At 30.7% G+C, this 60948-nt stretch overlaps 4 protein-coding genes across 8 annotated transcripts in view; 1 reads left to right on the top strand and 3 right to left on the bottom strand.

Annotated features, from left to right (window-relative positions):
- Positions 1-371: 371 nt before the first annotated feature.
- Positions 372-9254, top strand: LOC130803221 (uncharacterized). 3 transcript variants are annotated; one of them, XM_057667389.1, is made up of 13 exons: positions 372-686; positions 792-956; positions 2216-2314; positions 2423-2554; positions 2656-2724; positions 2796-2892; positions 2977-3079; positions 4524-4728; positions 5698-5811; positions 7510-7641; positions 7752-7832; positions 8124-8240; positions 8970-9254. In XM_057667389.1, exons 1-13 carry the CDS (start codon positions 585-587, stop codon positions 9069-9071), a joined length of 1518 nt encoding a protein of 505 aa, XP_057523372.1. In that variant the 5' UTR covers positions 372-584; the 3' UTR covers positions 9072-9254. The 3 variants fall into 3 exon arrangements, with proteins under 3 accessions (XP_057523372.1, XP_057523373.1, XP_057523374.1); XM_057667390.1 differs by lacking the exon at positions 2423-2554 and having other exon boundaries at positions 8970-9227; XM_057667391.1 differs by lacking the exon at positions 372-686 and having other exon boundaries at positions 933-951; positions 8970-9224.
- A 244-nt stretch (positions 9255-9498) lies between these two features.
- Positions 9499-14585, bottom strand: LOC130803222 (phosphoglucan phosphatase LSF2, chloroplastic). Of its 3 annotated transcripts, none has more exons than XM_057667396.1 (5): positions 14142-14522; positions 11452-11657; positions 11113-11283; positions 10777-10992; positions 9499-9745 (listed from the first exon to the last, which is right to left on the bottom strand). In XM_057667396.1, exons 1-4 carry the CDS (start codon positions 14407-14409, stop codon positions 10789-10791), a joined length of 849 nt encoding a protein of 282 aa, XP_057523379.1. In that variant the 5' UTR covers positions 14410-14522; the 3' UTR covers positions 9499-9745; positions 10777-10788. The 3 variants fall into 3 exon arrangements, with proteins under 3 accessions (XP_057523379.1, XP_057523375.1, XP_057523378.1); XM_057667392.1 differs by having other exon boundaries at positions 9502-9871; positions 14142-14585; XM_057667395.1 differs by lacking the exon at positions 9499-9745 and having other exon boundaries at positions 10447-10992; positions 14142-14585.
- Positions 14586-25157: 10572 nt separating this feature from the next.
- On the bottom strand, positions 25158-27339 carry LOC130803220 (adenine/guanine permease AZG1). The gene has a single exon (XM_057667388.1). It carries the CDS (start codon positions 27242-27244, stop codon positions 25490-25492), a length of 1755 nt encoding a protein of 584 aa, XP_057523371.1. The 5' UTR covers positions 27245-27339; the 3' UTR covers positions 25158-25489.
- A 30970-nt stretch (positions 27340-58309) lies between these two features.
- LOC130803219 (CBL-interacting protein kinase 2-like) overlaps positions 58310-60948 on the bottom strand; it is a 3541-nt gene continuing 902 nt past the window's right edge. Inside the window, exon 2 of the mRNA XM_057667387.1 lies at positions 58310-60140. Coding sequence (XP_057523370.1) covers positions 58480-59796 — 1317 coding nt within the window. The 5' untranslated portion in view covers positions 59797-60140 and the 3' untranslated portion in view covers positions 58310-58479. The remainder of the gene's footprint in view (positions 60141-60948) is intronic.

Below are 60948 nucleotides of genomic sequence, written 5' to 3'. Positions count from 1 at the left end.
TCTTAAAGGAAAATCTGTCCAAAATAATTTCATATATTGTCCATCTGCTGTGAATAATCTCTACTATTGATTATTTTAAAATAATCTAACCTTTATATATTATTTGCCGACAACACCCCTTTTACATGTTAACCGGCTATTATAGGTACCTACTCTTCAAGAGGAGTAAAGTTAGAACAACGAAAAAGCATAAATGGGAAGAAGAAGAAGAAGTGAGTGTACTGCTAATAATTACTTAAAATAGCCGGTTAAAATGTAGAAAGAGGTGCTAAATAATCAATAGTAAAGATTTGTTCATAGTAATTAGGTAATATTTAAGATTATCCTACCCAATTTTTCCTTGTATTAAGTAGATTACATAGCAATCTAGTTGAATGTTATTTTGCTCAATGCAAATTTGTAAGAGACGTTCATAATCGGGATTAAGTTTGTCATTGGTTTGGTTGATACTCAATAGTCAACACAAAGTAGCTCTTGATCGTTTAATCGTTAAACAAACTGAATCCAAAATACTTCAATTCCAGATCAAAATTAGTCTCCTCTAAGGTAAAAATCTCCATTAATATAGGAATCGAGAGAAAAAAATGGTGAATCGACCACGATTGGATGCTATTTTGTCGTCAATGGTCAATGTTAAACCTCACGAAACCTCAGTTCTTCTTCATTCTTCTGCTTCATTCTTTTTTGTAAGCAATTTCTCTTATTTTAGACTAATTATGCATTCAATTTCTTCGCAATTGTATGATGATTAAATTGTACTTTGTTTCATTGTTGGAATTGTTGATGAACAGATTTTAAGCGCATATTTTGTGGTACTACCATTGCGAGATGAAGGAGCGATTTCATTAGGGTTATCAAACCTTCCTGAACTTTTTATTGGATCACTGATTCTTACATTGATTGCTGCTCCTCTTTCTACTTTGCTTTTTTCATTGCCTAATTTATCCAAAGGCAGGGTATTGATTTTCGTCTTCTTCTTTATTTTTATTATCATCTTAATTACTGCATCATTTGCAAGTTTGTAGTCGTAATTTACTTCTAGAGTTGTTTTTTAAAAATTAATTAGATGTTTTGCGTTTTTGTTTGAATGGACATTACATTGGGTAGTTGAAGTGTTACTTATAGCAAACTGAAAAAGTTTGTATAATTGGTGAAATATATCTTGGTTTGGTCCAGTTTAGACTAGCGGTTCATTTAATATGAAGAAAATCAAAGTTTTACTACTCACAAGTTACAACAACAATGTTCGAGCCTTGACTCCAAAAGATCGAAGTTAGCTACATGAATCTATATATCAGTTTCAATGGTCTTTCACATGGATTCTTCTTCTTCATTCATTTGTAGAAGGAACTTCTTCGCAATTTTAACAAAATAAATCCTTCCAACATAGGAAAGATGTGGAAGGAAAACACAACAATTACAGCGTAAAAACAAGGCTGCATCACATTGCATCAGCTGCTTTTTAAAGGTTTTCAAAATAATTGAAAACATATTTCCTGCGTTGTAACTTGTTAGGATGTAAAAAAACCGCGTTTTGGTCCATATCAAGGATATCTTATGGTTTAAACAGATATTTAAGCATTACACAACCACATCACATCAGCGTTCCATTACCGCAATCGCAACAGTTTCTGCATTTTTACACTACGACAACAATAGACCCTCCCTTCCCCTTCTCTTCCCTCCTCTCCCCTTCCTTTCCTTCCAAACATAATATAAGTGAAAATATAGGGGTGTTGGGGCGCAGGGTTCGAAAAATAAATGAAGATGGTAGATCGTCAGTTGGTACCTCTTGGACCTTAGATTTAATATTGTCAGTGTTCTTGTTATGTCGAAGTTCTAGCTATGTATGCTGTTACATTCAGGGATTGATGTCAGTTTTTTATGACGACTTATTTACTGCTTTCGTTTGAGAAGTGCTAAAACAAAAATTGAACACGTAAGAAATGATGTAAAAAAGTTATGCTGCAATATTAGCAGTAGTGTTCAATCTGCAAGCCTGATGACAGCTGTCATAAAACAAGCGTGGTTCTTTTGAGTCATTTGGTGATTGAAAAAATCAATGGTGGTTTTGGAACACTTTATAGACTGTTGATTTTTGATGGAAACATGTTGCTTGCTTTTAATTCATGCTATTCTCTCGTGAATATTAGTTTTAAGTTTGTTTTGTCGCTGCATATGAACCATTATTCATATGTTTGTTTTGTAATTTCAGGCTCTGGTGTTCATACATAGATTTTTTAGCTTGTCACTTGTTGTGTTTTTCTTTCTATGGTATACTTCGACAAATGGATCTACTGCCTCCAATGCGAAGGTGAGAATATTATCTTTTTCGATGAGAAAACGCACATGGATTGCAATTGGCATGATATTTGGGATTCTCACTTGATACGATTTTCATTGTCTCCCTTTGGGCATACAGGTTTCAAGTGCAAACTCTTTAGCCCTAGGACACGATCAAAATCTTGATGGTGATCATGCCAATGTCATGCAGTCGGGTTGGGATAACCACTCATGGTATTACATCTGCGTGAGAATGGGCTTGTACCTTTGGGTATGATAGTGGCTAAATTGTGCATTAGAATTCTGTTCTAGTTTCTCATGTTTTACGATTTTGATTTGATTTTTGGTGTCTATTTTTATGGAATGATGAAGATTGCTTTATTGAATTTGATTACCATCTCTTCCACATGGGCAAGAGTAATCGATGTTATGGATAGCGAGGTTAGTTGCTATCCTCTAGATATTAGCTGCCTTCAGGCTTCAGTGAGAATATGACACTGATGTATATTCAGTCAGGTTCAAGACTCTTTGGGTTTATTGGTGCCGGTGCTACACTTGGTCAGCTGTTTGGGTCATTGTTTGCAACAGGAATGGCTAGGCTGGGATCTTGTATGTATCAGTCTTATTATGTCTGCATTTATTGTGGTAGATTGTTCCTCTCTCTGTCTCACGGTTGATCTCTGTTGCTTTCAGTTTTACTTCTTATAGCAGCCTTTCTAATGGAATTAGCTGCACAGTCTTCTAAAGGAATCAGTCAAGACATACCCCATCTTTCCGAGGAAGGAATTCCTATGATGTAAGGAAAAAAATCTATTTTGTTCTACTTTATTGAGTCACTTGTATTACAGAATAACATTGTTGAATTTTAAGAAGGCAAACCTTTAGTTTGAGAATTTCTGTTTATAGAGCACTTCCCCTTTGAATAAACACAGGATATGAGATGTCTTGATTGCATAAGTTGGGGAAAGGGATACAACTTGTGTTAAATCTTTGATTTGCTATTTGATAGTGCTATCCATTTTGTCAGCTGCAGAGAAACTGTTGCTTGCCTAAACTAGATAATAGGAGTATGTATCTTAAACTTTAATGACTGGGAAATGGCAACCCTATTTGGGTAAAGTTTTGTTCAATTATCACATTCAAGTTGATTGCATATTGAGATGCATAAGTATTTGGGTGTTTGATGTTATGAGAAGATATGAAATGAGTAATAAGTTGATTTGAATATTGTGATCATTGAAGGAACAATGTGAGATGTGAAGTTTAATTGTTATGGTTGTCTAATATTTTGTAGTTTTGCTGACAGAAAAATGGTGGGAAGTTGGAAACTGGTGACCAAAATCTTCAAAATTATTTGTCTGTAGCAAATTGAGGATGCTGACTAGATTAGTTGTAATACGTGGTAAGGTCATGTGAAGATGGTACCCATGACCTAGGAGCAAAATTTATCTACATTTTTCCTTTTGGCCGTTGTGCAAAATATGTCTTCCATCACTATACCATGAGTCCACGACCATATTGTAAAGGTTTTTATTAGTTTACCACAACTGAAGCACAGGTGAGACAACCGCGTGAATGGTTTCACGACTGATACCGTGACTGTGACCACGTTTTGCATTATGCTTATGGTTCTTATTGAACTAAAATAAATAAGTAAATAAATAAAATAGGTAATTTTTAGCATCTTTTCAATGCATTATGTTCATTGCTCGTTACATATTTTGCAATGTTTTCTTTCTCTTCTCCAGAACTTCAGCTTCTTTGCTTCAAGCTTGACCGTATTGACTACCAATAGATCAGCAATAAATCAAAGGAGACCAGGGAAGAGGGATTATAAAATGGTTACAAAGTATGTGGATAACTTTGTTGAAAAGTAAACTCATTTACATCACTATAAATGGCTTCCACACTGAATATGCTTTATTTTTTAAGGTGTATTGAAGACATTTATGAATGATGTACAATGTACATAGATTTTCTAAAACATGTTACCGGGAGATTTTTGTAGGCAAAACTAGTTTAAAGGAACTTGCATTGAGATTTGTGAGTCCTATATATTTTCTCTGTTCTGTTGCCAGTGAATCTGTGTAGCTGTAAGCATGAACATATTTTTGCTGGATTGGGTTCTGGTTGTTGATGTATATGAATAAGACAGCAGCTAAGAATGTGTTTTTTCAATTGAACAATTAATTTTTGCCAAATTTTAACATCTTGACATTCTTCTTGTTTATACTTTATAGTAAACTGGATGATCAACAAAATGGAGGAGATATGAACATGAGATCAACTCCTGTTGAATCTTCTCCAAAGTTTACTTCTTCGACAAAACCTCAACTTTGGGTCATGTTTGATGGCCTTACCCTTATACTGTCCTCATCCTATCTGATCTATGTATCACTATTTCTGTGGCTCAGTGCTGTTGTCTCCTCATTTTTTTACTTTCAGGTAAATAGCTATATGTTTCATGGTAATTTGATAGTCTTATGCATTTCCATTTGATTTTTAGTTATTTGATATAAATTGTATGGAAGACATTATGGTCTCCAAACAAATCGGCGGGTTTAACAGTTGCCTTTTATCATTGTATTCAGACTCACCTTAGTAATGTCCTTGCTCTTATTTCTTTTTCCAATTTTAATGATAGAGCTGTGGTCATTGGTCAAGGATAAGGCGTTAGATGATTTGCAATTGTTTATTTCAACTATAACTTTTATCTAATTACATTCTGCATCATAGTAGTACAGCTCTTACTATCACTAGGGCATAAAGGAATATAACATGTCTCTTGGAAATTCCATCTTTTGGAACAAAATCATGTTTGAGATTGAGCCTTGATGATTGATTAACGTATTTGAGTGTCTCATCTTGATATACTACTTGCTTATACATTTGCACTCAACTCTACATAGCTTTAAAAAATGTTTGCTTATAGTTTCTTGTTGCATTTGGAAATGAAATGGATCTTTAAATGTGGTTTTTGTTCTGATCCTGATGTTCGTCATATGTTGATTCATATTTCTTATTGAGTGCCTCTTCTACTGTTTGTCTAGTGAAAGTAAGAGGGAAAATAACTTGAAATCTTTTATGCATCGTGTCGGAGTCTAAGATTCTCTGGAACTTAAGTAATGTAGCTTTGGAAGCAAAATAGAAGAAACTTTTTGATGCTTTTTAAAGCTTTTTCTGTTTTAGAAAATTTCCATTTCTATTGCATAAGACTTTAACTTAATACCTAGGAAGTAGGAACAAGTATTTTCCAATCTACTGTAGGGCAATGTGCAGCTTGACACTCCAGAAAACTTTAATTCATCTACTTATGACATGCTGATTGTCATGCTTTGTTTTTTTTCTTATCTAAAAAAATTCTCATTCGATTAGAAATTTATTATATTGTTTTTCTTATGATTGCAACGGCAGAAAGTTTCTGTTATTGCCATGACAACGTCAAGTGCTGCTGGTCGAAGAAAATTATTTGGAGAGATCAACAGTATAATTGCCCTATTTATATTTTCAGGACAAATCACCGTAACGGTATGTGAAGTTAATGCTTTAGCTGTTATTTTTTTATATGATATGCTTCATATTTTTTTTCATGAAAGATTATATGTTATCTAAAGCATTGTATTTTAAATTTAAATGTTATTCTGCTGAAGCTTTTTACATATAAATGATTATTTTCTACTTGTGGAGGTGTGTTTGCTTAGTCTTTGTATAGACTTTCACTCCAGCTTATGCCGGGGCTCTAATTTTCTCAACTACAGGAGTTTACATTCACATGACAAAAAAATTTGAAGTGTGCGAAACTGCATTTCAGGGATGCGTTTCTTATCCTACTGTCCCTGTGCCCTGAATATTTCATTTTATGTGCTCTGTTGAACTGGAATGGAATCATTCTCCTGCTTTCTCTAAGACAAAATGTAAAATGGAATGGACTCTATAATATTATCAAAATTTGCCTCTCCCTTTCTGCAAAAGGATATTTCACTTTTTAGTTTAGGATCTACTAAATTATGATTTTTTCTTATAAGTAGATGTCTTCACTATTGAATTTTTGGGGGCTCTAACATAATTTTCTTTTTCTTATCACGCGTAACAATTTCAAGGGTTTTTTTTTATCAACGTTAATTTATATTAACTTATTTGTAGGAGTCTTTACTAGAGGTGCTCAACAAGGCAGGACTCCTTTTAAATCCCGTGACCTGGCCCGTTTATAACGGGATCAACCCTTTTTAAATTGGGCTGGGTCTTAGAAGGTCGGTCTATTATTACAAAATAACGGGCCGGGAAAGGCTTTTAAAGAGCAGCCCAGAATTTGTTTAATTTTCACTTCCCTGTGCTGAAGATTTCGTTGTTGACACTTCAACTGTTTTCACTTCAGCCCAGAATATGAACTGGCCCAACCTGTTGTCAGTTTTGTTTGATCCGAATCGACCCGACCCATCAAGAAATTACCTCGACGTGGCCCATGACCACCTCTAGTCTTTAACCTATGCCTATGGAGAACTTGGTTCTATGGCTTTGATAAGTGAGATGCTTATTTCTAGATGCAGGATTTTACTCCCTCCGTTCCTTTAATTTTGCACCACTTTTCATTTTTATTTGTCCCACTGATTTTGCGTCATTTTCTTTTTTGACAATTGTGTCACACTCCTTTTTTAATATCATCCATAAACGTATACTCTTTCTTCATTTTAGTCTCTCATTTCTATCCTGCACTTGTTTTTGTCTCATTCTCTAACCCGATTTCTCTTTCTACTAAAGTATTGTAAAATGAGAGGGATAGCGGGAGTAATATTAAGGGGGTGTTTGGTACCTAGCTTTTACATTGGCTTTTTGGTTGGCTTTTGGTTTGTTGATTGGTCAAAGAGCCAAAAAAAGTGTTTGGTAAATGGCTTTTAAGCCAGTTGAAAAGCTGGCTTTTAAGACAAAATAAAAAAGCTACTCCAATTAGCTTTTTTTAATGGCTTTAGGCTTATTGGCCCACTTTCTCTCTAATAAACAGCCAATAATTAAATTTACCAAACATCTCCATGAACGGCTGGTTTTTTCAACTAGCTTAAAAGCCAACAAAAACAGCCAACATTTTCAACTAGTCAAACAAACCAATAAAAAAGCCAACAGCCAACAACCAATTGCCAAAACACCCCTAAATGTTATTGATAGATAGGAATCAGGATATAGTATTTTGAATTTGTTAATCATTGCGCTATTTTGTGTTGACTAAAACAGGGGCGCATACTTACTGTTGCTGGTGTGACTCTTGCTATATGCTGTGCTCCAGTAGTTGGTTTATTCAATTTGGTCGCTGTATCTGTTTGGCCAACTTGGGTTGTGATTGCTGTTTGTGAAACATTGAGGAAGGTTCGTTTTGTACATTTTTCTTTATTTTCAGCTGCATCTAGAAACCTGATTCAGAAATCAGAAGTGATACAAATGAAATAAGCCGTTGCTTCATATATTGCCTTCTGTAGGTAGTTATGTATGTTGTGACTAGGCCAGGAAGGGAACTACTTTTTACTGTTGTTTCGCTGGAGGAGAAATACAAAGCCAAGGTAAATAATAACTTTTACATATAGATTGTGAAAAAGTTTTGTACCCAACTTGATGCTGACTATAATGTTAGAATGTAACTTAATAGTATCTATCAAATTCTTCATCAAGCTTTCACAATTAGTATGGGTAACGTGATTTACATCCCTTGGGTTCTACTTTTAAATTCTGTTTCTTTTTTTTTTCTGTCATTTGGCCTTGTTCTACATTTTTACAACCTGGAACAAGATCTAGATTGGTGATGGATTATTGCTGTGTCTGTTGACTACCTTTTTGTTTTTGATGCTAATTAGGTGTGCATAGACGTAATTGTTCAAAGACTTGGAGATGCTACCGCTGCAGGGATGTTCAAGCTGCTTTTTGGAACATTGAAGGGAAGGACATCCGCCGTATCACTTTATGCTCTTCCTGTAAGTTTCAATTTTCTTGGTTAAGAGATTTACGACAAGAATACTTTTTAATTGATAATGTGCTATTATGACCTGAGCTGTGGAAATCACTTCTTGCTCTTAAGGAAAAATCTGTGAATCTTCCGGAGAAACACCTCTGTTCGTTTCCTTCTTTCACCCAGCGTCAATAACTCCCGAACCCTTTCCCCTACTTATTTGATGTTATAATCTGAATAAAGGCCGAGGATTGAACCGCTTTCATCTACAAGACCAACAGCATTTCAGCAGAACTTTGATGACATGGATAGTCCTTGCTTTTGTTATTATTAGCAATATCAAAAGGATGGTTGAGTGATTTGGATGCATGAAGAAGTTCATGTAAACGTTTGATTATTTATCTGGCTCAAGTTTGTTGTCGATTCATTTATTATTATTAATTAATTGAATTTTGGACTCAGATTGTGATAGAGTTCAATTCCTGTCAAGATCAGTTGGTTTTAGGGTATGTGTCTTTTGCCAGGTCTAACTAGTTGTGTACCTGTTGAGCATAGTGCATAGCCTTGTATTCTTTTAACTTGTAGGTTAAAGTGCTCTGTTAATCTGAAGTGATGTGGGAGCTGGCAGCCCTCTCCTGCTTCTGGTTGACTATTCTTTGTATCGACTCGAGATATCCATTTGTTTTAATTGTTTCTTCCTGTCTTCTTTTTCCTGTACTGACTGAATCTACGGTTTCTGTTTACACGACTACAGGCGTGCATGTTGTGGATACTTACAGCGTTACACTTGGGTCATCGACGAGAACAACTTATAAAGCTACAATCTCATGCTACAACATCAGATACTTCTCTGTGATCATTCATAACATATGCTCATCTTCTATAGGCGCATAGATTGTAGTTGTTTAAAAATTTAAATGTATACTGCAATCATAGAAATTTTGTATTGAAACTCTTGTATTACATTTCTCTTTTAGGTACAATCCAAAAATCAAACAAATTTCTATCCGAAAAATAGATTTGCTACATCGGGTAGTTTAGCTTGTGTTTGGTGCCATAGCGAGTTTTCTTATGGATTACGGTTCTTTGTAACAAAAGAATCTAATGCATTATCTTGCTTCAGTTAGAACGACATTCCACAACTTTCATTCCCCAAAGCCATAATGGGCTATCCCTAGGCGGGTCAAAGGCGTCAGATACATGTAGCGTATCCATGCAACATCAAAGAGATTGTTTACAATTGAGTAAATACCCTTCAAAAGAGGCAACACTCGATAACATTATCTTTGAGTGATTATTTTTGGACTTCACAATCAACGTACATTCCTCTGAGAATCGAGTTTTCTGAAGCTTAAAAACCATAAGTTATGTTTCCAGGACGAGCTTATACATAATTTCACATTACAGCAGAATGGAAGGCTTAGTCACCACTCACCTCCTCCATCCTATTACAGTATTACTATTCCCCTTTTATTTTTATATTTCCATGCCATACTCCAAGGCTGTAGAGGACCACCTTACCACCACCACCTGAAAAATGCAAGATCTTTATGATTATTCCGCGTTATAACCTTAGGAGGAGCGCGCGCTGAATTCTTTCGATGACTTAACAGCATTACTGATCTTTCCAGCACACTTCTCACCAGCTGCCAATTCCTGATACCCACTAACAAAAGATTCAAAATCTACAAGAACATGAATGATTACAAAAGGGTTCTTTTGCCTTTTGCTATATATAAAGTATGATAAAAGCTGTAGGAGTACTCAAGGCCCGTTTGGTAGTCGGTGTTAAATGGTGAAAATGATAATGAAAAATTAATGTAATTTGGTGTGAAAATTTCTTAACAAATTGATAGTCATACTTGTTGCACTTTAATTATCTCATTTTCTTCACAAAACATATTCTTGTACATTACCATTTGAAGATGTAGTATTAGGTGATAATGAAAAATTATGAATGAAAAAACTTTTTCATTACCACACGAATGATATGATATATTTCATGAAAATTTACACTAAAAATCATTTTCATTACCACTATTTAGTACCAACAACCAAAAGGGCCGTGACATGTATTTTCATCTCTATAGTTAAACATGATTAGAACTCTACTCAACTTATTTTCATTTCTCTATACCACAACAATGTCACAACCCTCAATCCCAAAAAATTAAGCACGGCTACATAAACTAATATATATGTTCCTATTTATAATAAGAGCTCTCTATTCAAGATATCAACCAAATACTTTTATTTACATTTGATAATCACACCATAATAGATTTGTCCATTTCTGATTTAAGATTATTACAGAATCATCCTAATGCCTTATTAAATTTTATGTGCTTCTCTCCCACTAAGTCAATCGGAAATGTCTTTGTAATTACAAAGAGTAAAGACTTTCGTACATCCGACCCTTTCAAACCCTGCTAGCCGGGATTAGGCCCTTTAAACCCCGGCCCTTTGTTCAATGATCACTACCATAACTCCATAACCGTAACAAAATCGACTGCCAAGCAATAACTCTTAAACAAGACTCCAAAACAAGAAGGGTATCATACTGTTTGACATTGCTATGTTCTTCGAAGGGCACGCACACGTTCCTGAATCAGCTTCCTTTCCCAATCGGCTACATTTTCAAAAGCATGTTCCGGAAGACTCTCGAATGGCTCCTTCCAGGGATCGTTTTTCGCAAGATCATACGTAGCTCCACGTATTGCTCTTTTGTTAGGTCCACAAGGTCTTTTTGAAGTAAGTTTATCATATGCCTCATTCAGCTGCTCCAATACCATTCCAAACCAAACAATAGTTAAAAATACAAGTTTTCAAGCTAACAAAAACGACCACCATTGCTATATGACGCTACTAAGACAAACAATTTTTAGCCGAGCGCTTACATCCATGCCACAGAACCAGAACATATAAGCAATTGCAACAGCAGGAGCTCTCCCAAGTCCAGCAGTACAATGAACATATACCCTTCCTTTTTCCTTTGAAATAGCCCATTCCAATGCCGAAACAGCTCTAGGCAACATGGTTCTCAAAGAATCGGGATCAAAATCTTTAGCCTAATCGTATATGAAAAGTACAAAGTTAAGAAGATTACAAATCTGAGCATTTCGCCTATCAAAAGCTTAAGTTGATGGTTGAGGCCCCAAGATATGTTATATACTCTAATACCTATCCTGCCATTTCACTAGACATAAACGAGAAGATGAGGATAGTTAGGTTCTTACAGGCCTTCTCATGTGACATATCCCGATTTTTTCACAACGCTTCAATATGGAATCAAAGTCGATTTCCCAATACTCAATGTCTTTGTCCTGCTGCAAGTTGAGGATATATGCCACATTCTCATTCAACTTTAGATGATCGATATCTTCTGGCTTTTGAGGCTGTGAGCCGACAATCAAGTTATCAAGTATCAAAGTGCAGTTCATTCCTAAACAGCCAAAGTTCGTATGAAATTAAATTAAACACAATTCAAACATTTTGCACCCAAAACTATTTAGATACTTCTTTGAATAAGTAATAGTCAGTTGCAGGAAATCAGAAATTTGAATCACAGTTCATGATGAATTTAGTACTAAATGGTGGTAATGAGAAAGATTTGTAGTAAAACTTTTCAAGAAATATACAATGTCATTCACATGGCAATGGAAGTTTTATCATCAAAGAAATTTTTGTTCACAATTTTCTATTACCACCTAGTAGCATCTCTTCATATGGTAATGCATTAATTTTGTAAAAGAAATGAGATGATTTTGATATCCATATGAGAACTGCGTGATCCCCAATACCCTACTCCTCTTTATTGGATTTTACATCAATTTATTTGCATTCATTAGCTTTTAGTCATAAAATCAATTACATTTTATTCACCTTTTCATCGCGTGACAATAGAATAGCGCAAAAGTATTCAAACTAGTTTCCTTGTGTTCGACCAGCAGTTACACATACGCTGTGCGCTTGCGGTTAACATAAATTCCACATCATGTGTCATCAAGGTAACAAATACAGAGACCAAACTGATGTTGCACCAATCTCAGAGATAAGGGGACCAGATAGTGTGACATCTCAACAAGAAGTTATACTTCATTCAAATATGGTGGTTTACAATTATAAAAATAGCAAATCATAAAGTCAGGAATGGGTTTCAAACTCTCGATGAAGCCAAATATTTTTAGTTATTTTAGAATAAACTATAAACCGACTCATTGCATCATGTATACAGCTAATTATTTGAAGTTGCAAATGATATTTGTCATCAAGGGTGGATCTCAAATAACCTTTTTGTCTTTACAAGCGTAACGAGTACATATGTTCCCCAAACCTGGCTTAGGTGGGAGCTAGGATGGGAGCCACTTATTGGTATTAGGGTAGTGGGATTTTGTCTATTTTAGTCATATCACAACAACCACTTCCCTATAAAGAGTCTTTTTCCCAAACACATATGCATGACATAAGTAAATATTTAATTCAAGTTGTTCTAAACTTGGGGCCTTCTGCTTGGAAAGCATTTCATTTGACAGTCTCTAGAATGTTGAATTCCATTGGATAAATTATCTTTTAGTAAAAGAGTTGGGAAGGTAACATTATGTCACTTGCTTTCACAACTAAATGACTTTTTCCCTTATTTGATGGGGTATTATTGGGTCATCTATGGATAATCTCTTATAGACAAATCCTAAGCTCACCTTCTCTTCCCTTCCTCAAACCCCACTTGTCTTTTTAAGCTTTTAACCCCCTTTAATTCCTTGTCCTTCACCTTTAACTTTGCCTTTATAATAAAAGATTAATGAGCTAATTAACACAAGCAATCCCACTACATCCTAAAAGCTAAATGATTTCTTTACATCAAGTTGATAAGCATGAAACATGATCAATTAAAACTATTATGATCATAAAGTAGCTTTCTTCCCTACACACCTCTAACAAAAATTTACATAATTCAAAGGAGGGAGAAGAAAAAAAGAGGAAATAGAAGGCCATATTACGACAACATAATCACTATCAATCATAGTGCAAAGACAAGGTCACATCACCGTATCTCGACCATATCATAAAGGTTTTTGAGTTCAACGCAACCGAAATCTAGGCTGCATTGAACGCAAAATCTGTTTTGCGATTGCTAGCAGCCGTGATCGATATAGGATATCATATTTTGCACTATGCTATCAACTTACAAGTCACCCAAATCAAACCCTAAATGGCTTTCTAGATTCAATTCTCCATTCACAAGGGTGAGGGGATTAGTGAATTAGGTAATACTGAGTGTGAGTAACCATTAATTCCAAAAAGAAAGAATAATACATGATGGGAAACAATCCAATTGCAACAATTTAATAAATTATCTTCATTTAGTCCACATTGTATTTCAAAGCCAAAAGTGTAAATCTTCGGTTCTTTAGAAAGCCACACTTCAGGGCAAAAAGTTCAAGAATTGGCACTCAAAATATTCTAACCCACATACCAATATGATTATTACACATAATCCCACAATTACAACTGCATATGAGTTAAACATCACTTCAAAAAGTCACTAATCAATGCAAAAATAGAAAGCAACTCCATTCCTTCATAAATCAGATTAAAAAGCATCAAATCTGATTTCCATTCATTTTTTCACTCATTAAGATCAAATTTTATCAAATTAAACAAATACCCAACGTAATATTGGTAAATTTAATCAATCCCATGTTTTTAGATCTGATTTTCATTCATTTTTTTCACTAATTTAGATCAACTTTCATTGAATTGAACAAACACCCAGCTTGATATTGGTAATACAAATCAACCCCATGTTCTTAAATCCGATTTTCCCCCATTATTTACCCATTAAAATCAAATTTCATCAGATTCAACAAAAACCTACTTAATCTGATAAGAAAAACCCTAAAAAAAAGGGTTTGAATGAAACACTCACCAAGATCATGATGATACTCATATGGGTTCCTCATCAATTTCTTCATTGCAATATTGTACTCTTCCATCCTATTTTTCTTGGGTTTTGTGAATATGGAATTACTCAAGGAAGTTTCTTCAAACCCATCACTAGATAATTTGCAGCAAATCCCACTTTTCCGATTTGAAATAGTAGTGAAATTGGTGATCAATTTACTGTTATTAATGCCATTTTCAAGTGAAGAAATTGTTGGAATGGATGATAAAAAGGTGTTTCCAAGAGTTCCCATTTCACTCACAACAGTTAAATCTTTCCTGAATCCTGATAGAGAATGCAATAAGATCTTTACTCTCCCCTATCTCCACCTTGATTTGCATCAACCAGAAATAAGTAGTTTTTAAGGATACGGTAATAATAAATGAACAAACAAAATAAATTATGGAAACGAAATTAAAAAAATTAAAGAGGATGAGTTTAAAAAAAAGCACTGGGTCATTATTTAAAAATGGAAATAATGTAAATTAAATGGGATGGATTAAAATGGAAAATGTTGTAAATTCAATGAACCGGGGTGAGTACTTACTAAAATTTGGCTTGACCACTTAAAAAGTAAATCAGCAAGTCTTGTATAAGACCGTCTCACCGTGAAACGGGTTCATACAAACATTGAAAAAAGGAAAAAATTCACATGTTGACCCTGAGGTTTTTACTTTTCTACCAATGTTTTTTTTTTTTGAATCCGCATGGTTACCTTCCAACGTTTCCATGTGGTAGGCAAAATATTAAGTTTTTGGTTGAATTAAGTATTTATTTCGACTAAATTTCGAAATATATGGTCAATTATGATGGTCATGATATTTTTTTCAATTGTTTTTTTGAAAAGAATGTCATCACGTTGGATAAAAATAGTGTAAAGTTAACAAAAAAAAAAACTTTCCTTTCGCCTACTAAGTGGAAAAATCGAAAGATCAAGATCACCACGTGGGTTTAAAAAAAGGTTTGTCTACCACATGAAAAAGCCGAAAATTTAGAATTAGCATATAAAATTTTCATTAAAAAATATTTTTAAAAATAATAAAATTTAAATTCACATTTATACAGAAAGCTATTTTTTAAATAGTTTTAATTAATCCAATTATAATTATCTCACGGGTCCTCAATAGTGAAAATAATAATCCTAGTATGATTACTGGATAAAAAGATCTAAGCTTTTCAGTTTGGTTTTTCCTTGTTCACTTTTTCCAACCTTTTTGTGTATTTAGTGATCCAAAACAGTCACCAGACTCACAGGAATGGACCTTATTTGATAGGTTGGTTCATATTGGTTAGTGGTTACTTATGCTTCTTTCATATCAATCTTGCAAGAGAAGGCTAATTTTTGTTGTATGAACTTGGATGAACGAGGCATTTGACAATTTGGGTGGTGAGGTTTAGGAATGGCATAGGTCGGATTCTGTACAAAGTCTTCTGATAATTAGCGATGTGCATGGATTGGATTTAGGTCAGATCCAATTAGGTTCGAAGACGTAGATTCTATTTTTTTTGATCACATGCAGATTCGTATAGGCTCGAAAACTTGAATCTAGACCCAGACCCTTATATCTAACAATCCAGAATTTGAATCTGAGTCAAACTTATTTTTGTCTAAAATAACTTTAAAAAATATACTATGCAATTTACGTCTAATTGAATAAAATTATATAAAAATTTTCAACTAATAAGATTTTTCTAATATTTTCCACTAAATGAGCAATCATGTATTTGAAGTTTACAACATTCAAGTACTTAAAATAAAATATTCATCAAGTCGTCTAACTTTTAAAGTGCAAATACAACGATAATATTTGAAATTATATAAATTGACAAAGTTTCAAATTAAGCAATGTTCCAAAATATAACAAAAGTTCAATTAAAAGAAACAAATACACATAATTGTTTTATCTGTAGATCGCTCAACCGAGCGAGCCTCTGTTTTGGTCGAGCGAATCTTCTGATGCTCCTAGGATGCTTTCTTTGACTCTTCAAGTGCTTGGGGCTGTTTTATTATCATTTATTCATAGCTTTTATATATTTAATGTTGCTTAGTATGATCTCCCTTATGAATAGAGAGCTCATTTGTTCATCCAAATATATTAAACACAACCCCTAAGCCAAACACATAGCTTTTGTTTTATCTCTTACTCAATTGTAATACTTCATTTGTAAGAGTGTTTTACTCCATTAAAATACAAACAAGCAACTACACACCACGGAGGACATAGCTATTATTGGGTGAACCTCCTTAAATCATTGTGTTATTTTGCAATTTTTATTTTCGTCAAATATTTGTTAATTCATTGAAATCGTTATCGGTCATCAAAGTACTTCGCATCGTTTCGATCCTAGCAATTAGAGTCATACACATTACCTATTCTTAGTCGAGTTTTCTACACTTTGATTTTACTCCGAATCAAAGATTCAAAAATCCAGTAAGAATTATGTAGACTCCTTTATGATGAAAGTTAAAAATATCAAAATCATGCATATTGTTTATCTTATTCCCTTTTATTCTAATTAAATATTTTATTTGATAATGCATCAATTTTAAAAAAGAGAACCACATAAAATAATTGGGTAAGAGAAAAATTACGGGGAAATAATACATATGAATAATTAGATCCCATGAGAACATAAATAAAAAATAAAAGATTGTCAAATAAGGAAAATAAACATTTGGTTAGAATAGGAGTAGTAGTATATATTGCTTTATACATAACTTGGATATTTCATCTTGAAATAATTGCCAAAATCGATACGATGCTAAGAACTTTGATGAACGATAATGATAACAATGAATTAAACAAATGTTTAATAATGTAAGACTTGCAAAGAGACATAAAGATTTAAGGAGATTCACCTAATGATGGCTATGTCCTCCGTCGTGTGTAGTTTTTTGTTTATATTATATCAAAGGAGTATAAAACACTCTTACAAGTGAATTATTACAATTGAGTAAGAGATAAAATCAAAAGGCTATGTGTTTGGCTTAGGGGTGGTGTTTGATGATATTTTTTTTGAGTGTATGAGAGCTCTCTATTTATAGGAAAAATCACACTAAGTGACATTATGTACATTAAAACTATGATTAAATGATAATGAAACATCCCTAAGTACTTGAAGAGTCAAAAACAGCATCCTAGGAGCATCAGAGACTTCGCTCGACCAAAACAGGGGCTTGCTCAGTCGAGCGGGCTACAGGAAGTTTCTGGTTGCATTCTGTCTGCTCGCTCGACCCACCCTGGAGCTCGCTCGGTCGAGCGGCACTTCAGAGAGCTTCTGACAACATTGCTCGACTTGCATAGTAGAGCATCTTGATAAAGCTTTGCACTTCTTCATTAAGTCCCATAACTTTTATGATTAACTCACACTTCATTACCTCATTAATTCATACTTTTAATCATCATCATAAACCACAATCATCAAGACTCAACTTAATACACCCACATTAACACACTTATTGAATTTCCATTCAAAAGTCACACATGAATGCATCAAATCTGTTTTGAATACATCTAGTTTATCGTGTTCCTTGCAGCGACCATAAATCTAGTGTTTCACTATATACGCACGAAAATACACGAGAGTACACAATTAGTGTTCATGAAGTTCAAATAAGTGTTCTAAATATTTGAGTTTCGAAAATGAGTTTGTTTGGTAGATAGAGCGTTCTTAAATAAAGAAAGTTTTTTTTTTTTGACTAACATATTAGCCGAAAATTGGTAGAAAAATAATCGAAAATTTTTTCAAACTTTTTTTGTCATTTTGGATGAAATTTAGAAAAAATGCTTTCCGACTATTTTTCTTATATATTTAGAAATTTCCTTATATTTTATGGCTAATGTGTTAGTCGGAATTTTTGAGTAACTTTCCTATTGTACTATGTCAGGCAGAAATTCCAAATGATTTCTGAAATACTGACTGTATTTCTTCTGACTGTAAAAGAGTCAAAAATTAGTTAGTATAAGTTTATATCGAATGGTTTTTAACTACTTTGGGTAGTTGATATAGAGATTTTTTATAGTGTAAGTGTTTGAATATTCAATCGCGATTGAAGCTTGATGTTGAACGTAGATAAAGATTTTCAAATGTTCCATCGTATACCCGCAAAATGAACAAATTTTACTGATCCACAAGATGGCACTCAGAAAAGCCCTTTTAATGTTTAAGTATTCCATTTAATTTTTGTATTGTACTCTTGCTTTACCTATTATTTTAGTTTGTCCCACTAAATTTATCTCATTATACTTTAGTTTAGACATAACTTCACTTATAATACCCCGATAAAATCTACAATTTATTTCTCTATTCTACTTCAAAACCTATTATCATTACCCCACTAAAAAAATATTGTTTCGTCTATAATACCCCTAAAGAAATTTACACTATTCCTTATGTAATTGAGGAGTAACGAATGCAAAGAAATAGAGGAAGTAGTTAGTTTTAATCATTTGTAAATCAAAAAGTGAAAAAGTTTTATTGCATATTTGCATAAAAATATCCTAGATTAGTTTACACTATTCCTTAATGTAACCCTTAAAATATCACAAAGTTGATTATCAATAATTGCTAAACAATCAAGCATAAAGTAGAAAATAAAGGATATAATACAAATATATATATAAATTATTGAAGTTTAAAAATAAAAGCTAATGTGGGTAATAGTTGGACACACATATATATATGTGGGTACCAAATAACATGTCCAAGTAATCAATAATGTTGGGACAACAAGTTGCCTAGAATATGTTCTCTCCTTTCTCTCTTTTAACTTAATGTGTCCCTTTAATTCTAATTCTAATTCTAATTCTAATTCTAATTCTATTCCCTAGCTTAGGATCATATATAATGTATATGTGCACCTAATTTGTATTTATTATACAAACATATATAATATGATTGTCCTTTTCTTGCTTTCTCATCAATAAGATTATATTAACTTACTTGGATATAGTGTTATTAGACTAATAAAATGAGAGGACAACTGCAATGACTCTTTTCTTCATATTCATTTTTATCTAAAATTTTTATTATTATCGTTTATCAAACACCTATAAATAATGAAATCTGATAATACACATCCTTACTTATGCGAAGTGGCAAAGCAACCATTTATGTTTTTAACTCGTCACTCTTTAGTAATTTATAATTTATAATATATAATATAATATATAAGGGATGATTAAGAAAGTATAAAATATCAAGTAAAAATAATTTGTGAAATTAGTAGAAATGATATTTGATGTTCCAGTCTTCATGTAAGCTATAAATTTAATATTATGTGATAAATTTATACAACCATTATTCAACTATAATTATTATGAAAGCATATCAAATGTTTGATTCTCTTATCTTAATTTCCGACTTCGCCCCTACTTATGAGGGCGCATTTCTAAAATTGTCCTCATATCCTTATAAAAAAGGTAAAAGACACTCTTAGTATCCCGCATAAAGTAAAATTTGGGTGGAGGTATATTTTTTCGTAAAAGATGCGGACAAGCCATATATGTTCCCCCTCAAAAAGAGAGTAAAAAGAATACACGCAGTCAAAAAACCTCGCAGCTGATACCTACACCTAATAAAAATTAAATTTCAAACCTTCTACTCAACATAAAAATCTCCATCCATATCCAATTAAATTTACACATCACGACAATGCATGTCTTATAACCACCACTTTCCATTCCATAACCAACAATTATAACGAGAAGAAAAGTAACTAACTAGTTAAGAAGAGTATGTTAGCTTTAAAGTCCACTACCTGCCTATTCTATTATCATGATAAGTTATACACAATTACCAATTAATCCATAATCATATCATAATCCATAAAGCATACATAAAATGTAGTTTTTTGGGGGGTTTAATTTTATGAATAATAAACAAGTAGCCGTAGTATATTGATCCCACTACTCACTTTGTTTCATATTATTTAATTTATTACATATTTAATATGTTAATTAAAATTGTAAGAGCTGTTTGGTCAAATAATTAATATAAAAAACAATATGAAATGAAGGGGTAATATTATATTTTAAACATTCATTATTGATTAATAAAAAATTATAGGTAATAAAGAAACACAATAATTAGAGATGTATATTTGGAAATCAGAATCTGGGAAGGTAAATGTACTTATAGGCCAAGTGCCAACTGCAAATTAGCAAAAGTAAATGCATTGTGCTTTAGTATCTTCATGGCAAACTACGTGTCGGAAGGCTCTTCATGAAATTGATTCTTTTATCAATGATTATGGATTCTAATTCAAGGGGAGTAATTAATAAAAACATAATTAATTAGGATTAATAGGTACAATTAGCTACGAATATAGCTACAAGATATATCCACTAGAGAAGCAATAGTACGTAAATAAAAAGAGTCCTAAGATTCACATCTTATCTTAGTTGCAGAGCACATATAGCTTTTTTAGATTATTGGTATTAATTGAACTTAGTTCTTTGATTCTCTCAATCTACTATGTAATCAGTGTTACATATATGAAACACAAGAAAATTTGGATTAACCTACTACAAAAGGTTAGAATAAAGGACTTTGATCGAGGGCTAGAAAGATCAAAGATGATTTGGAGGAGGGTACGAATTGAAAGCATATGAAAATTTTAGATTTACATGTCGAGACAGTAGAAAATAAAAATATAAATAGAAAAATAGAATTCATGTGAAAAATTTAGATACACATGTTGAACTTCAAAAAGGTCGGTTATATGCAACTACCTTACCCTTGTAAGTTATAAGACAAAAAAAATTGTTTCAGATTGACTTTTGAAATCAAACGTCATGTGCAAATTTATATAAATAAGAAGTACACATGATTTGATGAACCATTTTACTTTAGTCCATCAAAATTCGAAACCAAAAACTATACTCCCTCTATCCTCTTTGATTTGCATCAAAGAGAAAATATGTAAATTTTAAGAAAGTTGTAATATGTGAAGAAAGAGAATGAATTGTATGGATGAAATTTTTAATTAACAACATCTCACATGCACCGGTAAATCTAGCATGAAGATGAATCTAATTAACAAGATTTCACATGCATTGGTGAATCTAGCGCAATATCACTGATATCAGTTGAAATCACTTAAATCCAAAGAAAAATTAAACGTTACATGTAAATATTGGCCTTAGATGAGTTGGTTAATCTATTGCATATATACCACACATGTGATCAGGGATCAAAACTCAATATAGGTACATTTTATTTAAATTGACATCACTTATTTTTTTCTTGATCCGTCACTGTTCACATGAATATATTTTATCTTTAATTTATCTTTCAAAAATCTTTTCTAAATTTTTCTCTAATTTTAAAGTTAAAAATTCTAAATTGGACAAACATAAAAGAACGGAGTATATTTTTAAGTAAAATTTTATAACTAAATTAATGAAATTAATGAAGGATAATGCTATTAAGAAAGGTGAGGATTAGGGTAGTGTGTCTCAGTATCATAACTTCTCTTTAGTGGAAAGCAATTGTACATATACTTTTGGATAAGCAAAATGGTTGATGGATTGGTTTGTTAAATTGAAAATGCTACTTAATTACTAATTAATGTAAATATTATTTTAGATGTTTCTTGAAAAGTAAATATAATGTATTTTTTTTCTTTTATTTTTATATATACCATTTGCTCTTGGCTCATAAGTACAAGATATATTAGTTAGGGATTGGAGTGCCACATTAAACTCCAGCGAGGAGCTATGTGTTTGTAAAGGTCGGATATGATATATTTATCATTTTTTTATTCTTATTTAGACATTGTAATTCTTTTTTTAATATCATTCACACAATTTAAATAATTTATTATTTTTATTTTATAATTTTTGTGCAAAATTCGTTTGTTTCGACTTAAAGGAAGGATGGGACTAAAGGAGTAAATAAAGGATTTGATGGGTACCTATAAAAAGATCCCAAATCGTACTATAGTCATGGCCCTTTGCTTTCTTTGTAAATGCAAAGGATATATATATGTAAGGAGTGAATAAAGATTAGCTGAGGTTGGTGAATAATTTAATAAAATTGAATATATTGCAGGAAATTAATTTAATTGAGAAGGTCCATAAAAGTTGTATAGGATAAGAAACATGTGATTGCTCTATTATAAATACTATTACTCCATTCTTAGTCCCCTATCCCTATGACATCTTTTATTTTATCAAATTATATGTCTATGTTTGGTATACTACTTCATGCCCTCCTTTTCTTTATGTTACACCCTTTTTAATCATATTAACAAATTATAATTAATGTTATAATCATCTTATTGCTTATTATCCAATAATATATGAAAATAAGTCTAAATCATCAAAATCATTAATTACGAAGAAAAAAATATGAAAAAGTACATTCGTTGCACCTATATAGATTTTAAATAAAGTGAGTAGAAATATCAAAAAATAAAAAATTCTTTTACTTATAGAAAATGGAGTTGTGAATATCTCACATTTAAATGATTAGTTTTTAAAAATATCATCATTCTTTTATTATATAAAAAATTAAATCTTTATATTATTTTTTTTAAAGACTTCAAAATCATTTTACCTTTAGAATATAAAAAATATTCATTTAAAAATCATAAATAGCCATTTTAAGATTATAAGTAATTATTTTAAAACATATTAAATTATTAATTTAATATAAATGGTTTTACGTAAAATCGTCCAATTTGAGAGTTTGCGAATTAATTTAGCTTTACCATACAAACCCGTACATAAGAAAGTTTAATACATGAGGCCCAAATGTGGGTTTCTATGTCTTTATATTGTCGAATAGTGTGGAGAAATTGGACAAAACATTGCATGGTGTACATTTTGTTTTTTAGTAATTGTCAAGTACTTTATTTTTTGGATAATTGTTGTAGGATTCGAAGACTCCATTCATATTCAACAAAATCAATAAGTCAAAAGGATTCATTTTTGTATGATTATTACAAACTTTTTCTCATAATTATGAGAAGTGTTTTATATAATAAAATTTTTTTTACTGATTTAATCTACTTAATTATATTCGCAAAAAAATTATAAAACTCTACTTGTAATGTGCCTCCAATTGCAAAGATTGAGCAATCAAACGTCAATCATGGATCAAGTTAAGATTTGCGATTGTTTTATTGTTATTACATCAACATACAATTCTCACATGGTATCAACGTGGCATTTATAGGTGTAGCATATCAATAATATTATCTTCTTATGCGTCATTTTAAGACTATAAATTTTAATCGAATGCACATATATAAAAATAATGAATAAAAATAGTATACGCATAACAAACTAAAATATATAGTAACCACTAGAACTCATGCACCAAATTGAAAAAGGTTCAAATTAATTGTTTTCACATGATATGTATGCCTCCACACCTAGATTCAAATGCCAATTATATGCATCATACAAAAACTAGAAGCTTACTTTCCGAAGTTAAAAAGTAGAGTATCCACTATTTCAAGTGTGAAGTACACAATGCAATAAGTACCAAGATATTTTGTTAGCAAAAATGGCCACACACCCACATATAAAGACATATCATAGTCCTCACTTATATGTATGGCAATTATGTCAAATTCTCTATTCTAACTTCCAAGTTCCCACTCCCTATGGCAAGGATAAAGTTTAGTGGAGCTAAAGGTGACCAATGAGGGATAATATTTGTCATTTTATTTTCAATCTATTTGCTAATAGTATTATATAATATGATTCTTAATTTGTAGTTACATTATCATCGTATCTAGTGTATCCCGCCTATAGAAACTATAATTAGGGTTTTGGATGAAAGAAAGGCAACAATCCATACTCATAAAGGAGAATGTACTCAAAGAATCTATCAGCTCGAGAAAGATCATCAAATTTATTTTTTATCGTCTTCATATAGAAGATATATAGTTAAGGTTGCAAAAAGTAGACTTCTAGTATGATCATTTCATAATGATTTGTATGATTTCAACTGACTACTCACATTTCTACTTTTTAATATATGATCATTTTATATTAACACTTTGTTAATTAAATTTTCAGAAGTAGTAAACTCTATTAAAAATTAAAGATAATAATGTCTCGCCAACTATATATATACTAAATTTAATATTTTCTAAGAATGATCCACTTTCTTTTCTTTCTTTTCTTTCTTTTTCTTACGATAAGAAGTCCCGCTTAAGATGTTCAATGATTTGAAACTTAAGATGAAGTGAAATTGTATTCTCTTCACTTTCATGGGGTTTTCTCACTTTTTAAGGCATCAAATTGGTCATGAGAATCTCATAATACTCTCAACTTGAAAGTGGAGATGCTCATAGGTCATATCAACCTCATACCTTATCAAGATAGTAGAATTTGGAAACTCAAGCTAAAAATTTAATGTATATAGAAAATTCATGACCAATACACGTTTTGTAATACTATACTACACGCTCTTATCCAATACTTCACCTAATAATCATAAATGTAAGTTTAGATTATTTTCATGATTTCGTCATCTCATTTTCGGGTCAAGCTATCTTCAGGTCGAGTTGTTTTTTTATTTTAGTTGTTTAAAACGTTTCAAGTGGTCTTGAGTTTTTTAAAAATATTTTTTACTACTAAATTTTATTACAAAATAAATTTTAAAACTCAAATATAAAAACTAACGAGAGATATAGTAGATCCCAACCAAAAAATAATGATGCAGATTTGAAAAATTGAAAAAAGAAATTAGAAAAAAGGTCAAAACGATTAGGTTTGGATTTAACCTAAAATTTTTCTACTTTTGATGGGTCGGGCCAGTTAGGTTTCGAGTTATGACTCATCGATTTTCAATTGGACTTCGACCCAATTTTGTGTCGAATCAAAAATTAACATGTCTACTTATATTAAACATTTTAAATATTGCACACTCCAAAGATAATTTATAAATCAACAAGGAAATTAAAGTAAAGGAACAAGAACAAGAAACCACAAAATCATCATACTCAAGTGAATCATGAAACTAAACTCTAGGGAATAAATAAAACAAGCTAAAAAGAGAATATACCATTAAAAAAGTTTCCAACCTTTACTTTTATATGACTAAACATTTGTACATCAATATGAATCTAATTCATCACCAATCCCCTTAATCCTTTTCACCCATTCCTTCAACAAAAAATCAAAATTACCTAATAAATAAAATAACCAAAATTCAATTCAAATAAAAAATTCAATTTTGTCCTATATTAAAAAGTAATAACTACTAATATTAGCAATTACTTCCTCCATTCTATTCTACGTGCCACTAGTAGTCATATTTTCTCAGACAATATGTCAATTAAGTGCGAATATTTCATAATGAATGAAGTAATACTATACATCAAGTGGTCTAATACTTCCATCAACTTTACTATCACCATGATTACTATTACTACTACCTCCATTAATCTCAATTCCACCATTTGTCAACTTTTCTTGAACAAATCCAAATTTAGTTAATAAAACCCTAATCCAATCCCAAAGATGTAATACAATATATGTCCCAATTCCTCCAATTAACCCATAAGCAATTGAATAAGTAAAAGGTGTCAAAATTAGTGTCACAAATGCAGGAATTGCTTCTCTCATATCATCCCAATTAATATCAACCACTGATTTCATCATCAAAACACCCACCAAAATCAATGGCGGTCCGACTGCCCAAGCTGGTATTGACGCTAATAATGGCGTAAAGAAAAGTGCCAAGAAAAAATAAAAACCTGCCGTTAACGCCGTTATCCCTGTTCTCCCACCTTCACGTATTCCCGTTGACGATTCTAGAAAAACAGTTACCGGTGACGTTCCTAGAAGTGATCCTATAATGATCGAAAAAGCGTCGCTCATAAACGCCGGATATTGGCCTTCGAAATCTCCGTTTTCGTCCATAAAGCCAGCGAATCTAGCCATAGATGAAAGTGTCCCTGTTGTATCCAAAATATCGACGTAAAAAAATGTGATTAGTGCAACCCAAAAGGGTCCTTTACCGAACCCCTTAAAACTAAGGGCACCGGCAGTTTTTTTGATAGTGTGAACATCAACAACCTGTTTAAAGTACCGAAACGCAGCGTTTCCGGCTTCAGTGTCGGGAAACACCGTGACTTGGGTGTTCCGAAACCAGGACACGGCGGTGACGAAAACGATGCCGTATATCATTGCTCCTTTAATGTTTTTAACAAGGCAATATGCAATGATTACAAAACCGACGATTCCTAACCATAATGTTGGACTTTCCATACGGTGGTTTAAGCAGTATATATCGTCGGAAATTGTTCCGCCGGGAAGGAGTGAAACGGTACCGTTTAGAAATGTTTGAATTGGAGCGAGTGAAACTCGGGATGAACTCGGACACCCACCGAGTGATAACAGAGTTGATCCACTGTAACCAACTAATCCGATTCCTTGACTGTTTTGTAGCCCGATAAATGCGAGGAATAACCCGATTCCTGCCCCGGAAGAGATTCGGATAGGTTTAGGTACAAACTTAGCGAATTTTGCCCGAATTCCAACAGCAGAAATCATGAAAAATATTATTCCTTCGATCAAAACAGCAGTAAGAGCAGTTTCGTACGAGATATTACCCGACCCGTGAAAACCAACGACGGTATAAGCGAAGTAAGCGTTAGACCCCATTCCCGGAGCCAACGCTAAAGGTAAATTAGCGAATATACCCATGACAAAACACCCGATTATGGAGGATGCTATGGTGGCTACGATCAGATCTTTTCGGATCGTCGTTAAGCAAGAATTATACCCGGGATTAACCGGGTCAAATTTACAGGTTTCGTCAGGGATTATGACATGACGGGTGGGGCCCGAACAGTTTGAGGTAGGGAAATTTGGGTCGGAGCAGAGTGGAATACAATCTGAAACAGAGCATGGCCCGCCTGAATCGGCTAAAATGGAAGCGTTAACTGCTAAGATGTAAGCCATGGTAAGGAAAGTGGCGGTTCCGGCGCGGAGTTCGGTAGTGAAAGTTGTTTTACGTTGCGTGAGTTTAAAGCGTTTTCCGACCCGGCTGGTTGCGATGAAGGTGTTTAGACGGGTTATTGGGGTGGGTTTTTGTGACGGGTTTGGGTCTTCGGTGTCCATGATTGATGGAAGACGGCTGGAATGTGGAGCAATTTTGGAGTAGGAGAAAGGAAAGCAGAGAAGGGAGAGTAATAAATGGGCAGAGGAGCGAGAAGAATAAGGATTCTGTTGTATAAAATTGATTTTATAAAAAAAAATTAATATTTTAAAAATAATTATCGTAATTATTTAGAGAGATGTTATATCTTCTTTTGTTATTAAATAAAGGAAAGACTATTTCTAATTGGGTTGAATTATTATATATTTTTTAAAATAGTATAAGTAGATATTAAAAATGATGTAAGTAAACATTTAAGATATTGAAAATGGACATCAAGGATACAGTAGGTAAGCATTAAGGATAATGTAAGTAGACATTAAGAATACGATAAGTAGACATAATCATTAATGGGCTGGGTTTGAGATACGTCTTTCAAAAAGACAGTTTCTTAAGAGACTAGTATATTTCTACTTTAAAAAAAAGATATATACAACCTAATAAGCAAGAATCTTGTATTTTATTTATGTAATTTAATGTTACTTTGCTTTAGAAATATAAGAATTTAATTATACTTAATTAATTTAGCATTTATTTTTCCTAGAAAAGTTAAAATAATTATATAAAATATTAATTGTTTTTCAATTTATAGATTAGATTCTCTTGAAAAGTTAAAATTATCGATAATAAAGAGAACTTGTTAATTTTTATGTACAACCTTAAAGGTTGTATATATTAGGGGTGTTCAAAAATATCTGTATCCGAAAACCCGCTTTCCGATTTTTAAAAGCGAATAAATTACCCGGTTTCCAAAATTCGGATAAACCGGGTCGGGTACCCGGTTTTAAAACCGGGTATTCGGGTCGGATACGGATCGCGAATTTTGGAAAACCGGGTATCCGGTTTGTAATTTTTTTTTTTTAAATAATTTTTTGTAAAAAAGTAAAAACCCTTCTTCTTCACGCCTATCCCGTCATTCACTGATTTCAACTTCATTCTTGCTTGAGTGCTTCAGTTCTTCTTCTTCATTTTTCTTCATGCCATCATCTTCTTCAATTTTCATCTTCACTCATTTTTCCCCAAATCACAATCCAATCAAAATCAAAAACCCTAAAAATTAAACTCAAAATCAATTTCTGAAATCTAGATCTAGATCTAGATTTCAGTTCCATCTTCTTCTTCAAGCAGTAGATCCAATGACATAGCTTCTTTAACGGCATAGTAGATCCAATAAGTTGATCTAAAGGAATAAAAAAAGGCCAAGGACTCTTATAACTACCATTAGAATCCAAAACTCTAGCTTTCTCAATCGTGTATTTCTTCTTCGAAGTATCGATCTGATTCTTACACTGAACATCCTCCTGCCATTGTTTTTGACGCAGATTTCCACGATTAAGCTCGATATAGCGTTGTTCCCATGCTTCGATGAGAGTAGAAGTAGCATCGTCGCTCCAACAATCTTCTCTCGTCAGAGCAGGTCTAGAAGAAATCATCGCCAACGAAGGAGTCGAAGAAGAATCTGGATTTTCCGCCATTGATGAGATGAAACAAAGGAAAAACCTGAAGGTCGGCTTAAATTGTGGCTATGGAGGCGAACAGAGAAAAATCAGAGGAGAGAGAGAGAGTAGAGATTGAAGAACATCGAGAAAATGGGAAAAGAGGAGAAAAGAAATAGTTCTGAGTAATTTTTTTAAAAGAAAGAGGAGAAAGGAAATTAAGAAGAAAGGAGAAAAAGTGAAAAACTGTTAAAGAAAAAAGAAAAAAAAAAAAAAACTATTTTTTTAAAAAATCGGGTATCTGGTTTCCGACCCGGTTTAAACCGGGTCGGATCCGGAACAAAATTTTAAGTATCCGGAAAATCGGGTACCCGGTTTTTCGGAACCGGGTCGACCCGGTATCCGATTTTGAACACCCCTAGTATATATCATTACCCAAAAATATATCTTAATTAATTATAGAAAATTCAATTTTGTTTTAGTTGAAGAGCAAATAAAACATTTTTGTAAAATGTTATGTGTTCGATTCTTGGCTAATCCAATCTCTTCCTTCGATCTATCTATGATAAAAAAAAAAAAAGGAAAATTTTATATAGTGATCCTAAGTTTTTGGCTCTTTCACGTGAAGGACAAACGTTTTTTTTAATTTGCGTGGTGACTCTAAACTTTTAACTTTTCCACTTAATAAGCAAAATTTTAAGATTTTTGTTAAATTGTACATTATTACTCCATTATCCATCATGAGAGCTTTTTTTTTTCACCAAAATAAATGTCGCAATTACTATTATGGGCATATTTTTCAAAAATTTGTCCCAAATCTATACTTAATTTATCAAATAATAGAATATTTTGTTTACGATATAAAAAAGTTGAAAGTTCATAATCAACCTACAAATTAAAAAAGTATTTATTTACCACGTGAAATAGTTTAAAACTTAGAAAGTATGAATATTTGTTTACCATGATAAATTTCCATAATAAAATTATATGAAATATCTTTATTCTCCTTTATAAACTAGTAGTGGTATGAATATTAAAATAGTTTTTCAAGACTTCGACATTAGTTCACACATTAGTCATCGTTTTTAAAAAAATTTATTTAAAGTGACCAATGATTTTGATTAGAATTGTACAAGTTTGAATAGCTAATATAATTCAGTCTACATTAGATAAGGAAATATACCATTCATATTTGGATAGAAATTATTATTTGTTTGACACATAAAATTCGAGTCATTTTTTTTAATCCTATTTTATTAAATTTGTTTCATGTTTTATTTGGTCATGATTCACACTCTTTTAATCTTAATCCACATAGTTAACTTATATTTTTATCTCGTCTACATATTTTTCTTATTATTTGATAATATATCACTTTACTCACTTTTTTTAATTTTCATTCTACTTACTAGGGTAAAAATGGTAAAACAGAGGGTAACTATTCGAAGTTATAAATTAGTTTTAAGAATTCAAACAATAATCTTAATATTGTTTTTTCATAACTCCCCTTATATTTTCTTCTATGTTTATTTGACGAGTAATTTTTAAAATTATTTGCAATTACAACTTTTATACTCTTATATCAAATTATACTCTCTTCGTTTTCATATGTTCTTTTCAAATGGAATTTACGAATTTTAGTGTTAAACTTTAACTGTAATTTCTCATCGATCTATATGTAAAAACATATTCATGTGGTGTCTTAATAGATTTGTCTTAATATATTTTTTCTAAATATCAACTTTTTTAATTTTTAAAACTCACAATTAAAATTGTTTGACTTTTAAGTTTGCATTGAGATTTAGACCAAAAGTGAATGAGAAGAACAAATAAAAATAGAGGGAATAATTAATAAAAGTTTTTTACCTAATTAACTTATAGAGTACCCTCTTAGAAAAAAAAAGCGTATATATAGAAACATTTAATTTATTCTTCTTCAAACCAAATTTAGTTGACTTTTTTTGGATGTAGAGTTATAGTGTACGCAAAGAATGGAAGTAGCTAATGAAAATCGAATTTAGGTTTCTTTTTAGAGAATGTATAATAGATTTGATTTTCCATTTTGGATGCTTAAATTTACTATTTTTTTATTTTTTTTTTTACCTTTTTCATTGGAAAAAAACTTTTGTATATATTATTTACACTCTTTTTTAACAAATTTCAATTGAGTTTTATTAATTAATTATAACTAATGAATATGAATATAAGTTCGCTTTAGTTAAATATTAAGTACTCTACTTAATTTCAGTGCTAGAATTTCCTATACAATAATATTGAAATTAGAATTCCTTATAGCTATTATTTAAAAATAGATATCTAGATATAATACTTCCTTTTCTTCTTATGTGTGACAGCCAAAAACATTTATTAGCGAGTATATAAATCTTTACATATAAAAAAATACATTGAAAAGAAATAAAATTGAGTGGATAATAATATTTTTTTTATTTTTAATTTAAATCTACATTCAACCTAAATTTTAAAAAAATATCCAATGAAAATAATGAGAGCTATAAAAATGAACAATGAAAATCGAAATCTGGTCGACAAACAAAGTCAATTAATTAGTTGAAGTAGATGGTGCAAGCATTTTACTTTTGCAAATAATACACAAAGTGTTTTGAGCCGCAATACTAGAAACAAATTATACTAAAAATGCTATATAAATAAATAAATAAATAAATAAATAAATAAATAAATAAAATTTTCTATTATTTAGTAGTATTTGAATTCGTGCATGCAGATGCAATGAAGCCAAAATATATTTGGATATAGCCAAAATAGACTTTTCTTTGTTAATGCACATCACAGCTTATAATTTGAAGAAGCGCACAATACTTTACCTAACAATTCAGCATGTTGACGTATTTTTACTTTTGCCAACGATATTGTTGTGCTTAGAGTTTTTTTTTTTTTTTTTTTTTTTTTTTTTTTTTCGAAATTGAAATTTAAGTCTACAAAGTTATCCTTAAGGTGATCTAGAAAAAAAAGAGAGTATTTATAAGGTTAGTTTATAAATTCATTATAAATTAAGCATATAAATTAATAAAAATTAATTTTGATCAGGCTCAAGTTTGTCTTTTCCCATATTAATAGGCTGAATTTTACAAACTGCTTTTGATAGGTAGAACGCTAAGGGTCGTTATTTTTTTGGGTAGTGAAGTGCTAATTACTAGTTGTAAATCAAAGGTAATTTTCAATATTTTTAATTTGGGAAGAGATAAGTCATTGAGCACAACCAAAATAAAAATATCCAATAAAAAACTACCCTAAAGTTCTTCCCATAGAGAAAAATTTACAAAGTTTGGCCTAATAACGTGAGAAGAGGTAAGTTGAGCCCAACCAAAATAAATTTTTCTAAAATACATGCATACATTATCTAATTGTTATTTAGATTTAAACTCAAGAAATCAAAGGAAGGTTAATTTAAGTTGTAGGTGATGAGAAATCAAACTCGTGTCATAAAGATGAAAGAAAAAGCTCTTAACTATTAGACTAACCAGTAATGATAGGATCGTAAACGAGAGAGGACCAAAATTCTTACATAGCTGAATAATACAATACATGAAAAAAATGTTTCTTTTTGATTCTCAATAATACAATACGTGTCGCACTTCCTTTTTCCGGTTCTAGTTTGGGAGATCCCTACAAAAGGTACAAAGTGAAGAATATATGTCCTTAATTGGAGCATAAACTGTCAAGCTTTCCATAGATACTTTCAAATCCGAGGCAATAGTAAACTCAGTCTAGGAGAGGAGTTCTACAACCATAAAGCCAGTAATAATAGTTAGAAATTCAGTCATATTTGCATCAAGAGCACAAACAAAAAGGGTAAAGGAGGAATGCCAAGAATTTAGTCAGAAGAAACAAATATACTCTAAAGCATTAAACTACATCTTTTTATTTATAGTAATTTTTCTTTTTTTTATAATGATTTTATCTATTTTTTTATTCTTCCATAAAAAAAATTATATAAAATGTAATTTATGATCACACAAAAATAAATGGATACTTTCTTATAAAAACAAATAAATAGAAGCAAAATATGCACACAAAACAAAAATTTGCACATCCAACAACAAAGGGTCCACAAGACCAACAAACATCCCCATATAATTTAATATCACATTGATTGATAGCAGCAGCGTATTCATGTCTAGGAAAGACGAAAACACAAGTAATGATTCAAATACATTTTTTATTTTATTAGCATGTGGTCAAATAAAGAAGCTATTGTATATTTACTTATATTCTTGTAGTCTAAAATATAAAATGGAACTAAAAAAATTAATACTCCATCCGTTTTTTTGTTATTTTAAGTTTTTTTTTTTTTTTTATTTTAGGAGGAAGAAATTTAAATTAGATTTTTAAAGTATATATTAAAGATAAAATATATTCATGTAAGATCTTATTAGATTCGTCTTGAATTTTAATGCGAAGTTTTTAATACATATAATTTCTACAATTTTTTTATGATGTGTACTTAGGGATATTGATGCTCAAAATTTATTTTAAAATGCGTGTAAAAAGTAAAATGGACAAAAAAAGTAAATTAGTAAAAAGAGGAATAATAAAGAGATTATCATCATGATACTCAGTGTATCCCGTTCATATGAATTATGATCGGGATCTGAGAAGGAAAAAAAAACACAAAACACATTCGAATAATAAGGAGATGGATTCATACATGGTTGCAACTTGATTGGTTTTCTAATTATACATCTAATTAGGAGTACCTTTGATCCTAAAGTATATATGTGCTTACTAATTAATGATTAGTAATCATAATGATTTATTCATTTCACCCAACAAGTGTGTTAGTGCTTTGAAACCAATGAATGAAAAGGAGATACTCTTCAATAATGCTCCATGAGCATAGCAATTATAATAAGCTCATTTTTATGAAATAACTAACTCAATCAAAAGCTTATTAGTTAAGTGAGTTTATTATATGCATCAATGGAATAGATGATAAGAGAATGAAAAAAACTTAAAATTGTTTACTAAAAGTATAGATGCAGTATATATGTTCCTCATGTATGAGACTAAACATTCCACTTGAAAAGGAATAGATGAAAATTGAGCTTGTGAACTTTTGTTAGTGGATGAAATTCATCCAAACGAAAGAAAAAAATATATCTCTATGTTTATGTACACTAATAGTAACTGTTGCAAATTATAATTTAATGGATGAGATTCAACTCTAAAACTTTATATAATATCGTTCTTATTATTATTTATTACCAACTATCAAAAAAAATTACACTTAAATTCATTTTAGAAAATTGTGATGAAACTAATGAACCTAATGGCAAGGAATTTGTTAATGTTTGAGGGTGATGCTCAAGTTCAATAATGCAAAGAAGAGAGGAAAAATGTTGTTGCAAGTTGTAACAATAAATAGGAAAAGGATTGAGCGATGGATGAATTATAAGTGGTGAAAATAAAGGTTAAGGATAAGAGCACAAAACATATAAGCCAGTAAAAGCTGATACAACAGTTAATTCGATTTGAACCTAATTTAAAATAAGTGGATTTGGATAAAAATTGTTGACTTAATAAATTAAATGGGTCAATCCGACCCAATTTATTTATTAAATAGGTTTGGTTCAGGTTAAAATTTTAAACCTGAAATAAACTTGTAAAATATAAATAAACAACTCATAGTAAATCATTACGTATAACTTAAACTTAGTTTATTTAATATTTTCCTATTTTTCATAGTAAATACAAATAGACAATTCATAAACTAAAATTTAAATTTAAGGCCTAAAAATTAGATGTAATCAATGTTAAAAACCCTAAAATTAAAACAAAAAAAAAACTCTTATTAAGTTAAGTGGGTCAAAATCAAGTCAACTAGATATGTTACAGGTTAGGTCAAGATTATGGTTTTTGACCTATAAACTAAATGAGTTACGTTTGGATCAAGGAGCTTTTGACCTGTTTATATATGATAAAACTAAATGGGTTACGTTTAGATCAAGGAGCTTTTGACCTGTTTATATCATATAAACCGAAACCCCACACCAACTTCATTTGTTTGACATCCTACTCATGGAATTACTTTTATACTTTAGAGATTGAGTTCTAATACATACCTAACCTCCTAAACTTAAGGAACACCAATTACTATTAAATGCATCCCTATGACTAAGTTTACCATTATTATTCATGGTCCTCTTTAAACTAGGACCATCAATAAGTTAACACTAAATCCATATGAAGATTTATTGACGTATTATGTAGGTTAGAAAAAAAGGTTAAAAAAGGAGTAAAGGATTAAAAATTAATAATTTTATTTTAAAAAAGTGATACATATTTTAGTTGAGATAAAATCTAATTTCTAAAATAATAATAATAATAATAATAATAATAATATAATAATAATAATAATTATTATTATTGTTTCCTTTTCTTTGTCAATTCAATTACCTTTCTTTCTTCTTAAGTGATCATACCCTTACTCTCTACTAACTCATTTAATAAACCTAATGAAATAATGGTACAATACCATACTGGCTAATGTGGTAGGTACGCAATCTCGGGTTCCCCGGCATACACTATTTAGTAGGAGAACTAGTATAAATAGGAAATTTATTTGCTAGTCTATAGGAACTTTGAAAATTTATAATTTTGACTACTAATGTTTCTTTATTATTTATGCCTTTAATTAATAAAATAGGGCAAATTAAATATAGATATTATATGTTTATACCAAAAAATGGTTGTTAGTTATGTGACTAGTTACTTTTTACTCCATTGTATGACTTATTTTTAGGGCTAGATACATAAATGTCAAAATATTAAAGTATAATTTTCGACATAAATTTATTGTCGAAATATAAAAATATGTTTCTAAAAGGTATTTATAGGATTCTCTCAGTTTCTTTTTATTTAAATACTTTACCTTTTGCGCACATTTTAAATCAAATTTTAAGCCAAAATATCTCTAAATACGCATCATAAAAAATTATAAAAATTATCTATTATAAAACTTTGTATCAAGATAAAATTAATAAGATTTTACATAAATATATTTTATCTTCAATATATACTTCAAAAACCTAATTACTCATATTTTTATCTAGTTGAACAAAAAACAACCATTGAAGCTATTTTTAAGTTGGAGCACAAAAGCATCCTTCCATTAATGTTTTTAATAACTGATTAACAGTTTTTAATAGTATACCGATAAGTATAACCTTGATAAAGTACTAGAATAATACTGCTATTAAAAGATACTATGGAACAAATTATTAATAAATATTGTACAATAAAGGACAAAAACACCAAAATCTAGGAGTTACCTCAATACTCACTCTATATAATTACGAAAATAATAAAAGAAAATAACATAATGTTCATATGTTTTTGTTTATTATCTATCTTACTCGAGTGGATGGAATTTTTGTCCAAATTCTTCTTTATAGTTGTGTATGTCGTCCTCTACCTCTCTCTGTCCTAATTATAGTTTTTATAGGTGGAATATATTAGGTACGATGATAATGGTTATAGTAATTAAAGAATTGTGAATATCTCACTCAGTATATATTATAAGTGTGACAGTAAAATTCAGTAACATGTTACTGTACGGAATTATTTAATACGAGATTAACTGAAATAAGATATAATATTAATATAACTCCGAATAGATTTTAGTCCTATATATATTCTTCCTAATTAATTTGTAGTTTGATTTATTTTTAATTTATTCATTATTTTCATTTTACATTTGTAGCTTAATGGTACTCAAATATGAACATAACATTCACCAATAATGGTGGCTTATGGTTCCATATATATTTGATTGGAAAGCAAAAGTGTTGTATTATGCAAAATGACTTTAGTATCTACATTAACTTTTTTCTTGTCATTGTGTAGTCATATTAGAGGTGGGGATGGATGCATAGAGCATACATGATGGGTCCGATCCACCACTTGTGATGTTGAAAGAGCGGATGATTCATAAACTATATTATGATTAATGGTGATAATGATCAATTCAATGCAATTTATTATTATATATCTTCCTCCGTTTTTAATTAATAGTTACACTTGAACCGTAGAAAAACTTGCAACATTGAATATGTTGCACTATTTATTATAAGTTAAAATATAATTTAAGTGTTATTTGATTCGTTTCAATGCAAATATTATTAATTTTAAATTTTTATAATTTTTTATTATATATAATTAGAGATATTAAGGATTGAATTACTGCATTAGACTGCGTGAAAAAGTAAACATTGCAAGTATTTTGAAATAAAGGAAGTATTTTTTCTTGATGTTAAAGTAAAACGTTGTTAAATGAGATCTTTGTTGATTCATCTTAATGTACTTCTATATATTTTCATTATATTAACTTTTTTCAATGTTAAACGAGTGCATTGTACATAGTAAAGACCGAAAGTGTAACTATAAAAAAAAAATAATAGTTTTTTATTATTATTATTATTATTATTATTATTATTATTTATTATTGTGTATAAATCCTTTCATCCTAACAAGCACAAAAGAATAAGAATTGAAGGGAAGTGGGTCAAGACATTTTGAGTTGTACACCTTTTTATTTCAACCTTTTTCTCCTTAAACTCTAGTTCTTTTGCCATGAGACTTTGGACACTTATGGAGAATTGGTGTTCACTAGCAACCAACAAGAGAAAGTGATTGATTGCATTTTGCAACAAATGTGTACATTTAAAACTATAAGCATAGTACATGAAGCAAGAAAACAAAAATAACCTTATACCTTTGGTATCATTTTGTTGTGATTTCAATCTTTGTAATATGATGGGACCCTTTAAACTATTTTAAAATAAATATAGAAAAATGAGAAGCCTCAAGGTGGTTATTTTCAACAAAAGAAATAGCCTCTAATTATTGCATCAACAAGTTTTTAAGATGATGAATTTGGAATACTTGATTTTTAATTAGAATTTTTGTTCAAAGTTCTTTTAATAAATCTAAATAGGACTAAGGAAGTAATTCTTTATTATCAGCTCAATATTAATTTGACTCGCTTGACATATTTCTAAACATAAAGTTGAACTCAAATTTTAGTATCGACTAGTCAAATTAGGTTTAGCTACCTCAAACTCGAGCTCGAATTTCGTATTCTTAATATATACTATTTTTTTATTGTATAAATCAAGATAATAATTAAATTGAACTTTTCTTAGCTTATTAAAATTTTGTAATATGAGATTATATAAAACTAATAATTAAGTTCAATATATCTATAAAAAGGCATTAATTTTTTTTGATAACTACTAATCAAATTTTATACTATAAATTAAATAACTAACCATTAGAGAGAACTTGAGAGTTATATGGTCCAAAGCTAATGCAATCACATTGGTGTGGGAGTTGTCTTTTAGTGGCTTAATGATTGACAGCACAATGAAGCCCCTTTTTCCTTTACTTAGTGAAAGATGATTTGAATTGAAAGTACAAAGTTTGTTACGAAATTTTTTACTCTACTTATATGTACTCATAGAATTGAACTAAAAAAAGGTTGGAATTTTAAAAATATTTCTTCGATTTCTTTTCAAACGTTTCATTTACTTCTTGCGCCTTTACTTCTTATGCGTTTGTAGATGTATTAATTTAATTTTTAATATCTCTAAATTTGCATAATTAAAAATTATAAAAAATAGATATTAATATACCTTATGTTGAGATGAATCAAATAAGATCTCATTTGACTATATTTTAATTCATAGATTACAAATAAATTACAAATTAACAGTGACTGATGAACAGTACTCAAAAAGCAAACAGGACGTTTGAACGGAGGTAATAGTAATAAATGAAGAGAGAATGAATTGTGTTGATGAAAGTAAAGAAAAATTAAAATATATGGATGAGATTGAAAGAAAATGGTGGGCCATTGTGCAAAAATAAGAATGATGCAAATTAAGTGAGAGTAACCAAAATAGAATTTGCTTCAAATTCAATGGATCGGAGGGAGTACTGCACTCTTTCTTCCCAAGTGAATTAATACAATAACGCAAAAATTAGGAAATTAGGTACAGTGAATTAACATAGTGTGATATTTATAAATAAGAGAGATATAGTATAGAGAGTTAAAGTGATAATATATAGTCATATTCAAAAATAAAAATAAAATAAATTTATTAAAATTGACTAAAATGAAAAATAAAACGAATTAGATAGAAATGAACAGGAGAATTGCAATTCTCTTTTAGCTAATGTGCTTCTTTGCCTAAATTCTTAAAAGAAGCGAGCTGCGCCAAACTACATCACAACAATTTTAGGTACTATCCAAATTGCATATACCATGTAATATTTACACGTATAAATTTAGGGTATTATTATTTTTCGCCATTTTTTTATTTTATCGCTACCCCCTAATAAAATTATGATTTATCCCTTGGATTTAAAATTTGCTTAACAAATGTAAATCTCACTTAATAACACTATTATCACTTTAAAAACATTAAATTTTAAGTTTAAACGTAATCCCGAACATTTTTATCGCGACCCTATATATATTGAATTTTCAATAGCGCCCTTGCATTATATACTAATTCAAACACGGTTCTATCTTTCTAAAAACGTTCTTTGATTTTAAACAAGCTGATTGCTGGAATCAATTTACTATAGCTAACGAAAGCGACTATGAATCGGTTCGGGTACGTACTTAAATCGATCTGAATAATGTCTTTTTTTTAAGAAGGAGTCGCACAAAACGTGCGATTGGACCACGGAGGAGTCGCACAAAACGTGCGACTCCTCCTTTTGTTTATTTATTTATTTTTGATTATTTACATTATTATTTTGTAAATTATATAAATAATTTTTTATTTATTTAGTAACTTATATTATTATTATTATTATTTAATATACATTGTAATGAATTATTTATATTATTATTATTATTTTGTATTTATTATTATTATTATTATTATTATTATTATTATTATTATTATTATTATTATTATTATTATTATTATTGTTATTATTATTACTATTAATATTATAATTATTATTATTATTATTAGTATTGTTATTATTATTATTATTATGATTAATTTAAATAATTTATTATTTATATTATTAATATTATTATTATTTTCTTATTATTAATTTAAATAATTTATAATTATATTATTATTATTATTATTATTTTTATTATTATTATTATTATTATTATTAATTTCTTATTATTTAATATTATTTTGTTTTATTATTATTACAATTATTTTATTTTATATTCTGTATTGTTATTATTTTAATATTAATTATTGAAGTAAATTATATTTTTTATTTAATATTAATTTGTATTATTATTATTTTAATATTAATTATTAAAGTAAATTATAATTTTTATTTATTATTGAATATTTTTATTATTAATGTTTGTATGTATAATTTTAATAACCTAATGTATGGTTTATTTCATATTTTAAATTTGCAGGACTTTGAAAACTTAAAACTTAGGAGACAATGTAGATTACTCAGGTAGATTTGTTACGGATATGGAATTTGATTCCGTAGATGAATTACATAGTTGGGCCGATGAGATAGCAATAAATTGATTTTCAATTTACACGTGCTTCTTATAAACAAAAAGAAGGACATTTTAGAGTTAGTTTGTATTTAAGATATCATCTCTATGGTAATATTAGGGGTGATTTGCATAACCTAAATAATGCTGCCCGACCTGGTTCTAAAAGTAGAACATGGTGTTTTATGATTGTAGCAAATACTCGTAAACCAGTAGAAAGACTTTGGACGGTGAGGGTGTGTCCTGGGAAAAAGATAGACATAACCACCGATTTTTAGTGTACAGAGATGGTCATGTAAGGGCAAATAGGTTGAATGTAGATATTCGGCAACACATACGATAGCTTAGTGCAACCGGCATGCAACCTGCCTTTATCATGACTTAATTAGTGAAAATTTTTCTGGTTTTTTTACTACTATGAATCAAATATACAATGTTAGACAATCAATCAGAAGAGAAGAGATGGAGGGTAGGGCTCCCCTTCAACACTGTCTTTATATGGCCACAAAGCATAATTACGTGGTTTGGACAGATTTGGATAGTGAAGAGGATTTGAGCAGATTATTAGTTGCAAATCCTACCTCAATCCAAATGATACGTATGTGGCCTTATGTTGTGTTAATAGATACACCGTACAAAACAAACAAACAAAAGTGGCCACTATGTGAAGTAATTGGAATGACGCCAACCAATTACAATTTCTTGGTTGCGTTTTGTTTAATGCGAGATGAGGCGGTTGCGTCATATTCGTGGGTGTTAAAGGGATTAAGAGATATTTTTGGCACAGCTCAGACTTCTAGCGTCATTGTCACTGATCGAGATGAGGGTTTATTTGCAGGTATTCGTGACGTTTTCCCAGGTAAAAATGTTTTGTTGATTAATTATTTTCTCTTTATTGAATATGTCTTAATTACGTTCAGTGTTGTGTTTAATGTAGATGTGCGACATTTGTTATGCATATAGCATATTGCCAACGACGTTGAGAACATGGTGGACAAGTTGTGTGGCGGAAAAAGAAATCAACAAGGGCAGGTTACAGGAAAAGTAGATGGAAACCCTTGGTTGAAAGTTCTACACTCGACGAATTTGAAGAGAGATGGCAATCGATTGTGACTACGTGGTCGGTTAGGAACAAAAAGGTCGTGAGATACTTGGCTGAACATGGATTCCACTTAAAAAGATTTTTGTCTGTGCATGGACGAATGACTGTTTACACATGGATAACCAGATTACCAGCAGAGTTGAAAGCCAATACTCGTCTTTCAAGTATTATCATGGTAGTGGTAATAGCTCATTTGATACCCTGTTTAAAAGGGCACACGCACATATAACAAACCAGCAAGCCAGGATCCGACAAGCACTACAAGAATCCATGAATTTTGTTTCAAGGTCGTTGCGACATCATTTCTTTAGATATTTATATTGCCATGTATCTATTTTTTCTTTGGAGCAGTTGCGGCTTGAGCATAACCGTATGTTAGATTTGGGTGATTATGTACTTAACAAATGCGGTTGTGTACTTCAACGCATCCATGAAGTGCCTTGTGCTTGTTATTTATATTTGTCAATCGGTTCACAAGGTGCTTTGTATTTGTATGACATTCATCCATTCTGGAGTACTTTGACGTATACAGAGGTTGGAGATGACACCAATGAAGGAGTACGGTACGCAAACGTCGATGACAAAGTGTACTTTCAATTGTTGGTCGATGAAGTCTTAAAAGCTGATCCGGCTATTGTACGACGCTTGGCTCAGGTACTTGAACATGAATTACACCCTGATGGAGCCGATATACCTGAGCCTTACGCAAGTCCACCTAAAAAGGGAAGACCAATCACAAGCAAAACCCTTAGAAGAAATAAAAGCGCATTTGAATATAGTAGATCATCTTCTCGTGGTCGAGGGTCTAGAACTTCATCCGGCGGGAGATCCAGTGGTAGATCTAGTGGTCGGAAAACACAATCCTCAGTTGGAATTAAGTTTAGTTTCAACTTATCCAGTACATGACTTTCTTTGCCGTTATTTAAATTAGTTTGTTATAGGTTAATCAAACTAACATTATTTTCAATAATTGCAGATGATCCAGTAGGTCGTGATTTTTCACTGTTTCCATGGCCCAATCACATCCCGCACATTCTTCCTCCTTAGTTGTTTGATTGGATTGATTTTATAGGTGATGGTAATTGTGGTTTTAGAGCTATTGCCATCACATAGTTGGGAGGCGAGGAGGCATGGCCTCTTTTAAGACGTGCAATGTGCATGGAAATGCAAATGAATAGAGACCAATACACAAGTGTCTATCTATCGGATGAGGCATTAGACAATGCTATATTCAAAATTGGTTCACACAGCAATGGACCTGCTCCTTGTATTCACTGGATGGAAGCACCGATGGCATTGTACTCTGCAGCAACATTTCTTAACATTGGCATTACTTATTATGATTCTGCTGACGGTAATCCGATGTACAACTGTTTGGTTCTTCCGTTAAGGAAAGCAGCGGGTGTGCATAGTGTAAATAAAGTTATACATATATGTTAGATGAATAGAAATCATTTTGTTCAACTATTAATGAACGACGATTCATCTCCATTGCCGCCAGTCCAGCAATCATGAAGAGAAGCAGTTGAAAATTCTTCCAGACATATAGAAACGCATTTTAGTAGCAGGATTTTACTTTGAAATAGATTATACGGGTCACGACCACCACAATGTAATAACACCGCTGAAGATGCTGTAAATTTAGATAGTCCATAGTGTAACACATTGTGTACATCATTATTTAGTTTAACTACACATATAGATGAGATTCAATTTGTAGATAGTCCATAGTGATACTATTGTGTACATCATTATTTAGTTTAACTACACATGTAGATAGGATTCAATACGTGGATGGAATTCAATATGTATAGAATTGATGTAAATTAATAAAAGCATTGATGTAAATTAATTTAACTATAATATAAAAAGCATTGAAGTAAATAAATAAAAGCATTGATGTAAATTAGTTTTCAATTACAAAACCAGACAGTTTATGAAGGGCCATGCCCCTTAAAAGCTTGCCATTCGGCAAATAAATCTCTAACATCATCAATGTACACATCTAAAGCCTGTCTTTCTCGAGGGCTCTTTTTTGCAACAGGAGCCAGTCTCAGCAATGGAGCGACTTGACTCGGCCATTCATTTAGAAACTGTAAAAAAAAAAGGAAAAAGGGTGTGATGGAACAGCTGGATCAAACTAACGTATTCCGCTCTGCTTTCAGCTGGATCAAAACCTGCACTCGGTCCTTCGCCGGGGAGGACGTATGGGTGGGAGGACACTCTAAACCAATCAACGTAACTAGGATCAGCCTCTGATGGAACAGATGCCTGACGAAGTGCCTGATCACCAAGGCGGCCACAATAGGGGAACCTACTCCATGCCTCCGTGTAAATAGGCGGAGAAGCAAAGGATACAGAATTGGTACCGTGTGGGTTGGTCTGATAGGAGGGGGGAATAGCCTGCACAAAGCTGACATGTCGCACTGTGCTCTCTGGAAAATACACCTCGACGATATCAAAGCAAGTGATACCCCCGATGTAGGTAGTGCGTGGGTGCTCATTTAGCAATGCCCTTGGAGAAGTCATGTACGGAGTTCATTCCACCTGCATACAAGAAAAATTAACATATACAAATAATCTACAAATTAAAATAACATGAATAACAACGTGTGATGTGATGTACAATACCTAAGTTTCCGTCATGCAGTCCAATATACTCCTGCAGTTCCTCAGCTTGTTGATCTCACGACCTGGCTTGGGCGTGGACCACATCTCCGCCCTAGTCTTCTTAGGCACATTTGTGCTTGACGATGATGAGGGCGGAAGGACGAAAAGTACTCGTAAATCCATGTCTGAAGCAATGTCAGGCAACCAACAATGGTCTTGCAACCAACTTTAGACGCCATTCCCAGTTGCCGATACATGTAGGCCAGCGTTATCGCACCCTAGGTGATCTCATCCTGATCGATGTTGACGGTTAGTATCGGGCAAGGTCACATGCCAATGCCCTAGTTTCTCTAGTGTATTTGCCTCTCCACATTTTTTTAGTGATGTTCTAAGGCCCCATTATATAACCTAGCACATATTAGAAGCCCTAGGACCAAATCCTTGAAGCCCAAAGAAAACCCGCAACAAAATAGAAAGTCACAAAACCCGTGTACTGGAGCCCGCTCGACCGAGCAAACCTGCTCGACCAATCTAGCGCTACTCCAGAGCTTTCTAATGTGCTGCAGCAACTTGGCTCGACCCTTCACTCGACCTACCCAAGCTTGCTCGACCATTCGAGCGACTGAACAATGAGCTTCTGGCTGCTGCTTCCTTGCACAAATAATCATCATCACCTCAAACCTTGCCTTGATCATCGTGAGATTTGGTGCTTTGCATAACAAAAACAAACAACAAAAACAAACAACAAAAACACAAGAAAGTCAAGTTGGCTTTCTAATACTAACTAGCCCAATAAGCAAAGCCAAATTATTATATTCAGACAAAATAATATTTCTTGGGATAATCAGATCATATTTAAGTTAGGAAATCAATTTTTCTCAAATTTTTATTCTTAATTTCTCTATTTTCTCAATCACAAATATAATAACTTTCAACAAATCTAATAAAATAAAAACAATTATATATTTTTATTTTTCATTTAATTTATGAAAAATTATTTTCCACAAAAGATGTGATATGTCAAATTATATTAAACATACCCTAAAAGAAATAAAATTACGTAACTTTTCTTTAGTCATCATTATAATAACATTAATAAATACTAATAAATATAGTGGAAACAAGCAATATCATTTTATAAGAGCATTAACACATAGAGAATTTTTTGTGCATGATTAATGATTATGTGGTACACTTTAATGTTAATCTTTGCCAAAAATAATAATTAAAAATATTATTAATTAACAATGCCTTAATACATGAACTTAACTAAATAAATTATCTATACGTAGGAAATTATTACAACACTTGTATTTTGTATATCAAAATTAGAATATAGTGTATTTAATTGATTTATAAAAGTCATTTAGTAGATAAAAATTTTAATTTGAATAAAGATCTTGATTATAATCATTACATGCTTTTTAATATCCTAACATAGATGTGATTGAATATTATTAGCTCAATAAAACATATTGTCATAATAATATATGCACAAACTGACAAAATTAATTCTTAAATAGTTAAAAGTATTTGGACCAAAAATATTTACCCCTAAATTGGAAGAAATCTTATATTAATGAATTGATTAATAATATTTACAATCAAATAAATTAGTATAATTGGGTCTCAGTCTAAGAAACTTTTTGACAAAACCGTTCAAAACGTCTACTTTTAAATGTTATTTATATCATATGATATTGTTTCATAAATAATAATATTTTTTGTAAAATTAGTTTTTTTAAAAATAAATTAATTTTATAATAACAATATATACTTGCATTACTATATATATATATATATATATATATAGGGGAGGGATCCATTGAGAAGTGGTTGAAAATGAGAAGGGTAAGAAGGACTCTACACCCTTGATTTCACTAAAATAAAAAAATCTATGGTCACGATTGAGCCAAAAACTCATAATTGTAAAAGTTACTATGTTACACAGAAAGGTAACTATGAAATAATTTTTAAAATGTTCGTAAATTTATAACATAGTATCCTTTTTTGTATATATAGTAACAAAAAAAAATCAAACAAAAATCCTTCTCACCCTTCTCATTTTAAAATCCTTCTCATTTGATCCTACATCTATATATATATATATATATATATATATATATATATATATATATATAACCAAATAGAAGATGAAAATAACTAAAGTAAAATTGTGTCTATCATTCTACTTTGTCATATTTTATCATTCAGTATAATAAATGCAATATTTAATGAAAAATAAATTGAATTGTGTATACTATATTGAAAAGGAGTATAAATATGTGGATGTAATTATAAATAGATGGTGAAGTTGAATTCCAAATAAAAAAATGAGATAAAATAACAGAGACAAATTAAGTTAAAAATTAATGCAAATTAAACATGACAAAAAAAAAAATATATTACAATAATTTAAGTAGTTTGTGATGAAATAAAAATGGAGAATAAAAGTTGAAACGTCATGTCCCTTGTACAATGGTCCTCATGAGTCATGACTATACCCCAAACTTCTAAGGAATTTTTAACTTTATTTTAAATTTAGAAGAAGCACAATTAATAGAGGAACAACATAATATATCAAAGTCTTTTTTACATGGAATTATGGGAATAACTTTTTAACACTTGTTTTGTCTTTATATCCTTCTTGCTCTCTTCTTCCACTTTTATCCTATCCATACTTCCAAAAAGAAAGTTCAAGAAAAATAAACACACAAAAAATAATGGGAAACTTTTCTTTATTCTCTTCCTTGCATCGTCTTTGTCATCTAATTATGTTTTATCTAAACCATAAGTATTCTATATTGACATTTACTTAATACCATTTCAAGATCTAAATATAAAAGAGTATTCAATTTAGCTTAATTGGTCATTTCTTCATTTTTAATTTTTAAGATTTGGAATTTTACTTTTAAGTGTAGAGGAACTAAAATTGCCAAAAACTAAAGTTGATGGTTAAAATCCTATAGTATTTTATATACTTTATCACATTTCCTCATATAAAAACTCTTTAGTTGGAAGTGTGGTAAACAATGTTACTAAATACTCCCTTCTATTCAGCTTATGTGTCTCATTTCCTTTTAAGGTCAAGTCACCTTAATTGTCTCATTTCTATTTTTGGTAAGGGTTTTTGACATTTATGCCCTTAGTAGCTTTATCCTATTTTTAATTTTACCCTTCATTACCCATATTAATTTTCCTCCCTTACATTAAAAACCCATAATACCACTCTCTTTCCTACCCTTAGGGTCTCACTTTTGACTCTCCTTAAAATCCGTGAAAAGTCAAATGAGACTCTTAAAGTGAATAGGAGGTAGTATTTCATTTAAAATGAAAGGTGTATGAGATTCAAGCCTCTAAATTTATATTATATTGGTTCTGATACTATATTAAAAAATCATCTTAATTAAAAGTTTAAGTTAATGGTTAAAATCAAATATGTTATATATTCCAATTCTAACAAAAGGTTTATTAGCTAATGCTTAAAGTCCAATATGATCAGCCATCATCAAACAATTTTTACATACATCTAACTCACACAAGAGAAACATGTGGCTTGGTTTAGTTCCTTTACTTCTCATACAAATGTTATAGAACTAAGCTAGTCACAAAAGTTTACAAAGTATACATAAAAATTGTTTACTTCTCATACAAGGTAAAAAGTCACACTTAAAATTTTTTGAAAAATTCAATATATCAAGCAATTTTCTTCCGTTCTAATTAAATCTAACATAATCTAGATGTTCTCAATTACTTGCAAACATATTCTAAAAATAATAAGTTTATATCAGCAAATAATCACATTGCTCTTACAAAAATCGCTTGGAATATTAATAAAAAAATAAAAATATGATATCATATTACAATGATGATAAGCATAGAACTCTCTCAGTTTTTTGAGCTAGCAATATATGACTTAAATATACGAGAGCTTTTAAGTCATTTATTGCAAATTTAAAGGAAAAAAAATGTATATTAAAAATTTACCGTCCTTTATTTTTGTGCTACCCATTATATTGATTTTAAGTTTTAATTAGGACCAAAAGAGGAAATAATTAATTATTGTAAATAAAAATTTCCAAATGGCTAAAACACGTTTCAAAACATCACAAATGACAATAACCCCAAAACACCACTGGTAAAGTTGTTATAAGTAAAGCTCATGCAAACGTACCAAAGCACTAACATTGTCTCATTCCTTATGGATGTTGAAATGCCTTCCTTTACTTGTAAAGAATGTCGACTTTCACAATTATTCTCTTACAAAATTATGAAACTAAAAGAACAACCTTGACTTTAATCTTAGCCACATTATATGCTATATTCTCTACATTTCTACTCTTATTATTAGCTATATCTTTTTATCTATTCATTTTGAATTTTTATTTAAAATTCTAAAATTTATCATTATTATCATACCCGGTGTATCCCGCCCATAAAAAAACCATGAGCAGGTAGAGAAGGACGACGACAACTCATACCCAGGAAGAAAAGCACGGCCAAAGATAGAGTTATTTCACATCGAAAAAAGAGAAAAAAATATATCACTTTATAAACTTGAGGAGTACCTCTTACTATTATCAATTAAGTTATATTGATTTTAATTAGCCAGGTTTTTCATTGAATTAAATCTAATAAATTTGTATCCAATGGAATCTGTTATAAATGGTGTGACTTGAGTGCACAATTAATGTGTGCATTCATGTGTGACTCTTGGGATGTAATCCAATGAGTATGTTAATATGGGTGTTTAAGTTGATAACTTAATGATTGTAGTGTTTAAGTGTGATTTATTATGGTGAAGTATTCATGGGAATTATTGGTGTTAATGGTGATTTTTAATGAAGAAGTGAAAAGGGTCTTGTAAGATACTTTGCTCGAGTAGAAACTGACAGAAGAAGTTTGAAGGTCTCTTGACCAGCTCACTTGACCGAGTGAGCTCTCTGTTTTGGTCGAGGGGTTCCTCTGTTACTCCTAGGATGCTGGTTTTTGACCTTTCAAGTTCTTAGAGTTGTTTCATATCATTCATTATTCAACATTAAGCATGTATTAAGTGAGCAATTATTATTGAATGTACTTAGTACTATAAATAGAGCTCTCATACTCACTCAAACACACATCAAACACAACCTCTAAGCCAAACACAACCCCTAAGCCAAACACATAGCCTTTTGATTTTATCTCTTACTCAATTATAATACTTCATTTTAATAGTGTTTTATACTTCTTTTGATATAATATAAACAAGAAACTACACATACGGAGGACGTAGCCATCATTGAGTGAACCTCCTTAAATCTTTGTGTTCCTATTACTAATTTTACTTTATCAAACATTGTTTAGTTCATTGTTATTGTTATTGTTCATCAAAATTCTTAGCGTCGTATCGATCTTGGCAAAATATTTTCAGAATCTAATAAATTAAATGATACTTAACTTTTTCCTTGTGGCATAAGATGAAAATTTATAATCATGCATGCTTAGATTGAAGAAAAAGGATGAAAAGGAAGGGAAGTATTTGGATACCAAAAAGGAGGGTAGCTAGGGTTACTTTACGTAATTGCTGGTGTTTTAAGAGGTATTAGGGTTTTATCTATGTAGATGCCCTTGAGTTTCTTCTAGCTTTTCGTTTGGTTCATAAATTTTAATTATGTTAAGCGTGTCTTCTAAGACGAAAAGCGAACGAACATCGCCATTCAAATGAAAGAACGACACATACTTTTCACTTTCCTAATTATGATTGCATGACCAAACCTATTTACATTAATTTAGTATTAAACAAATTCTTTCAAATGTGAAATAGTTAATAAACCTACGTAGGATTTTATATGCTACTCTTTTTGAATTTTAAAATATGTATGAAAAATAATATTTAATCGTTTAAATGAACTCAAACATGATAATTAAATGTACACTGTACATTCATTAAAGTGGGATTGGATTGATTATCGAAAAATTACCGATAAAAATTCACTTTGTCAAAAAACTACTTAAAAATTTTTTTTTAATCAAAACCTACTAAAATACATTGTCAAAAGCTACTAACTTATAAATTTTGACAAACAAAAGAAATTAAGTTGGTAATTTTTGACAAACAATTGTTTTTTGTTTGGTAGTTTTTGCCCTTCATATTTAGGATAAATTGTATGAAATTCGTAAGTTGACAGCTTTCGAAAAATAAATGAATTTGACAAATTATTTAGTAAGACCGTCTCATCGTGAGACGGCATAATATGGGTTGGCCCAAAAGCTAAAGTGTGGGTTATCTTTTCAGTTTTATTAATTTCGTCCCTATAATAACACCAGTTTAATGTTTAGGGCTATTCTTATGGCCAATCTCATGATGAGACGGTCTCATACAAGACTTGTTGGATGAATTTTAATAAGTAGTTTTCATTTCAAAAAGAATAAAAGGTAATTTTGACTTTGTAGGTAGTTTTTGATTAATTTTCTAGAATGTATTAGGCTATGTTTTAAGCTTTAATAGGTTCGAATTTACTGTAAAAAAAAATTTGTAACTTAATTTGAGACAATAAAAAAAAATAAACGTAGCAAGTATAATAAATGAATTAGGGAGTATTTTTTTTTTAACGTAAACCTCTATCTCACTTAAGTTGCTACATATTATGTCAAAATCTCTTACATTAGAATGTCTTTGTAACAATCTTTGTTGAGAAGAGGAGTAAACTAGCTAGAGTATATACAAAATGACTTTGACAAGTTGCTTGTTCAGTGATACTAAAGGCCCATCTAATCAAAATCCTACCTAGAGTTCTTTGAGGGTGGAAATTACTTCTAATACATTTCTATTTCATTACTATCAACTCAAATAACTTTTAATTCAATTTAATTATAATTATTCATTAAATATTCATGTTCGACCACATAAAAGGCCTGAGATACTTAAATGATACTTAATATATATGCTCAAGTATATATGATAAAACACGTAGTTGAAGATTTTGATAAAGAATAATAGAGAACCTAAAATATGAAAAGGATATAAAATCATAAATTTATCTGCTAATTTTTACTCTATTTGTGTCGATTTATAAACTTACTAAAACACGATGACTAATTTTGTTCATAAAAAGTGTCCATACAAACTAATTAATTGATGAAAATAAAAGGGAGACGAAAAGGATAAGATTTACTTAGTTCACACATTAATGTAATACTTGAACAAGTTCTTTCATCTAATGATGATGGTGATGTTGGTGGAAGACAACGATCATACATAAGTTAAGTTTGTTAATTGCTCCTCATTATTATAACAAATTTATAATAACCTCATATTACATACAACTCATGAATGGAAAAATAGTCCAAGACAGCTAGTGAGAGGCAACTTTAGGAGTGGCGGGTCAAGTCATAATTTAAATCTCAATTACTATTAAATTATGTAAAATTACTACAATATTATATATTTTATTTTTTAGTGGGAAGTATTCAGTGACATTTAATATAAATGTCGCTATTTTAGATTTTTAATGTTATATAGTGGATTTAATGAAATTTATTGAACTCTTTAGCAGCATAATAAATAGAAAAAGTCTAATATTGACTTAATCCATACTAATATTAGTGTGGACCAACATTTATACTCTACTCCACTCTACTCTACTTTACTTTACTCTTATACCTATATACTCCACTCTACTCTTAAAAAATTAAAAAAAAATTTAAAATTAAAAAATTAAAAAATTAAATAATTTTTAAAAATAGAAATTTTAAAAATTTTAAAAATTAAAATAAAAATTAAAAATTAAAAAAAATTAAATTAAGTTATTTTTTTCAAAATTTTTTTTTCCAATTACTTTGGATTATGTAATAAAGATTAAAGAGTGAAGAGAGTAGGAATTGGAGGGTTAAAACTTGGTCCACACTATTTTAGTGTGTACCAAGTCCACACAAAAGTTTCTCTAATAAAGAATCATATTAAAGCTTTTCGCGATATAAATTTAGTGACATTTCTCATAGATGCCACTATAGACTATAGTAACAATTACATATATCACTAAAGGCCAAATAAAGTGTCACAAAATCAGTAGAACTTAAAAACAATAATTATTACACTAAAAATATAAATCAGTAACTTTTTTTAATGCGTCAGGGAAAGTTATTTTGTTGTAGACAGTGTTGATAAACAATAATTCCTAATCAATAACTGTGATTTCTGTGATTTGTAAATCATCACAAAAAAATAATAATAAAATAATAAAATAAAAAGGCAAATTAAAATCACAAAACTTTCATCCTAACAAATTCTACTATATAAAGGTGATTTATTAACTTCACAAATCATCGTTATTTACTAAGAACTTTTCATTGATAAATGTACAACCAAATTTATTAAATACTCGTGATAAGGTGAATGTTTTAAAATTCATGGATTTAATTAAGTCTAAAATTTAACAATTTTTATTGTTATTTTTTATCATTTCGCCCCATCATTTAATAATATTCTGAATTCGTCATTAAAGTGGGTTATAGTGCTCAATCTGTAATTAGATTCAAATAACTTTAGGTTAAAAGTACATGGCAATAATTTTTATGTGATTTTGGTCTAAGTACATGAATTCATTGAAAATGGATGCCTCTTTTTATCTTCTATCATTTTCTCAAGAATTTCTTGAGATATATTATTCATTATGCATAGCAGTTAGCCGACCATACATAAATTTAATTCGTTGGCCGACATCATGTCTATGTTTGTAGTGAGTGGTAGAAAAGTTTTATATATTATATTTGCTTTTTTTATAAAATATAAGTTATTTTAAAAACTAAAAAGTTGGAAGTATAATTTTAGGAATGACAATGAAATTTGGATTCAATTTTAAATTTGTAAACTCGAATTTTATACATTTTACAAGAATTGAATTTTCATTTATAAAGTGCATATTTTGTTTTTCGTATCTATTTTGTAAAATAAATGAGTCTAAATTTACATCTTAATAATAAAAATTAGATTGAAATTGCAAGATTTTTTGCAATCTTTGTAAAATATGTGTAACGTTAATAAAAAAAAATAATGTACTTAGAATTAAAAATAAAGTTTGTATTATATAATTTAAAAACTACACACAATTATAATTTTAAAGTACCTATTTTGTTTTTCTTAAAAAATTGTAAGGATTCATGTTGGATCCAATGGATCTGCACATTTAGATTTTAATCAAATTTTAGGATTCAGATTCACCACTTAAATACATATATGGATTTAAATCCAACATGATATCGACTCAAATGATTAAAATAGGATAAGTACGACTATAGACTTTATCAACTAATTAGTCTAGCTAAATTAAATATAATTAAATTTAAATTATTATTTATATCATTTAATGGACACTAAATCAAGTTATAATTATAATATTTGAATTGAAGAGGATGAAAAATCTAGAAGTGATAATTGTGTTGCAATTTGCGATGGCCCAAAGCTGGATATGAGCCTGTAAAAGTTATAAAACATGGGCTGCCCCATAGCGTAGCCTGTATTGGGCCCATGGTTTAATAGCTACTCAGCACGAAAAATTGAATAAAAAAAGGCTTTTAAAAAATTTTCAAAATAATCTTTTGAAAAATTTTAATTTCCAAAATAAGTATTTTTCATGTTCGAGCCTAAGGTCAGCCTTGTTCACTGTTAGTAACAACGAATAAGAGAAAAACATGTCAAATGCCAAAAAAACACCATAATTTTATTCGTTGTTACTAACAACAAAACAAAAACAAAAACAATATCATAATTTTTAAAAGGACAAAATAACAATTTTTTTGCTATCATGAACAGCGAACCAACAGTTGGTATATTTTTTCCCCTTAATAGAATAACAATGTATTTCTTTTGCTCGCTGTTAGTAACAACAAACAAAGAGTTTTGACTTTTTTGACCAGCTTCTTTGAACAAATATCTGACCTCAACTTTGGCATAAAGACGCTTAATTTGAGAATTAAATTTTCTAAAACTTATTTTGGGATTTTTTTTCATATTTTTCTTCAGCAAAAGTGTAATGGCTCGTTGATAGGATTAGAAACATCACAAATTCTTAAATAAGATGGTCTCATAATGAGCATAATAAAAATAATTTCAGAGTAGAATCGTCTCATTCAACAATTTATTAATTTATGAATCAGTTAATGGCAATTAGGTGAGATGGTTTACACTTGAGGTGTCCTTGCACCATAAGAGATGACCTAAGTTAAGGATACTTACTACATTTACGTCTATTTAAATTTGAGGTGTTCTTGCTCCATAAGAGATGACCTAAGTTAGGAATACTTGCTATATTTACGTCTATTTAACGTATGCCAAAGTAGTTAAACATTAGGTCACATGATTAGGTTGCCCAACTTACTTTAATAAGCTATTGTTTATCACAATCATATATTAATAATTAGTAAAGGTCATTTGATATGGATAATGGAGAATTGAGATTCGGCTCTTGTTTTAGATGGAAAATGTACTACTTTTTCAGAGTTAAGTCTTGAATTTGATTCTCGATTTTAGGTTTGTGATGCCCTCTCTCCTAACTTTACTCTTCCCTCTATTGCCCATGCCTTATACTAAAAAATACGTTTGATATGAAAATTGTACATGTAACAAATGTAAATTAGCAGTAAATAAAAAAAGAAACGGTAAAATTTATCCTAGGTGGACGATAGTGATGAAAATTTTCCCTATCAGCATAACGACATTGACATGATTTATTTTTTGGTATCTTTAGAAAAAAATTTCTATACAACGCAAACAAAACAAAAAAATGACCACCCTGCTTGAGATTATACTTAGATTTGATAACTAAGACTCCCTCCATTCCTATTTGAATTTCTCACTTGCTCATTAGACAATTTCCAAATCGTATATTTGAAGCTCAATATTTATTAATGCAGTTAATAAAATTTTATGAAAACTATATAATAGAATTTATACATCGTAACAAATCTAATAAGATCTCACATAAATATATTTTAACTTATAAATATCCATAAAAAAAATTATACACAAATTTCTCTATTTTTTCAATAAAATGTTTTTTAGGAGAACATCAAATTCTCAAAACCAGCGCTGAGTATTGAAAAGAGCATTACTTGGATGGGATGTCTAGAGAACACGAGAAGAAAGAGCTGAAGACAACAATGTAGACTTGTTGAGTAACCAGTAAGGGAATTAGCTGGTCAACAATTGGAATTTTGCAATACTGATAAAGATAACCAGTTTCCTTACATAATTTCGGCTAATAGTATGAAATAAATGCATCTTGATAGAGAACAAGTGTTCATTCGGGTCATCAAGTCAATTTAAGTCAGGTAACTCAGATCGGTTAAAAGTCGAGTGTTCTGTCCATGTAACTTTTTACATAATTACAAATCTACTTTTAAAGTTGGGTCAAATCGAATTTGATTTTAAGATTGAGTAGATATTGGATCATAAGGTCTGTTTTAAACACCACTAATCTTATATACAAATTCTTATGAAAAACAGTCTCTTTGAGAGACTACGTAAATGGGCTGGCCCAATTTCTTAAAATAAAAGAAAAATATTAATTTGATGAGCACAATTAATTAGATGGGAAACTCTACCCCCATCATTTTAAATGTCTCATTGTAAAATGCACTAATTTAATTTCCTAAATACTAATCATCATTAACCTAAAAAAAACCTTCTATATTCAGTAATCTTCATTTACTTTCCCATTTCATAAGAAACCCATTGTTTTCTTCTCAGTTTCTCATTTTATCATTGTTGCTTACTCCTTGCCAGTGTCGAGTTCATTTTTTAATAAAAAATCTTGCTCAGTTTCTTCATTTAACACAGGTATTTAGAATTTAGGTTATTTATAGTCAATTTCGTGCATTTACTCAGTTGTTTTTTTATTCGCATTTAGGTTTTTTTTTTCTTGATTTGATATTAATTTTCAAGTTGTTATTTTTATTATAAACGAAAGCTACTCTTGTTTTACTGCATTTAATATATAATTTTTTTTTGATTTAAGTCATGGATTATGAACAAACCTGAGCACTTTCCATTGAGAATTTTAAAAGACCAATCTCAAACCCGAAAATCAGTGTTGATGATCAAGATTCAAGCCCCAAACCTGAACGGAAGAAGGCTAAATTGTATTATGTCAAGTTGAAAATAGATGAAGGATCGTAAGTAAATTAGATGTTCATAATAAATTTTGATTTCGTTCTAATATTGTTGTTTCTGTGTAAATTGGCATTAGATCTGTTGGTATTTTGTTTATTGTAAATTGATATTAAGTATGATACAAGTTCGCAATAGATCTAATCTAAGTTGGCATTTATAATTATATAAATTGGGATTATATTTATTGGATGTTAACATTAAATCTGATGGATGTTGCATGTTTCTTAGTTTAAATTTGCATTAGGTCTAAAAATTGGCTTTAAATATATTATAAGTTGGCATTATAACTAATATAAGTTAACATTTAATACGTGTGAAATTTGGTTTATGTTTGTTTTAAGTTGATGGTTATTCTGCTGTAAGTTTAGGATTAGGTTTATCGTAACTTGATATTATATATTTATATTGTTATAAATTGGCATTTAATATATTCTAAGTTGTCTTTTTTCTATGTGTAAGTTGACGTTATATAAATAGGCATTAGATTTAGTATAAATTGGCTTTAAGTTAATATAAATAGGCACTAGATCTTGTATAAATTGTGTTTAAATATGCTTTAAGCGGGCATTTTTTTTTTGTTTTAATTTGACACTATATAACATATAAGTTGGTATTAGTATGATTTAATTTGGCATTAGATATATTATAAGTTGGCATCAAGACTGATGTAAATTGACATTAGGTCTAATGTAAGTTGACTTTATATCTATTGTAAGTTGGTATTGAGTTTGATATAAGGTGGTATTCAATTTCTGATGTAAATTGGGATGAAGTCTGATATAAGTGGTTATTAGGTCTGATGTAAGCTGACATTAGGTTTGATATAAGTTGATATTAAGTTTGATGTAATCTAACATTAAGAATACTATCATTTAATACAATTAAACTGAAACTGTAGAATAACCATATCAATAGCGGATGATGTAAGTATACTATAAGTAGGAACTAAGCCTTTTATAATTGGATATTAAGAATGATGTAAGTAGACATTAAGCGTACTGTAAGTTGGCATTAAGTATATTGTAATATTACATTTATGATTATTCTTATTAATATTTGTTTATGTCATTTAATGCTATTTTTTATGATTGTTTTGTATACACAGAGTTGACAAAGACATCTATACTAGTGCAAACCACATCTCTTCTTGTGTAATGGTAAAGAAGCGATCAATCTTACATCTGCACAGATTGTTGCTGTGAATCAAATAGACTTCAATAATTGTTAATGGTTCGAAGAAAATCAAACCAAATATTAGCCTTTTTACTTCCTTCTCAAAAATATCGCAAAATTTAGAGACGATTATGCTGAATATCGAATTCTTCCATGAAAGCATCCATAGTGTTTCTACTGATAATATAAAAAGAGATGTTACGAAAATTTATTGATAATATGGATTTTTTTTTAAAGATTAATGCAATAATTACATGGGTGGTTTTCAAGAAGAGAGATTAATGCTACTCATTGAAATATGAAAAGTATCTTGATAAAGAAGCTCTGTTGACTACTGAGTTTAAATTTGAAATTAAAAATAGCGCTCTCAACTTTAATGATTTGAACGAAAGTAATTAATCTGTTGAATATGGAAATTGACTAAAGAAAAGATATGAAGTAAATAAAAAAGGAGAATTTTAAGAAAAAAAAAAAACAAGCGGTATTGAAAACATTTGTTCTATATGGGCAAATCGTTACCCCGAGTAGAGCACAAACCCAAAAATTTCAAGAGACCCAAAAGTTTTTTTTATGTTATTAATGAAATCAGCATTAAGGGCTTGAATTTGAGAACTGTCTTTCAAAAAGACGATCTCTCAAGAGACCAGCTGAATCTTATATAGTTCTCTTTAATTAAAGTAAATTTAGTATTACTTTGTTCGTTACGTGTGACATAGTTCATATATGTTTTTGATTCGGGTGGGTATGAGAGTTTACCGGCATCATCAACTCGTCTCACCTCACTCACCCGTAGCATCACCCACTTGTCCACCTCACACTCACCCATACCATACTCGCATGCGTTATGTGGTGTTAGTAAAGTCGATAAAATTATGATGAGTATATCTAGTTGAATAAATAGGGTGTATGATCTCGAACATGTATCAACATGGCAGCATGTGTATGAAAATTTTACCCGTAGATAATGTGTCATTACGATGGAAGTGCTTGAGAGATTCAGAAAAATAAAGAAATTAAGAGCTAAAATTTACACAAGGAAAATTCTCATATAAACTTAATCATAAACAATAACAGAGAACAGAAATCAGAACATCAATGCTTAATCATCCTAATAAAGAAACATAGTAATTAGACATAATCAGAAATTAAAGTAAGCAAAAAACACAACTAATCAAGAAATTAATGCTAATAAATCTCTAAAATACATTAATTCCATTTGGCACATGATTGTCACCTTGCCAAGCCCAAACAATGTCTTTCAATGAAGGCTGAATCTCAACTTTCAACACTTTTTGATACTCCATTGTATTACCATATACCCTCTTCATCTCTATCACATGAAACGATGGCGTTACCTCAAGTATTTCGACATCGATCGCTATTTCCTCCTTCCTAACGCCTGCTCCGACTAGCCTAAAGAACCCTCCGTCTTTCTTTGTTATCTTGAGCTTTGATTTCATAGCAACTTCCTCCAGCTTCGATACTATCACGTTTGCGGGTTGTAGTGATGTAAAACGTACATCTTCTCGTCGATCATCTCCTACGAATAAACCCGACAAGTCTAGTCCTGATGACAAGGAGATGATATCAAAAGCATTAAGATTAGACGGTTTGACAAACTCGGGCATCTTATCGAATGTTTTGGCCTCCAAATGCTTGTTTTCTTTGGTCTCCGGTTTAGCTAGTTTTACGGGTCTAGTCCCTAACCCTTTCTTAAACCAGGAATTCTCCATGATTTTACTAATGGGTATCCTCGTATTAGGGTTTGGATCTAGGATCTTCAACAAAAGTCTTCGGACCTCAGACGGGAACCAATTTGGGCATCGGTAATCAGCTCGGGTTATCTTCTTATACATCTCGATCAAGTTCGAGTTTTGAAACGGGAGATGACCAGCAAGCAAAACATACAAGATGACCCCACAAGACCATATATCAGCTTTCGCTCCATCATAGCCTCTTCGGTTTATCACCTCCGGAGCTACATATGCCGGGGTTCCACACATCGTATGCAACAACCCATCTTGTCGTTTTGAGTCTGAAAGTGCACTCAACCCGAAATCAGACACCTTCAAGCTCCCATCCTCGTCGATCAACAAGTTTTCAAGCTTAAGATCCCGATGATAAACGCCTCGGCTATGACAACAATCCACAGCACTGATCAACTGTTGGAAAATCCACCTAGCAATGTCTTCTTTAAGCCGGCCTTTCGCCACCTTATTGAAAAGCTCACCGCCTTTCGCATACTCCAACACGATGTAAATCTTGCTTTTTGTAGCCATGACCTCAAACAACTGCAAGACATTTTCGTGCTTAACCAACTTCATGACTGATATTTCTCTTTTAATCTGCTCGTTTAGCCCCGCCTTCAACGTTTTTTCCTTGTCAATAACCTTAATAGCTACATGTTGGCCCGTTTTTATGTCTTTAGCATAATAAACTTTCGCAAAATTTCCTTGCCCTAGTAATTTTCCCAACTCGTACCGTTCCATCAATATACTTCCCTTCTTTTCCATTTTTACGTAATGATGCAGATTCGAAAGAATAAAAAAGTTATGCTACGTAAACGTAACAAAAACAAATATGTAAATTACCAAAGAACTCAACCGTCATCCACGGTCTCGTGCTTTAGCATGGCAAATATCCGACTGCTAGTAGATTTATAGTGGATTTGAGGGGAAAGCATGAATCGGCTGCAAGCGACATACTCAACCTCTTCGAGGGCTGACAAATGATAATTAAACAAAAAGTTGATACAATAATCTTCACAAGATGAATTTCCGGCATGTACACACATCTTTCCGCATTCCCTGATATTGGATTTTTCACTCAAGGTTCACTATAAGGGATCCGATAATCACTGCACCGATGGAAATCGAGATTTGGATATTTGTTTCAAAGAATATATACAAAAAGATCACAATAATTCATACAATCGCAAAATTTTTGATTCAAGTAAGTTCTATGAGACGCAAATTGCAAACCAAATGTGCCAAACTAATGTACAGAGTTAGGTAGATAACAGCAGATAAACCAACAAAAGGAATCAATTTATTTCTTGTCGAAAAGCTAAGACAACAACAAAACGTACAGCCCGTCTTGCTATGAAATCGTGTACAATCTCATAACATGTATTAGAATTACTATTTAACCCATGTATTGAACCTATGTATGAGATGTGTCTCACAGTGAGAGTGTATCATACAACAATTTGTGAATCGTATAATATATAACACAAAAGAAGCTAGTTCAAGCATTGTAGTATGTACACATGCATAGATCATAGATGGTATTCAGTCCATCGTAAACTAGTATCTTAGATTCGCCCCGCTTCTGATTTCAGTTTTCTTAGTCACAAAAAACATACTTTTTATTTATATAATCAACAGTTATTTCTCACAACTCAAATTGATAAAATACCCACTTCAATAATTTATGTTCATCAATTTTTGCAATTTCAGTTGATTAAAAGATCTTTGATCAACAATCAACACCAGGTTTAGATGGGTAAGCTTTCCATGAGAAACCTTATTTCCCACTTGCACAAAGAAATATCTAAACTTTACATCATAAATACACCAAACAAATAAATAGATAAATAAATAAATAAATAATAAGCAAACATTTTTTATTTTTAATATCTAACCTTTCTGCATACTTTGTACTAA

The sequence above is a fragment of the Amaranthus tricolor genome, chromosome 16 (assembly GCF_026212465.1).
Source record: "Amaranthus tricolor cultivar Red isolate AtriRed21 chromosome 16, ASM2621246v1, whole genome shotgun sequence".
NCBI classification, from domain to species: Eukaryota; Viridiplantae; Streptophyta; class Magnoliopsida; order Caryophyllales; family Amaranthaceae; genus Amaranthus; species Amaranthus tricolor.
Note: the sequence above shows the minus strand (reverse complement) of the source record. Positions and strands in the feature narration are given on the sequence as shown.

What these genes read in the sequence shown, in the direction of transcription:
- LOC130803222 (XM_057667392.1), bottom strand. Translation starts at nt 14,409, where the DNA reads ATGGGAACTCTTGGAAACACCTTTTTATCATCCATTCCAACAATTTCT. An exon ending in TATGTCACATGAGAAGGCCT is followed by an intron (nt 11,284 to 11,451) that starts GTAAGAACCTAA and finishes ATATACGATTAG; the next exon opens with GCTAAAGATTTTGATCCCGA. An exon ending in TCTGGTTCTGTGGCATGGAT is followed by an intron (nt 10,993 to 11,112) that starts GTAAGCGCTCGG and finishes GTATTGGAGCAG; the next exon opens with CTGAATGAGGCATATGATAA.
- LOC130803221 (XM_057667389.1), top strand. Translation starts at nt 585, where the DNA reads ATGGTGAATCGACCACGATTGGATGCTATTTTGTCGTCAATGGTCAAT. An exon ending in CTAATTTATCCAAAGGCAGG is followed by an intron (nt 957 to 2,215) that starts GTATTGATTTTC and finishes TTGTAATTTCAG; the next exon opens with GCTCTGGTGTTCATACATAG. An exon ending in GAGGAAGGAATTCCTATGAT is followed by an intron (nt 3,080 to 4,523) that starts GTAAGGAAAAAA and finishes TATACTTTATAG; the next exon opens with TAAACTGGATGATCAACAAA.
- LOC130803220 (XM_057667388.1), bottom strand. Translation starts at nt 27,244, where the DNA reads ATGGACACCGAAGACCCAAACCCGTCACAAAAACCCACCCCAATAACC.